The 72,089-nt window shown below is 39.2% G+C and overlaps 2 protein-coding genes across 15 annotated transcripts; one reads left to right on the plus strand and one right to left on the minus strand.

Moving 5' to 3' along the window:
* The first annotated feature begins 2,165 nt into the window (after positions 1-2,165).
* Positions 2,166-20,601, plus strand: ZRSR2 (zinc finger CCCH-type, RNA binding motif and serine/arginine rich 2). Of its 2 annotated transcripts, none has more exons than XM_031051042.2 (11): positions 2,166-2,232; positions 4,059-4,138; positions 4,274-4,373; positions 4,669-4,777; positions 5,113-5,199; positions 7,683-7,721; positions 9,556-9,671; positions 11,943-12,156; positions 14,489-14,544; positions 14,716-14,825; positions 15,454-20,601. In XM_031051042.2, exons 1-11 carry the CDS (start codon positions 2,186-2,188, stop codon positions 15,933-15,935), a joined length of 1,440 nt encoding a protein of 479 aa, XP_030906902.1. In that variant the 5' UTR covers positions 2,166-2,185; the 3' UTR covers positions 15,936-20,601. The 2 variants fall into 2 exon arrangements, with proteins under 2 accessions (XP_030906902.1, XP_033930369.1); XM_034074478.1 differs by lacking the exon at positions 2,166-2,232 and adding an exon at positions 2,419-2,492.
* A 57-nt stretch (positions 20,602-20,658) lies between these two features.
* AP1S2 (adaptor related protein complex 1 subunit sigma 2) lies at positions 20,659-52,439 on the minus strand. 13 transcript variants are annotated; one of them, XR_004080895.2, is made up of 8 exons: positions 52,229-52,399; positions 50,735-50,913; positions 43,364-43,472; positions 42,305-42,442; positions 33,891-33,985; positions 33,354-33,391; positions 23,541-23,549; positions 20,659-22,632 (listed from the first exon to the last, which is right to left on the minus strand). XR_004080895.2 is itself a non-coding variant. In XM_031051043.2 (5 exons), exons 2-5 carry the CDS (start codon positions 50,911-50,913, stop codon positions 22,585-22,587), a joined length of 474 nt encoding a protein of 157 aa, XP_030906903.1. In that variant the 5' UTR covers positions 52,229-52,399; the 3' UTR covers positions 20,659-22,584. The 13 variants fall into 13 exon arrangements, 6 of the variants coding, with proteins under 6 accessions (XP_030906903.1, XP_030906908.1, XP_030906907.1 ...); XR_004080897.2 differs by having other exon boundaries at positions 23,541-26,341; XR_004080899.2 differs by lacking the exon at positions 33,354-33,391.
* Between the last annotated feature and the right edge of the window lie 19,650 nt (positions 52,440-72,089).

Below are 72,089 nucleotides of genomic sequence, written 5' to 3' on the forward strand. Positions count from 1 at the left end.
GAAAGAAGATTTATGAAACACATTTTGTTGTTTTCTCAAAACTTTCATGGGTGTCAATGGTCCACCAGTTGTAAAGTGCACAATACTGCCATCTTCTGTACCTAAGAAGTAGTAAATCATGTGTGGTTTTACATGTATGCTCTGCACAAACAGTGAAAGTAATTAAAATGTCAAATCCTTCATTTTAAAAGACAATCCAGAATCTGAAACATTGTTAGGTAATAGCAGAGAGGTCATGGTCTGAATATTCACTGGTCAAACAGCAAACATAACTGCTGACTATAGCAGTCAAGTTTGCTTTGAGCAACTTCACTGATCTTCGGCATAAATAAGAGGATGTTCGTTATGTTGTTAACAAACAGCACAGTCAATTAATCCAGTTTTGAAAAAGCCTGCTCTGATATGCTACTCTGTCTGCAGCTCAGACTATTTCTGCAATATACTACCTCTAGGATACATAAGTTCCTACACTGTGGTTTCTGAAAATAATTTAGATCTTAATCAACAATGTACATTATTAATGGCTATGCAAAACGTGCCAAAGCAAAACCTAAAAATTCATTGCCTCTGAAGACTGCAATCTACAATGCATGTCGCTGAGGAATTGATTACTGACAACTTGCATATTTCGACCCATCATATCCATGACTGTATGTGCATTGTAATTCATTTTCTGCCATGAAATACATTTATAATTAAGACAGGTAGTATGCCTCAGAGACAATTATAGGAATATATCAGCAGCATCAGGTAAATTCATCAATATACCAGCCTGATGTTCCCCTGCTATACTGGAGCTGTGACTCCCTTCAGCAGTTTCACAGGCTGTAGGCCAGGACAGCTATCCATCACCCATGTTCATAGCAGCCAAGAGACAAACTAGAAGCTCGCCTTTTGGCAAGTATTGCACACCTCATGTTTCCAAACATATGAGATAACCAACACAACGTAAGAGAGGACAAGCTGTCTGCAGCTAGTCACTTCAGCTGGGGAATATCGATGTAGCACAGGCTGCAACATGCTGGAAAAGCCACAGGGCAGCTGCTGCGCTTTACTCAATAAGGCTGGGAAGATAACCACTATGAAAGATTCAGTGGACTAAATTAATTCTGGTCTTTAAAGACAGTTTAGTAAACTGGAATTTAAAATGCTATTTTCCACATGTTTGCTGAATCCTAGAAGTTCTTGGCTGGAGGAACAACTTTATCTCATCTTTTCAGATGTGAATACAAGAGCGAGGGATGTGAATTACAAGAACCTGCTGGAGTGAGTCCAGAGGAGACCAAGAAGACGATCAGAGGGCTGGAGCTCCTCCCCTATAGACAAGCTGAGAGAGCTGTTCAGCCTGGAGAAGAAAAGGCTCAGCGCATACCTTGGAGTAGCCTTCCAGTACTGAAAGGGGCCTACAAGAAATCTGGAGGGACTTTTTACAAGGGCACGTAATGACAGGACAAAGGTGAATGGCTTTAACCTGACAGTAGATTTACATTAGACATTAGGATAAATCCTTCACTATGTGACTGATGAGACCCTGGCACAGGTTACCCAGAGAAGCTGTGGCTGCCTCTTCACTGGCAGTGTTCAAGGCCAGGTTGGATGTGGCTTTGAGCAACAAGGTCTAGTGGAAGGTGCCCCTGCCCATGACAGGGGGGTTGGAATGCGATGATCTTTAAGGTCCCTTGCAACCAGTTCTATTTTATTATGATTCCATCAACAGCTCTGGACTCGTTTTCCAGATTTTACAGAGGTAACTTTGATAAAGCATAAACACGCTAAGAACAGCTGTAGCCGCCCATCACCCAAACCTTGTCCTCTTCCCCCTACATTCACTGGAGCTGCAGCTTCACATGACTAAAGGGGGCTGGAAAACCACTGCTGCGGGCTATCAGCCCCTGTGCCTCCCAGCACCTTCCTCAGCGACCCGGCCACAACCGCCGAAGGACAGCAGGTACCCTTGCCCAGTCCCTCCACTGCCCGCTCCCAGTGTCCGGACCTCGCCCTCACACCCCACTGCCCCCAGCGAGGGGACTCCGAACGGCCCCACCCCCGCCGGCAGCAGAGTGCGCATGCGTACTCGCACCTCCCAACCGAACCTGCCGCCGCCACCGCTCCCCATTCGAGCTGCCGGAAGCGATTTTGCGCCCTTCCGCCGAGGGATCACGTGATATCCCCCTGGTAACGCAAGATGGCGGCGCCCATGTTGCTGCCCGAGTCCCCTCTGGGGAAGCTGAGGTGAGGCCGAGGCTGGTACCGGTACTGGGCCTCCCTGCCGCCTCTAGAGGACAGGGGAAGGGCCTGGGGATCCCCGAGGAGGTCGTGGCCCAGCCCTGGCCGACACCACCCCGGCCGTACGGCTGCCGCGTCTGAGGCCGCCTCGCGGACGGGCCTGGGAGTGGCGCAGCTTACGTGTGGCAGCGGCCATGGCTGACCGACCGCTGCCGGGCACGGGAGATGAGCGGGATGTGTGCAATCAGTGCCCGTGAGGGGCGGAGGTTGGAGCGCGGCCTGGCGCTCGGGATGGTCAGCGGGGCTCTGGGGGGCTTCCGGAGGAGGAGCCCTAAGGGGGATGGGGATGGGGGTAGGCACAGTGTCGCGGGACGGTAGGCCCTGTCAAGAGGGGAGCCGGGGTGGAGGTCAGCGCTCCATGCCCAGGGGAAGAGGCGGCCATGGGGCGGTGGGAGGCTCGGCGAAGGCCGCGGCGCGGGGAAACAGCCGGCAAATCCAGCGCCCTCCGCGGTGGTGGGATCCCCACTCCCTGTCTTCTCAAGCGCCTACGCTCCGCGCTTGCTGGAGTGGCCTTCGTCGCCAGTGCTGTGCGGCTGGAGGGGGAAGCGAGCCAAGTCGTTGCTTCTTGGGCTTAGGCTGTTTGCCCACCTCCTCATGTGTTGCTATAGGCTGGGAGTGAGGAAAGTTGCTGGCTCTGTTCCTCAGGCTTCACGAGCAGCTAAGGAAGTCTGGGGACTGGGAAGGAGGTATCCTCACTTGTTGGCCTGAGGCACCTGCTGAGTGAATGAGATTTGCTTCAAGCAGGTGGCATTACAAGAGGAGTCACTAGGCTTGCTTGGCTGATCAAATGCAGGAGGCTCAGATGTGGGCATTTCATGTGGTCAGGCATTGCTCCTTAAGGGCAAGTGCTCTGTTGCCGGAATAACCACCAGGACGGCATGCAGATGGTGAGGTTGTGAGTAAGCCTGAACAGAAGGGTTAGAGATGCAGGTGAGGTTCCGGCTGTCTGATTTACACCTATGGAATCTTAAAATTACATACTTCAAAACCTGAAGATTTTGATCTCCTATTTGAATATTTGGCATGGTAGAACGACAAGAGCTGAAGATCATCCTTCCCTCCTATTTTTCCATTTTGAAGTGGCTAAAAAGAAGAAAGTTAGAATGAAATATGACAGAAAAGGGGTTGATGTGAAAAGGCTTTCAGATACTTAAGGGTTTTAAGACCATAACAAAAGCATGGTGTTGTTTCTAGGCAGCCTTGCTGAGCTTTCAGACAAGGAAGGATGAATCTGGCCAAGCTTCAGTAGCAGAAGAGTAGACGTGAGCATTGTCTGCAGTGGTGGTGAAGTGTGCTTTTCTTATGTGTATATTAAGGCTGCTGCCTGTAGAGAATATCAAAGGAGATGAGAAGGGACTTAAAATTTCATACCCTGTGGAAGAAAGGAAGACTAGAATGGAATGAAAGGTGTGCCAAAATTGTAGGAGAGCTGCAAATTTTTCTCCCTGATCTTACCTAGTATCCAAATTTCAGGAACCAAGGGAGATTTCATGGATTTGGCAATAATGTCAATACTGCACAGCTCAGGAAGGTTGAGACCCTCTGTGTTGTGTCCAAATGTGATTGCTGCTGCTGTCTGAATGCAGCTCTTACAGCAGGGCTACAGACTCGTTATCATGTCAGATGTCCCTGTAGAGTTACTGTTTCACATGAATAGCTGTTAATTTTGTGGTTTGTGGGATTTTGGACTGCTGATGTAAATTGAGTGCATGTATGAAGTAAACCCCCCTTGCTTTGCTGTTTTAATATAATTAATATTCTTTTATCCTCAGCCATCAAAAATACAGAGCTATTCTAAAGAAAGAAAAACGAAAAAAAAAGAGACAGGCACTTGCCAAACTAAGAGACTCTGGTAAGTGTGGTTTGTATTCACAGTAGAACGAGTAGCTTGTGATTTTTTCGTGTTTTTTAAAGGATATAATTTTGTGTATCTTTGCTGAGTACAGCATACAGTTATTTAGATGCATTGTTTTGTGGATTTTCTCAGAAACTACAGAAAAAGATGAATCGGTATCAGAGGAAGAAGAGGAGGAAGTGGAAGAAGAGGAAGAAGAAGAAGAAGAAGAAAAGAAACTTGAGGCAGAAAGGTGAAAAATCTAGAAAATGCCATATATGCAGTAGATGCATTTGTAGTTAATTACACTTTGATACTTTGAAAAGGTTCAATATAGTTTGTAAAACTGAATCCATTTTGTCTGTTTTGGGCAATACAGTTTTTTCTCTAAAGCCTGAATGGTTCCTATGGAGTTTTCTCTTTTAATGAAGATTGGATGACCTGTAGTTATTCCTGAACTAATACATTCGAGCTGTGTACATGAGAATTCCATCAGTTGTGGGTAGTCATTAAATTTTTTCTAAGTGGTATCTGGTTTCTTTGGGTAGACAAAAGCTACATGAACAGTGGTTGCTGAGAGAAGAAAAGGCCCAAGAAGAGTTCAAGCTTAAGAAAGAAAAAGAAGAGGCTGCAAGAAAACGTCAAGAAGAGGAAGAGGTGATGTATAAACAGATTATTACAGTTGTGTCTGGCAGCAAGGTAGATTTTGTGAAATATCTTTTACTGTTCTGTAGTGGACTCAATTTTCTTGATGTCGATATGTTTGAAAGAATAAACTCTTCTTTCTTCCACTCCAGAAGAGCAAAATTAAAACAGGAAAAAAAAATGCTCTTTAAAATTTTTTTCTTTTTTTCTCTAGACATTTAGTTGCTTATGACTTGATGAAAACTTAATGGTCAGGGAGTTGTATTACAACATGATTGTTTTGAATTTGACTGATTATAACGCAGTAGTTACCTTAAATATTTTTTTTTATTTTTTTAATCATAAAGAGGAAGATAAAAGAAGAGTGGGAAGAGCAGCAAAGAAAGGAGAAAGAAGCGGCACAGCAAAAGCAGCAGGAGAAGAAAGAGAGAGAGGTGATTCCTGGGAGTGGAAGGATAAACGTGTTGCCTATCTTCTTACATTATCAGATACAGCAGTCTGCATATTGAAGAGGGATTTAATTCTAATTAGCCATTGTATAATTGACTTAGAATACTTTTTCTCTTGGTTCTGTCTGTATTCCTGAAACTGTTATTCACTGTTAAAGAGGATACAGTGAATTTATATACCTAGAAGCAGCTAGGTTTTCATAGTATGCAATTACTGTATCTGTTAAATACAAAAGCACACTGTGAATTCAGGTTCTGATGTACACTTTTTGCGTCATGCATTGAAGATAATCCTTACTTAATAGAATCACAGAATGGTTTGGATTGGAAGGGACATTAAAGCTCATCCAGTTCCAACCTCCTGCCATGGGCAGGGACACCTTCCACTAGACCAGGTTGTTCAAAGCACTATCCAGCCTTGGTCTTGAACACTTCCAGGGAAGGGGCAGCCACAATTTCTATGAGCAACATTTTCCAGTGCCTCACCACCCTCACAGCAAAGAACTTCTTCCTTAAAATGTCCCAGTTGAATACAGCCAGTGTTGAAGAAAATGCCCTGTGAGAACATTGCTGCTGTTCCTTAACACAGTCTTAAAAGGTACAGCTCTTCTTTACCTGACTCATCCAACAGAACATATCTCTTTTCAGAGCCCTTTGGGTGGAGTAAAAAATGGTACTGAAGATAAAAGGCAATGATAACTTTTCTGTTAACAGTACATTTTTCTTAAGTTTTAGAAGTTGAATGGCCTGCATGTAAGATGTCCTGTAGAGAATTCCAGTGTGAAGATTGGCCTGTCACCAGGAAAGGGTGATTGCAGCTTTCTAGGATCAGTCATGTTAGCTTCTCAACAATCACAAAAGATTCCTGTTGTTTCACTGGGAGGTGTCTTGCTCCTGTGTCTCATAACCACAGCAGGAGAAGAGACATGAGTGAACAGGACTGGCTCCTGCATGCAGTAGTTGTCATTACTTACACAACACTTGCATGAGCAGTGAAAAAGAATAGCAGTTGTATTTCTTGTCTTACTTCCTCTTGTGTGAAGTGTCCTATTTCTCTCTTTGTAGAATAGAGAGAGAAAATAATGGTTGTGTCCTTTATTTAAGGTTTACATATAATGTCAAGAGAGTTGAACCAGCAGGTTCAGCTGCTTCAGTGGTAACAGATGGATTTTATTCCTTCTGTCTCCTTGTGTCTAGCTTTGCCCAAGCCCGCAGTGAGCTAATTTGGTTCCCTGAACTAGATGAAGCTGCTTTCTTTTTGATTTGGTTGTTGGCTGGTTTGTTTGGTTTGCGTTTTTGTTGGCTGGGAGAGTTTTGGGGTTTGGTTGATTGTTGTGGTTTTTTTTTTTTTTCTGGGTTACTATTTGAATTTGAATTGGCTCATAGAGGGCATTGACAATCACCCAGAGGGACACCGTACCCAGCTGTGAGTGGAGCCACTCATTTCAGCAGCAGAAAGTTGATCAGTTGATTTTGCCTGTCTCTTTAAACAGCAGTTTATTCAAATTCTGACTTAGTGATTTGAAAAATAAAATAAAATTCCCAGAAAAATAGATTTTCTGATTTGGTGGGGTTTTGGTTTGTGTTTTGATTTTTTATTTCTTTATTTTTATTTTAGTTTTTGGTGTAGATTTTTTGTTTGGTTTTTTTTATGATATTTGATTTGTTTTAAGGTGAACAGTATCTGACATATTTGATAATTAGTTTAACATGCTGTCTGGATCCTCATGTTGGATTGTTTGTTTTTTTTTAAAAAAAAGAAATTTGCTCTTTTTTAATGTAATTAATTCTCTTCCAAATGAGAACAAAGTTTTTTTGGTCTTAGTTATGTTTAAATGTCATTTTTCTTTTTTTCTTGGAACATCCTAGCATAATTTGTTAGAACAAATTTCCAGCTAGTTTTGGGGAGTGACTATTGTTTTGCTCAGCCAACTTAGAAGAGGAAAGAGGAAAAATAACCTCATTATTTTCTGGTATTTGGAAGGCTAGATACAGTGAACTTGCGATATTAAAGTTTCTTAACAGTTACGTGTTTTGCTTTAAAAGGAGCTCACTAAGCAATGTGTTTTTCTGTGTGTTACACAGAATGTTCCAAGTTGAAAAGCTTAGGGCAGCTAAATGATAATGAACCTGTCTGTAACCAGACTGAGTATTAGAGCGGGAGATATATTTAAATATTCAGTAGCTCAATTATAGTTTTAAAAAAGAAAATTAAACTTTTAAATTTGTCTAGCATTTAGATTAGAAAATCATCTACACGAAGATGTTGTCTGATGTATCCTTTAACAGCTTTGTAGTACTTGAATTGCTACAGAACAAAAGTAAACCTTCCATTTTTAAAGCAAACCCCATCAAACTTTTATTATGTATAATCATTGAGTATTGTAAATGAGGTTCTTAACTAAAGAAACCAGATGTTTTGTGTGTCTTCAGGGTTTTCACTACTCCTGTGTTTGCACCATTTATAGGCAGCTGTGCAGAGGATGCTGGATCAAGCTGAAAGCCAGGTATGCTCAGAGACTTTCTCAAAAAGAACTGAAAAGTAATTTAATTGCCATCTAGTGTTTCCCTTCTAACATGTGCTAGCATCTGCTCTCAAGGACCTAATGGCCTGAATAAATTTAATATGTAGTGGCTTGCATGAGCTGTAAACAATTATTTACTGGGTGGAACATAATTAAGCATATTTCTGGCTGGTTGGTGGCAGTGCAGTTGTGTTCATTCCTCTTCAGGAGATCTGAATCAAAATAAATCTGGAAATACTGCTATGTGCTGTTTAAAAAAAAAAAGCAAAACACTGTGTGTGATGGTTTATATGTGAATTAGAATTCTCAAGAAATCTGTCAGTCCTTCTGGGTGGCAAGACAAACTTGTCTTTTTAAGCAGATGGCAGGCTCTAAATAAAAGGATTCTGTAGTAGAGGAGGGCAGGGATCTGTAATGGGAAAAAAGAAAGGTGGGGGAGGGAGAAGCTGACTACTCCGGTGCCTGGAAAAGCATGGATCTCAAGCTGGCAGTGTGTGGTTTTCATTTGAATCTTAGGGAGGATCAATTCAGTCTTCCCACTGCCTTACAGAATAATTTGGCTTTGTATTCCTGTTCTGTGTTAAGCTCATGAAGATTCTTGCTCTGCTTAACCAGTGCATGAATCTGAAAATTAAGTTTTAATCTAGTTAACCCACTGAATGTTGATTGCCATAGCTACACTGGAGTTGAATTCAGTTCCAAATTATGTTTAAACTGTTCTATAGGTAGGGAATATAACTGTTTCATAATATGTGTGGAAAAATGCTCTGAGCTATGTGCCCAGAGCTCAAGATGTATTAACAGCCATTTCTGCAAAGGAATAGGCAGAAATGTGCTATGTTAGACACTTCATTATAGTATCAGTGCAGGGATCAGTTATGTGCTGTCGAAGCAATGGTGCTGTTAAGTTGCAAGAAAATTGTGTCTGAGAGTCATTAATAGAACTAGTAGCGGGGTCAAATGCTGCTTGTAAGTAAACAGTTTTCAGTTGATTTAAAGTGAGAACTTAGGTGAGTCAGCTGTACAAATCTTTTGGTTAACAAAATGAAAATTCCCTTTTTAAAATGTGCTTTTTTGTGGTCAGTCACGGCTTGCAATTTGGTAATCCCATTTTGAGTTACAGAAATTTTAATGGCCTGAGATTATAGTATGGAGGCTTTTACTTCCAGTGCCAACTGTGAATTTATTTTGTTGTTTTTTTTTTTTTTTTTAATTCTGGCCTTTGGCATGTTACTATTATTTTAGCCTTTTCTAGCTGCATAAAAATAATAATGATGGTAACCTTACTGAGCTCTGAGCTGTTGCAGAGACAAATGAGTAAATAGTCCTAGCTTTCTATCTGCCAGGTGTATAAAGGGCTGCTCAGCAGGTCCTGGACTGAAGTAGGTAACTGGCTTAGCTGAATGGAAAGAACCTGTCCAATATTTGTAGTTCTTGTGGAAAACAAATCAAATTGCTGCTTGAGGAGCAAATACATTGCAACTCTTTTTTGTTATAAAATATTAAGAAGCTTTTCATTTAACAGAAGAAAGCATCCAGTTTAATGATTAGTTTTTGTTGTTGTTTAAAAAAAAATAAAGACTTTTTCTTAAAACTGAGGAAGTATCAAGAAAAGAGGTGCCCATCACCAGAGACCCAAGCCACTGGGCAGTTTTGTAACATAGTGCTTAAAGTAGGTTCAGGTTGCCTTGTAGTAACACAGTGCTCATAATTGCATATGAATTTAATTGGTGATAGTGGTTTTATTTTGACATTGCATTTCTTTATTCTTTTTAAACTTCTGTGTATTTTAATGTTTGGGGTTTTTTTCCCACAGCTGGAGAATGGTGTGACATGGCATAACCCAGAACCCCCAGAGAATATAGGAACAGAGAAGGATAGAGCAAATTGCCCATTCTACATTAAAACAGGTTCCTGCCGATTTGGAGACAGGTAATTAATTGAATATTTACCAGCAAAGGAGTGTTTTGGAGAGATGAAAGGGAAGCAACTTCATTAGGTCATATGCAAACTGAAGAAAAATTGCTATGCAAATTACTTTTAATTCATTTGGATGTGGTTATGTTATTCATGACGGAACCAGACACTGAAAGCAAAAGTATTCCCTAGCTGGAATTGAACTGTTTATTGTTATGGCAAATTACTGATGTTACATTCTGGTCACATTGGTCAGACTGACTTTTCCTTTGCTCTGATGCATGCACAGATATATTCAAACAGAATATGTTTGATTTCTGTTATTAGTACAGGCTTGGTATGTCATCTAGCTAAAAATCCCTGATTTTTTTTTGTATTACGGAGGAACTATAACTCAGCAGAGAAAGACTCTGATACTTACTATATGATTTGTCAGCATGAACTAATAAGGCTATTTTACTAATTTGTACCGCTATCCAGCTATTATAGCCCTCTCTATCCTAGAAGTAATCCTTGCAACCCTCCTCTGCACTTGCTACAATAGCTCCATGTTCTTATACATCTTTATTCTGAAATATATGTCAGAATTCCTAAATAAAACTTTGGCCAGCTATTTCACTGCAGGCAGCATTTTTGCTTTTCAGATATTTAGTTCTTTGTATTCTTTATAGTACTTGTGTTTCAGTGATATTTAATGGAGGTAACCTCCTTGGATTAATGATTGGTTGCATAAAAATCAGTTTTGCTTTGAACTGTGAACAGCCTTGGTAAATACTGAGAAATACCATACTCCACCTTTCTTGTCTCACCTGTTGTTATTGACATCAGCTACCTCTCCTTCATCTTCCTTCCTCCTCCTCCTGACATACCTGCTTCTTCCATATTGTGGTCATTTTAACCTCTGGTGTTAATGGTAAGTTGAAGGACCAAGGTACAGCTAGGATAAGGACTAGAAGAATGTGTTGGAAGCTGAAATGGACCTCAGTGGTGAAAAATTGAGAGCCAGTATTGTCAATAAAATAATTGCTGAATCTTGTCAAAGCTCACTATGTCTTGAAGAAGGTAAAAACTGGCTGAGTTCACCATTATGAATTTCCCCAGTAATTCAAACCCTAATATTTTGTAGTAATACTGGATTTTGGGTAATTCATCTTCCTCAAGGCTGACTGTGTTCTGTCAAATGCTGTATTCATTTTGTGTACAGACAGTATTGGTTGGGTATAATATTTTGAGCTGCTATTACTCTATGAGCTTCTATTCTATGATTCTGTTCAAATAGAACAAATTAATTGTCTCTAGTTTTAATTTTGGGTTTGGAGTTTTGTTTTTGTCAGTAGTTTTTTGAAGTCAGAAATGTCAACCAGAGAGTCAATTTCTGACTAATTGGATGCAGAAAGAAACTTCTAATCTGAAATCTAGTTTGCAATTGCCCATTTTGAGACCTGACCTCCTCCAATTTGTCTGTGCTTTGCAAGTGCTATATAAAGAGTTAGACTAGTCTGACTTTTTCTGATCATGTCTTGAAAAGGAGAAATGTGTTGGAGAGTGCATGACCCAGTTGCTCAGGAGAGTGTTTGAAATGGAGATCATAAAGCACAGTGAAATAAACACAATGGCTAACATCTGTGTTCGTACTAAAGCTAAAGGTTTGTAGAGCAGAACTGTGTTTTAGCATGTGAGGGAGGCAGCCTGAACATGATGGATTATGAGGGAGGTCTAATACTTTTATGGCTGCCAAGAAGATGCAGTTTAAGGTAAGATTTACTTAGAAGAATACTTTGTTTTGTTTTGTTTTGTTTTTTAGAAGTGGAAAAACACAAGTCTTTTACTCATCCAATTTCAGGTCTAAATGTGCCTTCCTTCCCTCAATTCTTCTCCCCACCCCGGTATGATAAAAACTTCAGTAAAAGTTGTTCCACTTGCAAAATAAAGAGCAAGGACTTGCTTTAAAATGTCGTAAAAGGTTGTCAGTAGTCTTTCTATAAAACCCTTCAGAAGTAGCCTAAACGAACTTCAGCACTTACTGTGTTACTACTACCTATAGCTTTTGCAAATGTGCTTTTTAAAGCAAGAACGTATTTATGCATGGTAGAAAGCACTAAGGTTATATGTAAACTCAATTCTGAAATAATTGTTTTAATAATTGAAGTATGTTAATCTTTCACTAACTGATTTTCTGTTGTAATATGTGTAACTTGAAATGGGAAGCGTTTGAAGTTTCAATAGGTGCATCTTTGGCTCACAGTGATGATCTTTTCACTTCCTTTCTTCACTACAAATGTTCAGGTGTTCTCGCAAGCATAACTATCCAACATCTAGTAAGACACTACTTGTTCGAGGGATGTTCATTACTTTTGGCATGGAGCAGTGCCGGAGAGATGACTATGACACAGATGCAAGCCTTGAGTATAGTGATGAGGAGACCTACCAGCAGTTCCTGGAGTTCTACGAGGATGTGCTCCCCGAGTTTCAGAATGTCGGGAAGGTTGTGCAATTTAAGGTATGCATCTGAATGTAACAGCTTGTTAAATATCTAACATATACCACCTAAGTTGTGTTTTACTAGCCTTAACGGGAATTGTATCTAGCATGCCTTAGCTAAATCCCATGTACACAGGAGAACTATATAGTTTCCTTACAGCAAACTGTACATCTCTCATGTCACTTGTAAACTTGTCAATGCTGTTATAGAGCATTGTCTTACTCCGGGTAAGTCTCCTCTCCTGTTCCCTTGACTGTTATAAAAGCTTGTGCTTTTATATTGCAAGTTACTCATACTGCTCAACAGTCCACTTACCTCACAGTCCCTGCTTTACATAGCGCTTGATAAACCCCAGAGGATCCACTAAGACTGTTAGACAATATGTCTGAGCTATTGTATTTGTGCCTAAGGAATGAAATAGTGGGAATATAAAATGTATTTGGACTATAAACCCAAACAATGTAATTTTAGAGCTTGTTGGATAAAATAAAATCAAATTACAATGAATTGCAACAGTAGTAGATATTTTCGTAGGAGGAATTATAAAAAGGTAAGTTATGTAAATGGTGTTGAGATTTGTCATCTATTCTTAGTTTGTGTGCTTGGTTTGCTGAATGTTCTATACTGAATTTTCCCCATTTATATTATGATTTCTCATGGGGGTAAAAAGAGGGACCTGTATATGGAGACCCCAGAGATGAATGATGTGTGTTTACAGTCCCATGTTGCCTCAAAATACGCAGCTTGGATAGTGAAATCTCCTGGCAGTGAAGTCTAATGCAGCATCCTTTCCTGCTTGCCATCCCTGAGTGTTTTCCTGCAGTCACCAGGAGGCAGGCAGTGCCTTTTCTCCTTTTGTTTCCATCTACTGACAGCTGCCTCAGAACTGAGATTGCATTAGCATTTCAGGAAAAGAGGAAAGTAGAAAAAGTGAATTTTCAATAGCTGTATAATAAGCTTTGTAGGTAAAAAACCTTCACTGGTTTGGAGGAGCATTCTCTCCACATTTTGACTCATGGAATATTAGCAGGCTATGCTCCAACCTAGAAGATGGGATATAGATTCCCGATGGAGTGTGGGTGGAAATGCTGTCTCGCCATCGAACTCAGATCCTTGACTTTGTATCGTTGTTATATGCACCTGTGCAAAGTTGCACCTTCTTGGGTCCCTGTGACTAATAATGGGGTAAGAGCTTTTAGCATGGCATTTCTCAGCTTCTGAAGCAATTGTGCAGCTATAATATGATTCTCAGTGTTTTCATTTATTAGAGATACTCAGAAATTGCATGTTTGCTGCAGAGGTTTTAACTGTGAGCTGAGTCTCTACTACCATTTGTAATCAGATTATGCACACCCTTCTCTTACAGGTGACTTCCGTTTCCAATGTGGCTTAAGGTTTTATTCTTGCTGTTCTTTCTGGGAAGCTATTTCAGAATCTGGCAGATCTGACAAAGCACACTTCTTTTCCCACCTAAAAATGTCTATGGCAAAACCGTTATTGGTTTTGTTTTGACATTGTTTATCTCAGAGTTTGACTGCTTGTTCTGTACTATTCGATTAGTCAACTGCTTGTGGTTGTGTCTGAAGCCCTTGCCTAATCCAGTGCACAGAGAGGTGTTCTCTGAGGGCTGGTTGGGGTTCAGTGATGAAAGGAGCCACTTGCCTCATTAGGTGCTGATATCAGAAGAGGCCTTGGGACAAAAGAAACTGGGTGCACTGTTCTGCCCTGGAGAACTGGGTTCTTGCCCACTTTGTACCATCCCACCTCAGAATCTTTTGTAACTAGCAACAAGCTTTTTGGAAGTTGAATAATGTATTTTTGAGACCTTTAGATATACTTTGAATTCTAAATCATTATGAAAAAGGGTGTTTCAGAACTGTTCAGTGATGAAAGCTTCATCTTTTCTAAGTCATCTCATGAGGATGCTGTGAAGGTAAATGGCTCTAAAGATTCTCTTACTGTAATGAATCCCACATTTCCACATGGGGATACTACTGATCATTTTCAGAGCAGGATTTGGCTGTTGCATAGTAGAGGTGGTCCAGACAAGTGCAAGACAGTTAGTACAGGCTGTCTTGCAGACTAAGTGAAGCAGAGGTCCCAGAGTTAATAAAAGCATAATGCTGGAAACCATTACACATAAGACAGAAGGGTGGGTTTTTTTGTTTGTTTTGTGAGGTGTTTTGTGTGGGATTTTTTGGTTTTTTGGCTAAAACTAGGTTTTCAGAAGAATCACTTATAAGTTCACGTTGCTGAGCTGTGATAAATTGGAATAGCAGGATCTTAGCATGTGTGAGCTGTTATAGAGCATAAACCTTGAGTTGTACCAACTTTGTTTCCATCCTCTTAGGTCAGTTGCAACTATGAACCTCACCTTCGAGGAAATGTATATGTCCAGTATCAGTCGTAAGTACTCACAGTCTTATAAAGTTTTACAACTAAACTCCAAAGTTCAGTAAAATCACTGTATAATCCAATTGATTCATTCTCATATTGTAATAGGAGCCTAAAATTGGTAAATAATATCTGAAGTGATTGTAGGATGATAATGTGATTTGTCATTTTTACTTATCAAAGGGAGAAGGACTGTCAGGCAGCTCTTGCTCTCTTCAGTGGACGATGGTATGCAGGCCGACAGCTTCATTGTGAATTTTGTCCTGTGACAAGGTGGAAAACTGCTATATGTGGTGAGTCACAAATTTGAGAATGTGTGTTACTCAAAGTGTACTTCTGGAAGTGAAAAAGAGGGAATTAGCCTGTGGCTTTCAGATCTGCCTAATGTAGTTCATTTCTGTTTGGAAGACAAACATGCTGATTTGTTTGAATGCAGATCTAGGAAGGAAAGGGAACAATTCTGCCATGTCACATGTGTGTCTGAGTTGTTCTAGTGGATTTGCCCTGGACTGGAAAAGAAGGTTTGGATCTATGCTTTGGAAATAATAATTTTAGAGTAAAACTACAGGAAGTACCAATTTATCTTTTTAAAAAGCAACAGCCGTTTCTGAATCATCAGTTCTTAGCAGTAGCTATCACATTCGACTTACCTATGTTTACACTCTTAGATTAAGGTAGTAAAAGTATTTATGAAAATTGTTTTATGCTAAAACCTTCATAGCTGTTAGAAAGTTAATTCCAAGGAAAGTACATATTGAAAATTAATCTTGTGTGAATTAAATTGATGGGAGGTCAGATGCATGTTTTTCTGTTTGAAGATGTAAAATGCAGTTTATTAAGTTTCTTTCCAGCAGGCACATAATGAAGACAGGGATTTAACAGGTCTGGTTCATAAAAAAAGCAAACCCTAATCTGTTGCAGGCTTATTTGAAAGGCAGAAGTGTCCAAGAGGGAAACACTGCAATTTTCTTCATGTATTCAAAAATCCAAACAATGAGTTTTGGGAGGCCAATAGAGACATACGTATTTCTCCTGAACGGACTAATCAGTTGTCTAAAAACTCTGAAAGGAGAAAAAGGACAAGCCATCGTGATGACTATTACAGCCGCTCAAGGAGAAGGGGCAGCCCCAGCCCAGATCATTCTTACCGGAGAAATGGAGAATCTGAGAGAAAAAAGAACCGCCGCAAAAACAAGAGAAGGCGCCGATCAGGAAGGTCAAGAAGCCGAGAACGGAGGAGGTCTCACAGCCGGGGCAGAAAAAGGAGAGGCCACAGTCGCAGCAGAAGTCATAGTCGAACACGCAGCAGGAGCAGAAGCCGGAGTTCCTCTCGATCCAGGAGCAGGGGTAAAAAGAGATCAAGCAGCAGAGGAAAGAATAGTGAAACTCCCAAAACAAAGTGAGAATTACTTTTAGAAATTGCTAATTGATCAAACCTAGAGCTGACAAAGCAATCTTTCCAATAGGGCACCAGATATTTGAGTTTCAAATAAAGTGTTCTTGCACATTAAATGTTTCTTCCTAATAAAGGAACCTAATTCATTGTGTGCTAAGCTTCAGAAAATTAAAAGTTTTAAGTCCTATATAAGGTGTGAATGTCAAGTACTCTAGCTACTCTGTCCTGAACTGTTGCAACACCTGGATGCATACCGAGTACACATAGAGAGAGAAGTAAAGCTTATTTGGTATATGCTTATTTCTGTGTTACATGTGTGTTAAATGTTTCCTGTCCCTGTAAGGAGTTAGTACAGAACAGCCAGCGTGCTGTAAATTCACACCACAGCGTATTGAAACCTGAAGCCTCTGTAGAAGACTGCCATTTATATTTTCCATCTGTTCATGGGAAATCTCTTTCAAGACAAAGTATATATAATCCTGTTACGAGTTGGAGAAAAGGGATTTAAAAGACACTGCTGTTTGATTGTACAATACTTTCCCAGTAGGAGCTTTGTGGTCACTTGTGTCGGATTTTTCTCTTTCCCCTGATGGAGCTGCTGAGTTAAGTGCCTGTAGGGATTGCAGTAGACTAAAACCAAGTAGGAAGTACACAGAAAAACAATCAATTTATTCAGTATCTTAATCCCCAAGTATGAGTGGAGACCATGAAGTTGTAATCATGGGGTTAGAGAATACTGTCCTAGCTCTTGGTTGCATACCATTTGTAGTTGAAAACAACCTGCCTGACCTGTGAAGGAGCGGTAGAAAAGTGCACGTCTGGTAACCAAAGATGCATATATGTACTTTTGAAGGCTCAGGATGCTGGCAGAGTGGTTAAAGAAACTGAAGGGTTTATAAGTGAAACAATACTTCAGGGTTTTGGGAGAGGAGGACATGACTTTTTAGGCTTATCTTACAAATGGTTTAAGGCACCCTACTGCCTAGTTTTCCTACTGTCAAGGTGGAGAGTAGGGTACATAAAAATGAAGTTACTGGGACAAAACCTTTTTTAAGTGACAGCTTTATTAGCAAAGTACCTGCAATTAGATAAATCCTTACAAATATTTCTTCCCTTTTAAATGGAAGACTTGTGCTGTTAACTGGACTATACTTCACTATTTAACTTAAGGTATTTAACTTGGGTACATAGGTGTCTTTAGGTGCTTGGAGAGAGCAGGCTGTGGCACTGAAGGTGCCCTGAAGGGTCTGCAGAGGCACTTCCTTCTCTTCAGCCTCTCCAAAGAACTTGGGCTTCCGCTATTAGAGTACAGTTCCAACCACTAAAGTTGGAAGCCTAAAGCAGAAATGCAGTGATCCCAATAGGTATTCATTAACAATTCCTACAAAATAATAAAGTCCCACAGAAAACCTGGATATCTAAACTTTACAACAGCATTCCTCACAAGAACGTTTTTCCCTGAGGATAATTCAGAGTGAATGAACATTGCTTCTGGGTATAATATATATATTTTTGCTTTTCTAAATGCATACTGCACCTAGCATGCTGATTATAAATTTTCCTTCTTTCATGTGTAATTGTTGTCCAATATGGAGTAATACAACAAAAGTGCTATATATTGATGTTCAGTTCAGAAATGACTTTCACTATATATTGTCATAACTGTAGGCAGATTTGTAGCTTAGTTAATTTGATGAAATGTTTTAGTTATTAACAGATGTAGGACTTGTAACTTAATAGCATAACTTTTGAAATAGTAACTTTGTTTTAAAGGCATATTTCAAAGGATAGACAGCACTGAGTTTTAAATTACATTTGGGAAATTTGTGACCACTGGTTTCTTGTGCTATACTTTTTTGTGACTAAACTTTACAGGCGGATTTTCCCCAAGTCTTCTATTTTTTCATGGATGCTCACTTGTCTAATTGGGTCCCTGGAACAGGATTGAACTGGCAGGCCAGTAACACCTCCCTTTGGATGGTGCTGCTGGCTTCCCACAGCTGCTGCTGCACTAGCCTTCTGGTTAAGACTGACTCCTGCCATCTGTAGTGCACTGTACATCCTGTGTCAGGTGACAGGCTGTAGCTGAGCATTATCCGAGTGAAATCAATTGCTGACCTCAAAGGGCAGTAGTGGAATGGGTGGTGGGAACTCGTGACCAGCAAAGCAGGCTTCTGCAGGATTAGAAATTGGGTGCCAGCTAATGCCCATGTGAGAATTCCACAGGTAATTAGGCTCTGTGTCCCCATGGTTTTGTAATGGGATTTGGGAAGCTGAGCTGCTGTATTTTTAAAAAAAAAATAAGTTCTTATAATAAATGAAAAAAAAAAAGACTTGCTCAGAGGTGCATGTAAAAATTTAAATATACTTTATTTCTGCTACTATAATGGCTGAAGCTTCAGCTTTTTTTTCTTGAGTCCTGGACCCAAATGCACTGGCTGTACCTGTGCAGTGTGGGACTGGTAGCTGTGATTATCATTCTCTTCTACATGCAGTCTGTTTATTACACAGAAACTGAGTGCTGTAAAGCTGACATTTATTTTGCATTTGTTAGCATGAAATGTGGGATTCAACCAGTTTTCTGACTTCCATATATTTCAATATTGTTTCCCTACTTCATAATCTGTAGTGTTACACGCATGGTTTTGTGTTCTCTTATTAGCCGAGTGAGCTCTTTATTCTGAAGAGACAAAAAGACTAGAAGTTTTTAAATGTTAAGCTTAATTTTTTTCCAAAGGGGAAAAACCCAAGAAGAACACAGAAAGGATTTAAATTTGCAAGGAATAACTTGTTTTCACTGCCTGTTATTCTGCATTATTCCACATGAAAAGACCTTAGAAACTGAATTCGTATTGGCCAAGTTTTGGTTTTGTTTGGTTTGAAGGCCTACAGTGGTGAAGCACAGGCAAAGGTTGCCCAGAGAAGTTGTGGCTGCCCCATCCCTGGCAGGGTTCAAGGCAAGGCTGGACAGGGCTTTGAGCAACCTGGTCTAGTGGAAGGTGTCCCTGTCCATGGCAGGGGGTTGGAGCTGAATGATATTTAAGGCCCCTTAACCATTCTAGAATTCTACGTTTCTGTGGCTGCTTAAAAGCACTGGCTTTCAAAATTCTCTTTTTCAGTTGTGAATACTGAAAGGCTGGCAGAGATGGGTTAGGGTGATGAGCAAAGCAGGTGCTGACAGAGTGTGGGAAGAAGTTGTCAGGGCAGCAGGGGGGCCTTTCCTGGCAGGGAGATCACCAGGGAGGAAGAGCATGTTTCCCAGTGGCAGAAGGGGAATAATGGCAGCATGATAGACACAGGCAACATTGTTGCCCAGCAGGGCTCAGGAACCAGGGAGCAGGGCTTGTTCCCCTCTGCAGTAGCCTTCCCCAAGTTCTGCCTGCCCAGAGCAGCTTAACCACCCGAGGGGTGATGAGTGGCAGATGGATGCAAGGCTTTCCATTGCTCACAGAGTGGGACACCAGCATCTGGAAGGGCCTTTCTGTTCTGTCCCCTTCCCTGGCTTGTAGGGCAGGAAGCCTGGAATGCAACCCAAGTAACTTCACAGCTTTACATCCTTTGATGACAATATGTCTTTCTTGGATTCAGCTTTGCAATACTCCATTGGGCATATCAGAAATTGCCCTAAAGTTCATTAGTGACATTCCTTTTTTTTTCCCTCACAAGAAACACAAGAGCCTGCTTAAAGATGCTGTTGCTTCTTGTCCCAGGTCAGCACTTCTTACAAAACATTAAAGTCTGTGCTACTTAAAAATTTAAAGTTTTCATTTACTTTTACATCATCTAAAGAGTGCAGCTGATTTTGTTTTCACTCCAAAGTTGTAATTAAAAGAAACCCCTATTATTCCACATATCCTTCTGTTCAGCAGTGATGAATCAGCTGAAATCAGTATCTGTCTCTGGTTAAAAAAAAGATATATGTAACACTGACAAGGTTACACTTGGGTAAACTATGAGGCAGGTTACAAAGTTAGCTGTACAAGCACAACCCATGACACATGATACCCTTCCGAAGGCAGACATAGGGCCACCACCATCATCATGGCATTAACCCCAAAGGAACAGCACATTTTAAGGAAGGGCGCTTCCAGTTAAAGACAAAGATTCAATGAAGCTGAAGACACTCAAAGCAACAATCACCTTGCCTAAACAATCCAGAAAGTCTAATTAATGCTTGAGCTATCCCCAACTCATTCCCTGTAAAACATGAAATTTAATAAACAAACATTTCATGATAAAGAAAGGCACTAAGATGGTGTCATGGCTTAGGAAGTTTTCCCCATGCTTCTGATAACACCAACCAGTTCAGTTCTTTCAGAAAGCTGGAGAACAGATTGATCTGAAAGACTTTTGGTCAAGACCAGGACTGTGGCTGTCCCAGTGACTTGCTTGTAATTCCATGTAAGGATTTGAATATTCGGTCTGCGTTATCCAGAGCCCTTTCTCAATGTGGTTTGTTTCAATTTGCAGATGAAATGGCACTACGCATCCACTTTAATAAATTTCATGTTTAATGTGGTAAGCCTTCCAGAAACTTGCCAATTTACTGCTTTCTGTACACTTTAAACAGATGTAAATAACTAATCTTGGACACAGTATACTCTCACATTTTTTAAATAAAGTGCTCAAGAACAGGTTAAGCACTGTAATAAAATTTCCCTTTTTCTAAGCTAGCACTGAGTAGCCTCTTCTTTGCAAATACCAGAACGAATTACATATAAACACACGGAAATGGTGTAAAAATGGACATTTATTACAACTAAACCAATATGACAGACAGAGATCAAACAGTTTGTCACAACCACAACAGAGCTTAATCCAGCCAAGCACATACAAGTGACAGTGTAAACATTAAAAACATGTTTAATACATACAAAAATCGCTTCAGATTTGATTTAAGGTAATTCTAGCACTTCAAGCTCACACATGGGTCATTCTGCTATCACTTTCCCCTTGCCTACCCCTGCAGGTCATACTGGGGAAATGCAAACCACTGCCTTGGTGTGCCCTAGAACAGAAACAGTCTGCAGCAATTCATATGTTTAAATCCCAGAAAGGGCCAAAGGAGACAAATTCCACCGCTGTGAGTTCACATGCTCCACCCTGGCACTGCCCTTCTGCTGCCCCATGCATTTATTTATACTGGGATCTGTATCAAGGGCTTTCCTTTGGCAACACTGTGCCAGGCCCAGCACGTTAAATTTAACCTAGATGGCATCAAGCTGCCAGTCTGGATCTCCAGATGGCTATGTAAATGCTTATGCTAGCAGTGTATGACTGCTTCCAGCAACAGCACCAAAGCTAAGGTTTGTGAAAATGTGGCACTACTGACTCAAGCAAACAAGCCAAAATGTTGACTTTTAAGAGTAAAGTTACTGGGGAGGGAGGAAGAGGGGGAAGCAGCTCCCCCTTCTCAGAGACCATGCAGATGCACTGCAGAATTTGGCTAGTCCAAAGCATGACGCATGACCTCAAAAGCATACATGAATCTGATTCCCTTGAGCAAGTGAAACAGGTTTCATTTATAACTACTGCTTGGCTGCTCCAAGTGTCAAAATATTACTTGCTATCATTTGCCATAAATTGCAGTGAATCTACTGTACAAGTCTTAGTATTTAAAAGCTCTTACTGCAAATTAGTTGGTTCAACTGTATGTCACACAGGAGTGGTATAAGGGATGTGTCACAGTTTAAGGTGTAAGTTAAAAAAAGCAGTTAAAATTTACATTGATACTTACTGTGGGATTTAGTTTTTCTTAAGCTACCTATACACCCATTAAAGCATAACTATAAACCACCAATAAATACAAGTTAATTTGTAGAGTCTGAAAGGAAATAATAAAAAGTTACTTTTATAAAGCTCCTTCTTCCCCATCTTCGAAATTATCTAATTTTCATAATGCACCTCTATAGAGTGAGAAAGCCTACCTCCTTTTTTTGTGTGTATGTGCAGAGCAAGCTAATAATACGGTTTTAAGTTTAAAAAGTTTCCTTTATTTTTTTTCTAAATTCACACATTCCCTTTTTAGCATAGAAATGTGCAGTTTTGCTCAGAGTAGCTACATTTCCTGTCTAGTGAGTTGATCAGTTTGCAGTTTTCTTGCAAAAGCCATATCACCTTAACAGTTTTTACCAGTGAGATAAGCAGATCCTAACAGGATTCTTTGGTATAATGACAAATTCAGTAGTAAACCAGCAGTTCCAGTCTTTATGCATCAACTGAAATAGAATTATCACAATTGGTGACTGAAATGTAGATGAACAAAAGTCTTTGGTTGCATAAACACAATTTCTACACCATAACATTTCATAGTTTTTCATTTAGATATGTCATAATGATACACTTATTTCCTGAAGTCAAGTTTGCTTACAAAAAACAGTACACTTATTGAAGTCAAATGCAATTTTGTTATAAATGCAGCGACGTGAGACACTGAGTCAATTTTAATGTAATTCCCTTTCATTTATGATTTCTGGACTTTTAATTTCTTGTTCCCTTTTCAAAAAGGAGTATTTTTCTTGTAGGCTGGAATGAAGCAGCTTAGCAAAACAGTAATACTGACAAACAGCATCTTATACGATTAGCTAAACATTACAATGAAGGCAGTGAACATTTAGAGTATGAAACATTAGTATGTCATCAGCTGAAGTGAAGATTTATGTCAATCCAATTTCTTCAAGTACACTACGTGGGGTCTCTGCTTCCTATGGAGGGAAAATATGAGACAGTGGTAAATGGACCCTGCACTTCTGTTGAACAGTAAAGTAAATGAGTTGAGTTAGTATGAAAAATGCTTAATTAAAGAAGAAAAGCTGAAAGGCATGAAAATAAAGAAGTATTGCAGTCTGCAAATACAGGATTAGCTGCAATTTTCTAAGTACTGATAATCAGATTGCTGGAGCTCACAAGAATTGCTGGTAGATTTTATTGCCCTTAAGTGCAATAAAACTGAAGCAATTCAGATGTACCAGCAGGGAACAAATCACAACCCAGTAACAAAGACATGAACTGGGGACAGATGGGGAAGCATCTTGCAATGCAATCAATGATTTTTGTGGTGAATTGTTTCATGGGTCTCAAAAATCTGTTAGGGAACAATGAATAAATGGATGAAATGACTGATGCAACTAAGACACAGTATCCCTTAAGCTCTTCATAGGGGATCAGATTTTGTTTTCTGGTTGTTTTTTGTTTTGTTTTGGGTTTTTTGTTTTTGTTTTTTGTTTGTTTGTTTTTTTACACTGCTCCTATACATAGTTCATAAGACCAGGACAAGGTACTTGGTACAGCTGGTGTCCAAAAATTGATCCCTGTGGAAGTGGAGGAATTGCCAGGATTGGAACGGTATTATTCCACACCAAGTATAAAGTTTTAAATTAATTCTAATCTTAAATAGCTTTGTTTAGATTCAGAGCAAGTTTTTTAATACAACATTGCAAAGGGTTATCATCAGTGTTGTAGTCATTATTCCTATAGCATCTGAATAAAAAATAGTAGTTTAATCAGAAATATTTAGGCTGTGCTTTTCCATAATTATTAACAATATCAAAAAGGGATACTGTGTCCTTATGGAAACAAACAGATTTAGTATCCACAGTCTGAATAAACTTACTTTAGCATCCTAAACCAAGACATGTCATGAAGCAGAAAAAAAAAAGGCAGATAACTGTTAAGGCAGCAAATTATTTTTCAACTGCTTTCTAAATAGTAGGTAAACATTGTCAGCAAAATATATAATTAAATGTCTTAGATCTTGCAAATAACACCAGAACATCATCTTTATCAACCCTGACTGGAGCACAAAATGATCAAGTTCACAATCCTCATTCAGTTCATGTATAGGGTTGAAAGAACAAGCCATACTTTAAAGGCAACTTCATTTAAAAGTCAGTCAGTGCCTGGAACAGGCCACCTCTGGATACTTTGAGATGGCTTCCAAAAACCAGCAGCAAATTAGAAATAGCAAGAAAAACAAAATTTAAAACTGGAAACAAGGTACTTGTATCTTATATTAATGATGTGGTTTTTCTCACTGATGCAATATTTACATATTCTTAGAACTACAATGACCTTTACAAAGCCAGGGAGAAAGGCAGGATTAAAGATTTACATGTGTATTTTAACACAAATACCCCAAAAGAGATACTGATTGAAGAACAGGCTTTGTAGTGTTTTTAATATAACCTGTCATATTCTATTACCAGATTACTCTGTTGCATTCATTTTAGAGGACATGCATGTCCCCTATCCACCAACTTAAAATATTTTACTCAAAACCAAACCCAAAATACTACATTCTTAAGTATGGCAACAGAAGTGACAACAAAGTAACTTTTCAGGCATTTCAGGGTCTTGAGAACATTTGTACTAAAACAACTTCACAATTTTAAATTGACTAGGCAGCAGTGGATACTTAGTTACTCAGTGGTAAGACATATTTACTAAATGACCTGAGGAGTTGCTCCATAGCTATGAAGAAACACAGCGCACTGCTGCTATTGTCTTTAGAGCAATTCAGTATTATTGTCTCCACTGCCAATTCAGAGTTGTGGGTAATTTTCAGCAGGCATACACTTAAAGATTACATTTCTTCAAGAACATCAAGGTAATTGGCTAACAATGAACTTAAAATAATGTATTTCAAGTATATTGGCTACTTGCCCACAGGTCTCTCAACCTAAAACTCGGTGAGATTTACATTTTTTAATACTACAGCAGTAACCTTGAGGCAGACATGCCTTCTTATTCACACAGCAACAATACAATCTCAAGGAACACCTAAAGGCGAATCTGTTTTGTTAGAGGAATTATTTCATCAATTATAAATTTTAAGAAACAAGTAGGATGAATTATGTTTTGTTCATGTTATTTGTTTTAGGGAGTGTCAAACATTTTAGCCAATTGTTATGGAAAGCATTCTGTGGTATTATACACTACCTGCAGCTCAGAATCACCCCAGGCAAACAATGCAAATTTGAAATATATCAGAACACAGATGAGGAAAAAAGTCATTCACATGAGACAAAAGTGCATGCAATACTTTATTTCAAACATGCCAGGAAAGCTAATTCATTACCTAGTCATTTAGAAGCAAGCAGCTGTATACAGATAACAAGAAAAACAGCATCTCATTACAGCTCAATGCACAGCATTTTAAGCCAACAGGCATGAAATAATGCAGGCTAAAGCAGCATTAACCAGACATTCAAACACATTGTTAATGTCTTACAGAAAAAAAGGCAAGCTTGTAAGTGGAAAGCCACTCCTATGATTTTGGTTTTTAAGACTTCAGAATGCTGCAAATCCAATCCAGATCTTTTGTCTAATCCCCTAAATCTCCCATTTCTCTGTCAGTTTAACATTTAAAAGGTAACGTGTTACCACATATAGTACATGCAACTAGCTGTTTGTGGTTAATCTCGGTAACCAATTTCTTGCTAATTACATTTAAACAATTTTCAAAACCAGCACTGGTTTTAGCTTACAAATTATTCTTCTCTTCTAGGCAAACAGAGGGTCAATACATGCCCTCTCTCTCTGCCCTTACTTTTTAATTGAATGGCACTTATATTCATCCTTGTGGCAGTTCTCTGATATACAAGGTAGTCTGCACTTAAAACTGGAAATGCCAATTGAAGGTGACATTTTTCAAGTATGCTGTAAATGGACTTAAAAAAATAATCTTTACAACCCTAGCCATTTGTGAAGCAATGAGCTTTTTCTCTCCTTCAGTAGCAGGAATTGTTCAACTACTCACAAGACTGAACAATTAAATACAAATTTTGCAACATCAGATTTACCTGTCGTTCTTTTTGCCCGTATCAGTTCTGCCTTCCTCCTTATAAGGAGGTCTCATTAAATATATTGCTGTGTGCACCTTTAATTAAGGTGCAAGGACTATGTAGAATTGTAACATCATTTAACACTTGTGTGTATACACAGTTTGCATACTACTACTTCGTTAGTTTCTCTGTAAATATTAACTTCATCTACAGGTTTTAAGAGTATGTTTAAATACCACCACAACTTATTTGCAAGATAAACGCAGGTCAAGTAATGTTACAGTATAAGTGTTGCAGTATACAGATATTTAGCTCAGAAAATTCTACAGAACTTTTAAGCATAAGACTTCAAGCTTACACACAAAAAAAGTTAAAACCATATGCCAACAAGCACAAGTTCTGTTGAAAGGAGACATGTGAAGAGACAACACTGTAAAACAGAAGGGGAAGAGGAAAGTACAACAGCAGAGAATGGTTGTGGCATTCTGTTAGATTCAAGATGACTGGATTCACCAAGCTGATGATAATGTCCTGTCATGAGTAAGTCACAGGTCTATCTCCTCTGAAATTCTGCATGCATGATGAATGAAGCCATTTAGTACACTGGGACATTAAAGTATTCATGACGTGGCTACAAAAGAAATGTACATATTCTTATACATAATAGAAAGGTGGAGAGATATGCAAGAAAACAAAAACACTATCTCACTGTTGTATCTCTGACATGAAAAGGACATTTGATACATAAATACAATACTGTACTTTTTGACTACTCTAGACTTCTAGGGTGGGGGACAACACATGACACCATCATTTTACCCCCCCCATACTTGCAGTGTTGGGTCCAACAACATGCAGGACAACTTCATAATTACGATATTATGTAAGTTCAGTTTTTTCTCAGCCAAAACTTATCCAAAGCTGAGATACTGTTCCAAGAGATGGACCACCCTATGTATTTGCTCCATTCTAGCCCTTTGGTAGACACTATTGGCTACTGTCAGAAGCAGCCAGAAAACAGTCAGAAACTGGGCTAAGTTAAGTTTTGACATCACACTCCAAATCTGCTCTGATAAACACAAATTGTTTACAGGCCTCTAGAACACAGTTGTAAGTAGCACTGTGGCAGGGTAGTACAGCAGTGGTGCTACTCGGCATTACCTGTAAAAGAGTCCCTGTTTGAAAAACAGGGACTATCTCAGAAATGCCTCTCAGCAGACAAAAATTTCCTTTACTTTTGAATTATGCCACTTAATATTCACTTGTTTCATTAGCATGAGCATTAATATGTAATTTGTTGAAAGATGAGTTAGAAAGCAAGCAACACTCAATTTTCTGTGTTAAAAATCAGTGCCCCAAAGACAGATGAGGACATTTTTGACAGAGTAATAGCAATTTAGGAGTATGCCCATTACACACCTGGCAGGAAGAGGGGGGGAGTGTCTGGGGTGACACATACCACAACTGTCTGCATACCAGTTACTAATCTTTCATGATGTACCAATTAAAATCTTCAACCTATTTTAGCATCTCACTCCAAAAAGTATAGTAATGTTACACGACTTCTAGACCCAAAAATTTCTTCTGTGTTATCTCAGTTTATCCACATATTCAAGCTTATACATTTTCAAATTCTAATCTCCAATTACAAAAAAGCACAAGAATATCTTAGAAGATTTATGGGATTTATATTGCTTTTCACTATCAGTAATATGGGCATTATCCCACAGTAGTTAAAATTATTCTGATCAAGCCAACTACAAATCCAGTAGTTCACAAAACAACAGCACCTAATGCCGAGTGACAGTCACAAACATGTTATAAGAAGTCTGCTGTGATTTTTTTAGGGTAAAATTCAGAAGAATTTGGTGTGTAATAGAGAACACAAATAATAGAGAATTACAAATGTGAATTTTTGCTCTTAAAACCTCTCATACTGCACTTAAGTGCCAGCCTAAATTAAAAACAAGATATTGAGGCATATTACTAACTGTAAAAGGCATTGCATAATGGGTAACATATAATACTAGCCTAGGGAATACAATGTTGGCATGATATGTATTCAGGAGATAATTCATGTCTTCCAGTGTTTCACAGCCTTGGAAACCTGGAGTCAGCAAAGTTGGCGTCTTCACTGAAATGCCTGGTAACAGATTTCACCTTAATTTTACACTAGCTCTCTGTACAGAAAGTATGAGAGCAACTCACTCTCCAGCACTCTTACAAAGTTGATTACAATTTATTCTTGTTATGTTCAAAGATTATCCAAGGCTGCACACACTATTAAGCACACTTTGGTCTAGAAGTGCTGACCATGTTCCATTTTACAACACTGGTTCAAACAAAAAAAAGGACATGGAAGTCTTCGTTTCATGTTAACCCACCTGATACCTTCCAGTACTTTGCAAAGTTCTACTCTCCCACACCCCCCTACTGTATTCCCTGCCCTATGCATATTTTCAATGGTTTAGAACTTGAGGCATTAACTGTGATGAAAAAATCCTGGTACACAAATTAAATGATCAACTCAAATTACTGTTACGGGATTAGTGTCTCATCTTGACAGAAAATTATTATCTACTGATAAAGTAAGATGAATTGTCAGGTAACAATAGGGAGAAAGTGGTTATTTCACTCCTGGAGGCTTTTTAGCTTATAGACCATGTAAACACCACCTGCAACTAAACTAGCAATAAACTGACATTGTAGAGGTGAATCTAAAAGATTAAATGGAAGACATCAGTAACTGAAATATGAAGTCATATCACAGCAATACAGTGAGATGGAAAACACTGCAGTTTCAGTGTTTTGACCTCTGAGGAGAGCATTTGAGACCATAACGCAGAGTCTGACACTACGGACTGAGTGACAAACAACAGAAAGGAAAATAAGGGTCTGATACATTATTTTCCATCACAGAACTACAGTATCTCACAAGCTGCAACTATGATTTGTTAATTTTGGGTTGGTTTTCTGGTTTGGTTTTTTTTTTTGTGGGTTTCTTAGTAGTAGTAGTAGCATTTTTATTTTACTCTGTTCCCTGCCACATTGTCTCCAGAGCAGTTAGCCTGCTAGTCTGAATATCAGAAAAGACAATTTGGCTGAAAGGACAGATGTCGGCAGCTTCTACAGCCAGTATCTAGACTACCTTGCCCACCTTCGGTGGGACTCTGCTGACCTCAAAACATCTGAGCCTGTGAAGCATGTCCTTAAGATAGCCAGCTATCTGGATCTAACAAATTTAGAAATGAGTTGATCTATCAGCTAGGGAAGAGGCAACGGTATCATTACAGCACAATACAATGTCAAACTAACATGAAATACTACCTCTGAAAAATTATCACTTAAAAATTTGGATATAAGATGTTTACCTGACTTTCATACATAGATAGATCTTAGATCCCAGCTTTGCCTAAACAGTAATAGCTCTATAGTACAAGCTGCACATTGCAATTCCACAGTATTTTAAAGTTACTAGAATTCATCTTTTTCAAACTGACATCTGTGTTTACAACTCCTTTTAAAAAGCAAATAATACCCCTGAAATTGGCAGCCTGAACCATTAGATTTTTAAATTATAAAAAATGGTAGAGTTGATTTGAGTCAACAGACCATTTAGCTAGCCCATCCCGACTTTTTCCTCAGCCAACTTTGTCATGACCCAACCTAATTAAAAAATCATAATTAAAACTAAAATTAGAAGTGACTTCATTTAATCCAGTCCCCCAAACAGCATACCTATAGCATCCCTGAAAGCTATTTAATCTGGTAAAGGCATCCAGTGATGAAAACTTTTTAATGCCCTCCAAGCAATCTACTTAAATGCTTCATTATCATCACCACTGGAAAATTTGCCTAACATCTACTTGGAATTTATTTTCTTGCTGTAGTTTAAGCTATTTCATGTCTGTAGTGGACAAGAAAACAGTTCATTACCTCAGGCAAAAGAAAGACAAGGAATTTTTTATGCCTACACCAAACTGACTTAAGTTCAGTGTTTTGCAGTGCTGCCATATTACTGACAACATAACAAGAGTGTCACAGACTTCATGAATATTTGTCATGCCTTCTTTTTCAGGGAAAGTTTGCTTAGGTTATTTTCTTTCTCATCAAAACCAGCACAAAGCCTATGAAGGCAATCCATGTTAAGCTGCAGGCAAAAATTACAACTTATCTTTTGATAAAGGATTGGCTCCCCCCTCTCTCAGCATCTAAACAAACCCCAAGCTAGAACCGCAGACAAGATGTGGGGCTGCTGAGTGCACAGCAGTTTGGGAATAATTCTACAGAAACAGGCTATGGGGAAAAGAGAGGAGGTGCAAGGGCTTCTATTTAGAAACACAAAATTCTTACAGTAGGAAGAAACTGACACTTAAGAACTTTTTTGGCAGTGCTTCAGAAGCAACTACTTTTACACTGTCATTCTGAAATTTTATTAGGAAATATTTCTAATGAAAGCCTGCTTTAGGAAATTTCCGCTGTTCACTTGCTTCTTCAGGGATTTCAAAACAGTAGAGTGCCCATTTCCCAATCCTTGGGAAGCTAACTATTCAGAAATGCCAATTACATGGTTATTGAGAAAACTCTACTTTGAAAGGAGTGCAAGATGTACTCTCAGAGAGCCTAGAAACACCCATATGAGGTCTTGAACATGTTCAGAAACTAATACTAACTATGATGCTGTTCAAAACCAAAGTACAATCCTACATCAGTGCCAGCTCCAGGTCAAGATCTTGCCTGCAGCTCCCTATACAGAGAACATAAAGAAGAAATCTTCAAGATTGATGTAAATTAAGTCAACACAATACTCAACCAGAGTCTGAAACAGCAGCAGCTGCCATGCAAATGTTATTCAGCAAAACACCCTACCATGTGCAAACGCTTTGGCTCTGAAACATCACCTCAACAGACCAGAGCAGAAGGGCATGATATAAGATAAGCTGTGGCCAGCCTGCCTGCCTCCTTCTCAAAAGCAGGAGTAAAAATATCAGCAGAAACTTCATGTAGTGTTACAGGATAATAGCAGATACTTCCTGTTTCTTCATTGCTATTCCAATCTGCTGGATCATAGGTGGTAATCTCTCCAGGAGACAGTGGTTTACACCTGCCAATCATTTGCAACACAACAAGCTATGAAGAACTGACAGTCTAATCTTTTTAAAAGGTAAGGATGGTTCTAAGCATTCACTGAAGGCTCCACTTCCTCACCACAAAATCACAAATGCTTCAAAACATACTACTCCTGAATACTTATTATAAAGCTAGAGCCAAAACTATTAAAAACCACCATTATCAGATAATCTCAAAGTGTCTGTATGTTCAGCAGTTCACCATACTACATAGGTAAGGTTTCATTAATGTTTTCTTTCAGCACTGCACCTACAAGTTTACATTGCTTACTCCCCTTTCCTTAAGGAACATTTCTTAAGCTGCAGGGCTGTATCCTTGAAGGTATGACCAGAATATACTGCTGTAACAAACCATGTCATGACCAGTATCATTCAGCTTCCATGACAATGGCATTTAAGCATTGTCCTTCCTTCTTGTTCTGCAGCACTTTCCCTTGTAAGAGTTGTTTGGACAAATGTTTGCAGGGCCAAGGTATAAACACAGAAAACCTGCTGACTATATGTTTTTAGAAATAGGCAATTTAAATCGGATCAGTTTAAATGGATCTGAAATTTAGTTCTACAATAGTCACATAAATAGTTTCTCTGGCACGAAAGGAAAGAGTGAGGGAAAGGACAACTGAAAACTCCATAAGTCAATACTGCTGCTGAAGCTCCCTGCTACAGTCCTATGACTCAGGTCAAAAGGAGGGGTGCAGGTGAATTAGAACTTACCTAACTTCACTAGCTGACTTGAGGGTCCACAGCAGACATGAAAGAAGATAAGATATATGGGGAACACTGGCTTTTTAAACACTTAAATTACATTTATTTTTAACAATTCCCAGTGTAATTTAAGTTGCTTTAGCAGAAGTCCTGGCTGCCACTAAAAGCAGGTGGTTTTCCTTCATTTTTCAATACCACTGCTTTCCTCCTTCTGGCACTTCCCTCATGCCCTCCTGCATATTCTCAGGTTTTAGCTAACAAGCTAGGAACCATATAATCACAGGGCAAGTTCATTAACCCAGGTGCCTCCACAAAGGTAGCAGCAGAAATGGATCTATCCTCTCAACATAAGACACTGTCAGCATTATTTCAGGTGATGAGGAAACTGCATTCTGACTCAAGTCCATGACCTTACCACCTGTAAACTGCTTTTGATAGAACGCATAAATTCTACTCAGCAGAACTTGAGTGTACAATAAAGAGATTTCACTCTATCTAGTTGTATACCACTCTAGGGTTTTTAACATTATACAAAGTGTACCTTAAATTTATAAGCAAATCTCTCTGAAACAGAAAAACCCAAATTGTCCTCCTCTAGTGCTTATTTATGCTTGATAAAGTAACACAGATTAAGTAATCTGAGCTGTATAACCTGTTAAATATCAGGTTAATCCAAGCACAGATGCTGTATGAGTCAAATTCCTCCCCCTGGCCAAAGACAACCTTCTTTACCTGAAGAAGTATTTCTTTACTACAGATCATCTACCTTCCAGTATACAAACTGCAGTTTCTTCCAGCAGGCAAACTATCCCCATCTGTTATATACAACCATCTATTTGTCCCATGCCCCTTTATCCATATTCTGTGGAGTCATGCCAACTATGTAAACTAAGCTCTGTACACAGCCGCTATTCCTTCACTCCTTCCAGAGAACAGTACAGGCCAGGAAGCATCCCATGGGCATCTAGTAACACCGCTGTGTTTAAATTAATGGGGGCAAAGCACATTTCTTCAACTAAAACTGTGCCCATATACAGAATTAACCAGAGACATACTGCAGACAAGTATGGAGACTGGAGTCACACAGAATTCTCCAAGCTTGAGGCTGCATGTTTCAGAATGGCTTTTTGTAGCTAAGATAACAAAAAGATGAAGACTCCTAAGTAACAGCTCTGTCTAGCATGGGTCCCAAGCAACATAAATACTTTTAAAAATTTTAATTACATGGAAATTTTTACAGTATCAATACTAATTCTCACTGTGAAGATCACACTCTTCATACATGAACTTGTTATATAAACAGGAAAAAAGAAGAATAAACATGGGGAAGAAAAACTGTGGAAAAGAATTAAGCTTGAGCATTTAGGTTTCCTCATCATTATTTTAGATTATGTCAAAATTCATATAAAAGATTCTATTCTGAACAAATGACTCACTGACTCCTCTAATTCTACAAGTCTAATATACAAGTAGGTTATTAGCCACTCCCCAACATGGATCAATAGCTGTTTCATACACTAGGTTACTTTTAAATGGTAAAGTCACCCATACACAACAGTGAATTTGATTTTGAACATATTACAGAATATTTTTGTCTAGTGTAAGAATTTTCTTTTGTCTGAAAACTAAATCCTGGAGTTTATAAAGCTGCATATGAAATTAGACCTATTACTGCAGTGCCACATTAGAAAAGACAATTTGTTTACTGTATTACTTGTTCATCATTGTATCAAATAAGCAGCAAAGTTTTCTCCAGCAAATTATTTTCACATGTGTTTTAAACTTGACTTATGTAAAATAAAATCTTACCTTCATTAAAAGGACTGCCACAATGCATTCCGCTTATGCTTTGGACAAAAAATATGTTGCAATGCACTATATATGCAAATAAGCTTTGTTCTGTCATGCAGCATCCCGCACTTAATATACAGTCAACTGCAGCAGCACCCAGTCTTTTTAGGGCCCATTTTCTTTGCACAGCAGATGTAAAAAGCTCATTTTCCAGTAAATACACATTTACATGGGCTGATTGTAAGTAAACAAAGCCAAACATCTGTTTAGTTATTAGTTTTAGTAACCATTTCTCTAACTTGCATTATCCCACTTGATTAGGAACACCCAAGAAAGCTGGAAGTCAGACACTTCCAGTTGATGCAGTTAGTAAACAAAGGAAAATAAAAGGGAACACTCAAAGCACTCTTCAAAGACCATCATGCAAGTGTTGCAGAAAGTTAAGCCCATCACCCATTTTCTATTTACCCTTGCAAGGACTTAATTACACGTGCAGCAGTCTTTGCATAGCACCCATTTAATCCATGCCACCAAAATGGTAAACTCGGTAGTTACCAATCATTTAGATGGGGGTCAAAAGGGCTAATGCCTTAGATTGCTCTTAATCATAAGATATCCTCAGACAAACCTCCCCAGTCTTCATTCTGGCTCTACAAACACAAAATCAAGCAGCAGTGAAAATGCAATATCAACTACTTAATTAAACAAAACAAAACAAAAACAAAAAAAAAAACCCACAAAACCAAACAAACCCCCAACACCCACACAATTATTTACAGGTTATTTCTGTTTAAAACAAACATTAGAAAATATTCTAAACTATATACAAAATTAAATTCAATTATTTCATTCAAATGTGTTTCAGTTATTTTTATTCAGTAAATACAATTTTATCAGGTCCTACTAAAAGCCCACTGTTAAATAACAAATATGCATCAGTAAAACATCTGTTTAAAGGCTCCAAATAGATGCATTATAAAACCCCCTCAAGTTTATTTTTCATTTCTTACCAAGACAAAGAATACCTTAAAGTAATAAATTCTAGACAGCTGTTGAGAAAGCTTTACATTTGCTTGAAGGAGTGCTAATTCAAAGTTGCGTTTTGTTTTTTTCTTTTAAAAAGATAATTTAAGATCAGCTGTTCATTACTGTAACAGATTGAGAGCATATCAGAACAGGATGCTACCATATTTACATGTATTTAATCCAGTGATTTATGTGAAACATGCTTAATCCAGTGACTCATATCTATATCAAAGTAAGATTTGTTCCATTAAAGGAAGCAAGAATTTCATTCAACTTCTCTACATACCAGCCCTCAAGTAAACAATTTGAGAGCTATGTACTGCATTTACTACTAAGCCTCATTTTTACTTGCTGGGCAGTATATAAACCAGTCATTTTCATGTAGTGGTGCTTGGTGCAAAATGTTGAACATTTTTACTTTCATCCATTTGTTAACCGGGTGCACTTAGATTTCTCAGAGAATTGCGAGAAATAGGGTTTTCTCAGACTTTTTTTTTCTTTTTTAAAAATCAAATTTTCAGCCTAAGATTTAACATATATATGCTTTTAATGCATCTTGATATCCATCAACAGAACTGCTATTGTTGCTAGACAGCCTGGCAACAAAAAAACAAACAAAACCCAAAAACCCAACAAAACAAAACCAAAACCATAGCTTCTCCCTTAAAAACAATAAATAAAAGTCCCAAAACACATACCAGCAATGTGCCTGACATGTACAACATACAGACAAGACCACAAAGAAATGAGACTCTAAAAACTGAACACAATGGCAGTATCTCCTGGGGACATTCATATACTTTTCACCTACTATTGTGTCACTCTAAAACCATCTTCACAGGTGGCAAGAATTTTAGAAAAGGGTAGGAGCACTGCAAAATCACACAGACACCAGTAAAAAGAATTTTTTCCTCACTATTTCAGGGTCCAAACATTAACATTGCTCTTGCCAATATTCTTCCAGATTCAGGGAAAATATTCTGCTAAAATGCAAAACTATGTGCTCATTCAGAGGGAGTAATTTTGAAGATAAGGTATTCTCCACTGCCAAGCAGCCTTTCACAATTATTCATGGAATTTACTATGTTTATTGACAAAAAGCACACAACTAAACTCCTGAGAAGTTATGATGTGCAGCAGTGCTAAAATTTTCATCACATCACCCTGACACAGTGCTTCTACAGACAGCAACAGAAGAATATCTGTGGAGAAATATCTATAGGTTAATGTACAGATAAAACACACACCCTTAATAGAATTATGATCCATAAGGAGTTCATGGTACCATTAATACACCCTTAACCATTCTACAAGAATTGTTTATATCAATGCATGATCATCTTCATAGGTAGTTTTGCAAAGTGGATGATCTCAATCAGTACTGGAATTTACACCAGCCAGGGTACTGAATCATTTATCAGTCAACAAGGACTTTACTTACACTAACTTGCATTACTTATAATTGAAATTTCCTTATGTTTCTATCTGCAAAGCTGACTGAATTAATATTTAATAGTTATATAGATGACTCCTTCCTCACAACTTGTTGAGTCTTAAACTTTAATCAGCATTTTGATTTCTTTAATACAATAAGATCACTTACATCTCACACACATACACACTAAGCAAAACAGAAAAAAAGAAGTATTATAGAATCATAGAATATTTAGGATTGGAAAGGACCTCAAGATCATCTAGTTCCAACCCCCCTGCCATATCACCCAAGGCCTCATCCAACCTGGTCTTGAACACTGCCAGGGATGGAGCATTCACAACCTCCCTGGGCAACCCATTTCAGTACCTCACCACCCTAACAGTAAAGAATTTCTTCCTTATATCAAGTCTAAGCCTCTGCTGTTTAAGTTTCAACCCGTTACCCCTTATCCTATGACTACAGTCCCTAATGAATAGTCCCTCCCCAGCATCCCTGTAGGCCCCCTTCAGATACTGGAAGGCTGCTATGAGGTCTCCACGCAGCCTTCTCTTCTCCAGGCTGAACAGCCCCAACTTTCTCAGCCTGTCTTCATATGGGAGGTGCTCCAGTCCCCTGATCATCCTTGTGGCCCTCCTCTGGACTTGTTCTAACAGTGCCATGTCCTTTTTATGTTGAGGACACCAGAACTGATTATGGAGACAGATTTACTAAAATGATATTTTAAAGGTCTGAGCAAAAGCTACTCGGGTAAAAAGCAGACTGCTTTCTACCATTTTCAATTCACAAAGGCAAGGATAGATTAAGATTTGCCAAAATGTTTCTGGAAAGACAACTAGATTTCTAAAGCATTTAGAAATACAGCCTGCAAATCTATGATAAAGTTCCTATGATTCCTGATTACATGTATTCTTACAGTTCCTTCCACCTTAAGTCCAGCTGAGTTATATTAGGTATTTATAAAGCTATGACGACTTCTTACAAAAACTGTTGGTAGGCTTTATCAGTCTACAGCATAGTCAATGATAAGCAAGACAGCCATAAACATAGATGTATATACATAAAGTCGGAAACGCAGTTCTATAAAGATGTTAAGTCACTTTTTACTTACAGAGAACACTGTAAAGAGCACAAGCATACACAAAGAACAAATGCTAGCGTGACAAGGCTTGAGACTTTAACTGACACATTTGGAAATATCTCCCATGCACACTAACACCTCTTAACTGTGTATCTCTTTGCTCTCCATCCTGCAAATGCTGATTTTAAGAGGCTGTGTAGTTTTTATGACCACAATAACAACCCATATCATAACTGAACAACAAATAAACAAATTTGCCTAAGACAAGGTGGAAATAAATTCTTACAAAGTGAAGCATATTACATATATAATGTTAGAGAGCACAACTGTAGCCAAGCAGTTCAAGGCCTATTGATTCAATGAATAATAACCATCTGTTCGACTGATAAGAGAAAATGAACATAAAAATAACTAATCTCTTCACTTAGGCCCAGTATACTTTTATGTTGATTTGGGGTAATATGTTTTGTGGCAAACTATGCCAGTCCCTAAGAACAAGTAAACTTTTTACTCCCAGACTGAGGAAAAAAACCCACCTATCTCTCACCACTCAAAGTACCTTACAAAAAGCCATTTACATAGGCCCCCATTTCCTCACATACTACTTAAAAAAGCACCCATATTTTGAATAGCACAGTTAAGAAAAAATGCAATGCAATGCCTCAAAAAGAAAGTAATTATGTTGAATGCACATTCCCAAATTATGCCACTTATGTATAGACTATCACATAAAATAAAAAAGTAGTTTAATCCCAGATTTTTAAAAAACATCTGGAACTAGTATCATAAACAAGTCCCTTAATTTTTGATCAGTGTACTGGAATCAATGACAAGATGTCATCAAAATGGACAAGACACACACTGCATACTTAAACCAAAAGATCAAATACACTAACTGCATTATCTCCTCTTTCCTGCTACATATCCAACATCCTCCATGGACTGACAGCTGAAATGCATTTTACAAAAGTGTCAGCTACAAAAACACAACCATAACTTAACTCTATCTTGCATAAGCAAGTTCAGATCATTATTTGTGCCTAAAATCGAGTACATACTTGTCTTAAGAACTGCAGTCTTGAACTGACCAACCAAGCTGACTGCCTGAAACTGAGCCATAAGTTACACATGAAGAACAGATGGCAATCAAGGCAGTCAGATCTCCATTATAATAAGGATCTCACTATCCATTCTTGTTTCACATTGAGAGGAATACAGGTACAGTTGAGGCAATTAATGTCACTGCCAACTTTGGAAGGCAGTCTATTGCAGTAGTCTATTTTTAAGAGCTAACATTAAATGAAAAATTAATTAATTGCATTAATTATGCCAAGTTTCTCAGGCAACTGTTAAGAAAGGGGTGCTTACGAAGTCTGTTTCCTAAACAAGACAAAAATCCTCCTACTCCCACTCACTCCAGGCTTAAGTATCAGGGATTTTCTTTGTCATAGCTTATGCTAACATTCCTTTATTTTGTCATATCTCAAAGGCAACCTAATACCATCTTTCTGCTATCATGCATAATTTTAAACCTATGGTTTCCAATTAGACCATTTCATTTTTAAGAAAAAAAAATTCATGGCACATATAAGAAATACACCAGATTTTTATTTCCAAAGATACTTATTCTAAAACTAGAAGCTTAAATCTATACACTAACTCTAAGCATCTAGTGGAAGTCAGTTGACATTAACAATTTAAACACCCCTCTTGATACAGGATGAGGTAAGCCCTTGAAATAACAAATGCAATAAGGTTAATTGATAGACTATTTTTCTTCATGCAGAAGGACTAGTAACTAATACCCGAGGCTAAACTGCAAGAGCCTAAAAGACTCACATTGCTTTTAGATTTTTTATCATTACTAAAGTAGTGATGGAAACAAGCAAGTGTGATATGTCAACAGATCCACTGGTCTTTTTATTGAGATAACATCTTAAAAAATATTTAAATTTTCATTATTTCAGATGCTCTGCAATCAAATATTACATACATACAAACCCTACAAAAGAACAGTGGTGGACAAAATTGGGATAACTTCCAAAATACTTCTTATAAGAATTACGTAGGTTGAATAACAAAAAGTTTTCACTCAAAGCCAAAGTTTAGGAACTTTCTTCAAATGAAGATGAGTGAGTCTATACATATTTGCTTTTAAACATATACATCATTGCCTGGTTTAGGCATTAGAATTATTAACTCTTTGATATTAGTATTTTAGCTCAGTAAATGACCATGAACTTCCTAGTATCATATGGAATTACTTGTAAAAACCACAATAATTAGACTCGAGTGAAAAAAAAAAAAAAACAAAACAGCTTTTTTCTTTTGCTTAGAGCATATTATGTTCCTAGTTTCATGCACTGTAAGTATCATGAAATCATGCACAGGATTATCTTTTAGCTGTTCCACACACCACATGAATAAGTCATGCAACAACATATTGCATCTGCCCATTCTCAGTGCAAGTTGTTCACACAAGCAAACACACACCTTTTCAGAAAGGCATGACTTTGTAATCACTAGTAAAATATTTAAGATTTGTACAGCAAGCAAGATATAAAATTATCAATCAGGATACATGACAGCATTCTTTCGAAGTACTTCTAGCAAGAGATTTAAAAGGAAGCATGTAAGCATACTGGAATAATTCTTTTTTACTACCACTGATATGTATAACATAGCTAGTACTGCCAACTGACTATGGGTAAATTAACAGGTGGCAATAAATGGGGTATAGGGAACAAATACTTTAAATGAGCACATTATTGAAGAGCTACCAAGAAAGTGAAGGTGAGAAAGGTTTACAAACTTAGTATGTTTCAGCCACACAAACTCCAACAGTCAGCAGGTGGACTGAACAGCACTAAGAACTCAATAAAAAACTGACTTAGGGGCTCAGAAACAGTACATGCGAGAAAACTGCCACAGAAAATACAAGCAGGCAATGGTATTAAGAGCTACTTCACTATTCGGCAATTTATTCCTCTGCATATTTCCTTTTAACACACAAATAGCCACTTAATGTATTTGTAATGATTTTCCTTTGCTTAAGTATTCTGTACAGCTTTTAATCTTTAAGGTGCTTCATACATTAACATATATAGAATAACTAATTAATAATGTTGTGTATTCAACACTGATTAATAATTTTTAAATTAGGCAACCTGAGTATTCAGGGCCAAATAGAAGTTCTTTTGTTGCACATAATTAGGATCTGACATGGCCGAAAACAAATACACAGCCACCCTGCTAGAAATGCTTTGCATTTGGAATCAAAACACATTTCATTCCAGTAGCTTTGAAGTATTCTTGGAAGCAGAAATTAAAGTACCAGAAAGTCTCCAGTTGTGACAAACTATTATTTTAACAACCCTCTTCATCAAACTCAGCATGCACACAGCAGCAGTTGATACAAAAACAGACCTCTGCAGAAAGAGCTCAACTTTCTTGGAAGCTCAATTTAAATATGAACTCAGACTTTTACGGGTTTTATAAACTAAAAATCATATATATACTAAAAGTCATTTATACTTGATCAACAATACAACCAAGAATGAAATACATAAACAACAAATGTAAGACTAGAGTGGCACTGTGATAAACTGTTACATTCCAATTTAATCAGAGAAGACCTAATAAACCTTGACAGAACAGAAAATCTCAGTGATGGGGAAAGGAAGGATAATCAGAGTACATCTATCAGGGCAAGGGAAAAGTCTTCCACTGAGAAAGTAATACTCCCTTTTGTGTAAAATTTAAGTGTAAAAAGAGAATGTTAATTATTTGGATAGAAACCAGTAATTAATTCCTACAGGTAGAATGCCTTTTTGTTTTAGAAGAGCCCTAGGAAAATAGTGAAAATAAAACTCAAAACTAGTGAGAATGTGAAAAAGTACAGTAATGTATTATTAACTCCGCATTTGCAGGAGACAGATTGGAATATATCAAAACAGATATAACAGGTATCTAGAGAGCAGCAAAAGATTTTTAGAGACTAAACATATTATTCCCCCCACACCCCCTTTGTAAACAGCAACAGGACTTCCTGTTAAGATAATTACTTTTAAGGGAAAAGAAGGGGCCAGTCAAAAGTGCATCAAAATACAAGCTGTAAACAAGCACTTATAATTTCCTTACTAGAAACAGAGGGCAGCAAATCTGTAATGGCTGACCTTGCTCATGACACTAACTAGCTGTTGATGGATCAGAACTGTAACATGCTGTGGATTTGCCTATACTTTGAAAGGATTACAAACACAACTACAAGGCTAAAAAACATTGTGTATCCCCATGCTATTAATACCTCATTCAACAAAAAGAGTACCAAGTGGAACACAGAACAGGTGTAAGAGAATTAAGCAATTAACCCACAGGATGAAATAAACTGGGGGGGGAAATAAGCTTATATCTATATGTAATCTTACCAGTGAATCTTAGTACATTCAAACAATATTAAGGCTCATCATCCCTGTTAAACTGGATGTTCCACTGACATGCACACAACATTGGTAAGTCCCCCAGCACACCAGAATTTCAATTTCCATTTAGGTTTGAAAGGACCTTAACATTCACCTCAAGACTACAGTGGGAGGGGACAAACAAAAACAAACAAATGAAAACACACAAAAAAACGCCCAGGAAACAAAAACACAAATGCAGACAATTAAAAAAAAAAAAAAAACAAACCACCATTACCATCCCAAAACCAATAAAAAAACCGCAACAGCATATGATGGAGAAACATGAGGAAATTATACTAAGCTTTTACTTATCATTGAATCTCTTCCCATCAAATGTTTTCCAAAGAAAATGGTATAGGGATGCAAACTGACTTTTTTCAAAGTTCATGATGAACAATAAAAGCATTCAAAGTGAAAAAACAATTGTTCTTATACTGCGTTCTGTACGTTTCTATGGCATTTCTTTTACTACTTTGTCAACTTAAAAGACAGAAATGTACCACGGGAAGCAACCTATAGCAGAAAGGCAGGTCTTTAGAATAAGAACTATACCTGAACGAGTCTCAAAGAAGAGAGTCTAGCTTCTGGATTTCAGCAATGAAACAGTAAAGAAGTGAACATGCATCAGGTATGACAAAAAACTAATGGTTGATTAATAAAAAGAAGAAATTAAAGACACATGAACAAAAGTTAAAGCAGCATGAACTATCATTATCTAGGTATACACACAGAACAGCTACTTGCATTTCTAGCAAAAAAAAAAAAAAAATCACAGTAGGTTACAATATACACATGCCAAACAAAAGAGCAGAGAGCATCATCATATTGCAAAATTAGAACAATCAACTAGAAACTACATGCTAAGCATGCTAAAAAGCACCTCCTACAAGCTTAACAGAAACAGAAGCTTTTTCAATTCAAGCCTACCATGCTGTTACTTTGGCCAGAAAAAGCTGAATTTGCTTACCTCCTGTAAAAGATCTGCCTGTTCAATGGCTTTGAGAACATTTTTCTTGGAAGTCTCCTGAACCTCCCCTCCTAAAAGGAACTCATCCAGAATGAAATAGGCTTTTTCAAAATTGAAGATGATATCAAGTTCACATACCTAAAAAGAACACCATGCATTAACAGAAAGTAGGAGGACACTATTGAAGTATAACCTTTCACAATACTTCACTTGTTCACAGCTTCACCAGACCAAGATGTCAGCCTCAGGCTGTAACTTTTTAAGAAATGGGCAACAACAACAACAACAACAAAACAAACAAGCAAACAAAAACAAAACAAACAAAACAAACAAACAAAACCAAAAAACAACAAAAAAATCAACCCCTTGGAATTTTTTTTTCTTTAGTTATAGCAAACTCTCTGCAAAATGTTTTCATTGTTGAAAAGGATTCAATTCATAACTGTCAATATAATGCGGCTCTTCGTGAAACAAGAGAACATTCCTACATAGACCTCTTTTTTTTGCCTGTGGTACCCAAAGACAGAATGTGCATCTCACATAAAACATTGGAACACAATCATTTCAAATTTCTTATTCATCCTGTGCACCTCCCTTGGAAGGTAGAAGGATGAGCAGCAGTTTTTGAGTGCTCACGTACATTGCTATCTTGGTAAGTAGATGTCTGCCATTTCTTTGCCCACTACTCCTGCTAGTTCACAACCAACTGCTTCCTTTGGGAGCAGATACAAGAAAAGGTTACAAACTAGCAGTGTCAGAGAGAAGGAAGTCTGGGTGACTAGCCAGAAAGCTAAATACAAGACTTTGCCTGACCTCAAGTCAGGCTATTATAAAAAGAAACAAATACACGGCAATTAACTCCAGATTAATAACAGTTCTCCCAAATTATTGTATTTTATATTTTAAACAGTCACATAGGCAACTATTAGTTTAGTTAGGCCAAGCAAGCAACATGGAATGTGTCAGATGTACCTTTTAAAAAAGCATAATCAGCTACCTGTTGAAAGTGCTGTGGGCATAAAAAAAAAAAAATTATGTAATATGAAGATACTAACTTACGCTGCCAAAATACTTGTCAAGGAGTTCTACGTAGCGATGAATTATTTCTAAAGTTATTAGTTCATTGTCCTGATCTTCAATAGCACAGCAGAAATAGAGGCTTGCATATCTGTAATAAAATAATCCTGATTTTAGCATAAGAACATATACAAAATGAATGCACTTGAGATGTATTATGCTCTCAGTAGTCCTTCATACTCAACTCCAGTACACTCTTACACTACATCAGCATTCATACAAGCTCTACCAAAGAACTTTCAGCAGACACGGGACAGCAGACATACTCATGGGATCTGCCTTCTTGATTCAAGAAAGACTTCAGTCTTCATCACTCTTCAGCTGATGGAATTAAATTAGCTTAAGAGGTGACTGGAAAATGAAACACATTTGGGTTTTTTGGCCTCCTGGCAGAGTTCTGGGGCAAAATATTTTTTTTCTACTATCTGTAACATCCAAATACTGGTATACTAATTAACAGATTCAATCTTAAATTTTTGTCACAAAAGCCACACACAAAGATAATTAAAACTACATAAAATACCTCGGGAAAGATAAATTGAACTAACAATTAGATTTTGGTCTTTATACAGAGTTTAAATACTAAAAAACCCTCCAAAATTAATACTAACATCATATACCCCAATTGCTACTAAGTCAACAACTCAATCACTACCAACTATCCTAGTATAAGGCTAACAAGCCACCATCATCTGGTTTATAACAATCCACTGCCACCTTGGGAAACAGGTAATTCTTTACTTCAGATATCTTGGTTTGCCACTTTAACAAAAAGACCTTTCAATTCTGCTGTGCTCTACCATACTCTTAAGTCATGTTTAAAAAAAAGCTGGTAAAAAAAAAAAAAACAGAACAGAAATGAAAGCTGAATTTTTAAGAGCCAAAACCATATGCTATACAGACACACATGGCACAAACGAGATTTCAAGTAACACCCGCTGTAACTAATAATTTACAGAAAGTAGAAACAGCTTTTGTTTACCTACCCAGAACAACTGACCACATTAAACACTCAGTAGCCAGCCCCATTGAAAAAGAAGCCATTCAGATATACCAAATTTAAAATGTGCGTTTGTTTTCTGCACACAGGGAGGTACAGACCTTTTAAAGGTTATGCATGTTTTATAAACTGGGACTTAGTAAGCCCCCAAAGAAAGTGTCAGGGTTCGGGCTAGAAGTCTGGCAAAAAAAAAAAAAAAAAGGTGCATTTTGTAGTACGTTCAAATTTGCTCACCTAGCACCATTTATGACCCCAAAACCCCCCTCTGCTCCAAGTCAAATGGCTTCATTATGAAAACTTCCCAGAATAACTTCTGAGTAAGAGTTTTAAACTATTTTAACAAAATTACTGCCTGCCAATTCTTCCATCCTACCACAACACTTTGAGGGGAGGGAAGAGAGGAAGACACCTCCATTGAAGCACTTAATACTAATTCCCTTGCTTTTTCATCTCTTTTGCCATAGGGACTTGTCAGCTCATCAGAAATCCTATCTGAGCACAGTTGTTTTGATATTACGTTGTTGTGTTTGTGTCTCACTAATTTTTCAACTAGCCTGCAAGATCCAATCCATATAAGGCATCTTTTCGACAAAGCTATTTTAAAAAGTATTGGAAAGTGATACAATAAAGAAAAAACATTTTCAAATCTACTGAGGAATTTAGAAGTCAAACTCCAGCTTACTGTACTTCATTGTAGAGAAAGAGCTTTGGTGCATTAGTTGACATTTACACTAATTACCAGCACTCAGGCCAGATCCATCTTTTCTTCATATAGCGTTCTTCATATTCAGATGTGCAGCACTGATTATAAAGTGTAGTTAAACTGTTCCCTTACAGTGCTTAAACACAACTTTAAACACATACCAGGAAACATTATCAAATTTAACTCAAATATTTGAATTTTATCCACACACAACAGTCCTTTTGTGCTTCCCCATTACTTATGAATCTCTTTTGATGAACAGAGCTATTTTATGCAAATACCCACAAAGAAGAGGGGGGTGGGGATAGAAGGGAGAGACTACCTAACATAATGTACTTTCCCAGAAAGGTGTCTGCTCTCAGCATCCCCATTTAAAAGAAAATGTAGCATACTTTTGAAAGACTTCACTTGGCATCTAGTGAGTAGGCTACACATTCAAGCTATGCCAACTGTAGTTTTGGCAAAAGAATACCAAGAAACAAAAACTACTCAGTGGGCATCTTAACATGAAAGGGAGGCCTGGGTATATGCAGAGAATATTTTTCCAAGTATTTTCTAAGTAGCAACCGTAACTAATGGATCACTACTCAAGAAAAGAAAATAAATGCAGATTTAATAAGCCAGTAGTGGAAGACTATAAACAAGTTAGCCATCACTGCAAAGGGCATGAGCATACTACTAAGGTATACCTTTCTTCAGATGCAAATTATCAAAGACAATAGTTTAATATCAATTTTTTTTCTTTGCAGGCCACACCTTCATAAAAGAGTATCCACATCTACTCTACTGCAAATAAACTAGAGGTTTTGCCAAGTGTAGAAGCTTACATGGAGAATGCCCTACAAATACAAGTAGATCACGGTACTGAAGGCTGAAGAAAGATTTCTGCTCTGCAGAAATGTTGTTTTCCCCTACTGAGCCCGACATAAACCTGTCTTTCATATGCATCCACTGAAAACGCAAATCCTGATAGTAAAGTATGCCACATCACATGAAAACAAATCTAGTACAGTCTGTAAGAAACATTCTGCCCTGTTTTCTTCCATTTGCTGTTGTGTTTTGTTTGGGGGTTTAGTCTTTTTTTTCTTTGTTGGTTGGTTTGAGGTTTTTTTTGTTCTTGTTTTGGGTTGGGTTGAATTTGTTTTGCTTTGTTTTCCCTTTTCTCTCTCGGTAGGTATCTTCATACCCAACTTAGGTGCTTACATTCATTTAGGGAAACATTTTACAACAGAACTCCCTCCACTTGTCAGAAATGGAAGCAAACACAAAAACCCCCAGGAGAGTTTGGAAAAAAAAAAATTACCTAAAAATCCCATGTGGAGTAAAAGAATAAAAAGGAAACACGGGAAGTGTACAAATACTTTTACAAACTCCTGCCTTCAGATAGATTACTTTAGGAAGATTTTTTTTAATACGAAAAAATTCATGAGCCTACCCCTCAACAGCTGCAGTAGTTCAGTAGCAGGAAGCCTCATGATTGGCAGTCAAAGCTTCTGAAGAGTTCTCTGCTACTGCTCTACTTGCAACAAGGTTCAGTTAACTCTGCTGGGAGATCAGGTCACTGAGTGCAGAGCATAACTGATAAATCCTATCAGTTCAGTGGTATTTTCCTAGTAGCTGAGAGAACGCCTACTTGAAGCCAGCCCTGGAAGTTTGTCACCAGGCAAAGCTACAAGCAAGCCAAAAGTCTGTCAGCATCTGAAGTTACTTCACATGTAGATCCTAATTGCAGAAATTTAAAGCTTACAGAGTTTGACAGGAGCAGAAATTAAGTGCAAATGACAACCAAGCTGCCTTTAAAAGGCAGGCAGGTGCTTACGGGAGCCCAGGAATCTGAGGTTTGATGATAGTTGTTGACCCAATGAAAACTGGGAGAGCTAATAAGTTGTGATTGATAGAAGATTCTTTTTCTCCTCCAAAAAAACCTTACACATTTGTTTGATAAAACAAGTTCCAAGCATTTTTGACAGGTAGATCAGTCACTCTTCCTTTATAGAGAGATCAACAATACCAGTACTGAAATTAAGCATTCTTTTTTTTATGGTTTCTCATTTCAACAAGGCTATATACCCTCCAGTAGGTTTAGAAATGAAGAAAAACTTGGTACTGCTAATCACCTAAGAATTTCTTATCAATACCAAGGTCCTCCTAGTGACGCATGAACTGGAATCCTGTATAAAGACCTGATCAAGTTAAAATAATCAAACCCAAGTACCTAATTCACTATAATAAATGCATTCAGTTTTACAGTCACCTAATTAACATCACAGCAATACTTTTAACAGATTCAACTGGCAGCTAAGATGTACATAGACAGTGATTATATCAACTACTGGGCACATACCATACCACTAGCCACAGGCCTGCACCTTAGGTTCACAATACTTTAAGAGTCACAGTACTTAGTCTCTCTTGCTGTTGGGGTGGCATGGAGGGGAGAAGAAAGGGAGGGAGGAGGGTCAGGAGGGGCCAGAGGGATGAAACAGTTGAAAAGAAAAGCTTTAAAACTAATTTTTCCAGAAGTCTTTAACATAACCCATTTTAAAGTAAAAGACATTTGTATAACATTAAGGACAGCACAAGCTATGACAGCTTTATAACTTCATACTGCAAACACATAGAAGCAAAGGCAAAATCCTTAACCAAATTACAAAACAACAATAAGCAAGCCTCATGTTAGCCAAATATGAATGAAGTGAAATTTATATAAAAATCAGTTATTCTGCAATTCCCCATTTTGACTGCAATATACTACACCATGAAAATAATTCGTACTACCAGAAGCTAAAACAGTGACCAGCTGACGTGTATGCATCAGTACCACTACAGCTAGTTCTTAGAAGACAAAACATGGAGACTGATCATTAACTGTTTGCTGAGTTTCTAATCAGCTGTCTGCAGATGTTTCCCTCTATTTTCATAAAGTGCAATTGTTGTTGACTTCCCATATTTGAATTTCTTTTCTCTTTTTACCCAGCAAGTCACTTCAAATCTCCATCTGTCTCCTGAAGTTAAACACTCATGTCCTTTTCCAATCTTCTGATGTCTACTAGCCTGAAAAACTCTCTTCCAAACCAGCCACGGAGTACATACATCCTAACTCATGAGCACATAAAAAGCAGGGCACCTTTTCATTTGCCCCTTGTTTGCAACCATTATCAATGTGTGAAACTAAAGAAAATAAATCACACACATTCAGATGTATTTTAAAACAATTCTATTTTCTTGAAGTTTCATTCAGAAAGCAAACTAAGGATGACATGTTAGAGAGCTAAGGAGGCTAATCAAAACAGTCCAGCTTTCTTGATAAACACTAAGTATCAGAAGGCAGCAAAAGCTACTGGCTTGCCAATTTTGCATTTGAGTTCATTCTGTTCTTGCAAATAGGTACATCAGTGCAACCCTTGAGTATACTTCTAAATAATGGCAACAATTCTCTGAGCTGCAATATCTAGATCAATTCTCTCTCACATGTTGACAGTAAATTCACTCTAAAAACAAGAACAGCACATCAATTTCAGCACTTTCAGACTCTTAAGAGCAACACACAGAACATATACAATAGCACTATGCACATACTTCTAGTTTATATTGAAAAACATTTCCAACAGAAGTTCAGATCTTTCCCAATAATAGATTGGAAAAGAACAGATCCTAGCAGATGCTCAAGAGCCTTTTGTCTGTGAGCAATTGGGAACACTTTTTGCAGTTTCACAAACCATACAGAACTCCCACAGGTGTGTTTCTCTTTTAGCCGCCCACCTTTCAGAATGCATTAGACTTTGACTATCATAATTGTCTTTTGGGGATTATCTACTTTTGAGTTATAATTGATCTCTCTTTTCAAAGAAATCATACTAGCTTGTATTCATCACCTTTAATGACAATGTGATGAGTGGAAAAAATCCCACTAACATAAAAGCTGTAAATGTTATCAGACACAAGAATCTAAACTATCACTTCTTATACTTAGTCCTTCTGATGATGTTCTAGTCTAACAGAACATGATGAAAAAGCAGGAGTAAAGACTGGAGACATTTATTACCTTGATACAAGTTAATCTTAACAAGATTTCATAGGCTAACTGTGCCAGATTGGTTTTGCACAGTGAAGTAAGCTACCGCAGTCAGCTGTGCACACCAGCAGTCTAGCAGACAGACTGCAGTCTATGTCCAGCCTAAAATGGTCTAGGATACATCTCCCAGAAAATTTCTTCATTCTCCTTGACCAACACATTACTGAGATGCATGAACACCAAAACTTTGAGCAACAGAGTCATAGCCACATTTTCATCACTTCCCTTAAACCCAAAAGGACAAGACAAGTTGTTAATAGCAATGAACAGACTAGAAGGGAAAGCAGCTGCGTGGAATCAAACCACCACCAGAAGAGCTACTGCTATTCAAGACTGGGCATGGAAGGGAACAGACTGGCTTACTCATGCTCAATTTTTCTGATTTAGTCCCATAAAAGCCCAGCTAAAGAAGCACTTTTAGGCACTAGAACTCCAGGGTGCATGCAGAACATTCGAGTAAGCTTGCCTACGTGTATGTACAGGAACTTTTGTGATAAAAATCAAGAGGCTGAAATAAAAACTATCTATGCTTTCAAAACAGCCTTATGCATTGTTCCTCCTTGTTAATGAATAACATTCATGTGCATTAAGTTCCATGCACCAACGTATGTATGAAACCGGGCTTAAAACCTCTAAGCCCTTTTGATTCTACTCATTTGGTACACTAGGAAAGACCAAACTCTTTTTTTCAGCTCCAGTCCTCTCTGCCTTACCTACAGAGAGAACATATTTATTGTAGGGCACAAATCATTTAGTATCGCAAAGAGAGAAATAAGAATGCACAAACCATCTAGGGGAGATAACTCAAGGTTTCATAGCACCAGCTTTAGCTGGAAGAGATTCAGCCTACTAAATCAGGATGAGGATTACTGTTATTTGTGGAGAAAATTATGTTCACATGGCTATGCTGTAATACATTCGAAATATCAGCACAAAGCTAAAAAATGCTTTAAAAATACTCCCAGAAAAGTTAGGGAACAACTGAGAAATGAAACTATTGCAAAGGAAATTATACATTACTTTCATCAGAAGAAAGCTAGCCATGATTTGTTCAATTAGGAGAAATGCCTTTTTGTAATCACAGAAAAAAAAATTAAAGAAAGGACATAAAAACAAACTGGGTAATCTCAAAAATTATTCCTTATTTCTATAGGCCTTTAAAAGCAAGCTACATTTTCAGGTGATTTATGAAGTCACCAAGTTATAAAATTCAGTTTTTCTTTATCATGTATTAAATCTTACATGCTTCATATTTGTAAGCATTTATGTACTGTGTGAATCTCAACGGAGAACCAAGACCCACCACTCCTTCTGGAAGTAGAAGAAAACCTCATTTCTTCAGCACATTTCTAAACGCATGAATGATTTTCCACACATGAATGATTCCTAGTTGGTTATCAAATTAGATTCAAGGGAGAAGTCAGTGTTCTCCATAACCAGCAGAGGCAAGGGAAAAACCAACAAAACAAAAACAAAAACCAAAACAACAACAAAAATCAACCTTCATTATTTTCTTGTTACTTATTACGCTGTTTGTTATGTAAGGCAATTATAAGGTTAGTGAGACAGAACAACCTTTTGTAGACAATCTTCAGGTCTCTCCATTCCAGGAAGCTGCACATTTTCGGTTTGCGGGCTAATACTGTTTGAACAAGTTCCCTTGTGATTTTCTTCTTTTCTTTGTCAGATAATGGGACATACCACTTCTGGAGTCTCAGTTTCCCCTGGCGACTAAAAAGCAACATAAACTGCATCTGTTGAATTAGGGGTGGAGGTGGGAGGAGAAAGGGGAGAAAAGAAGGGGGAGGGGGGGAAAAAGAAGTTACTCTCAGTCTCGTAGTTCTAAAAAAGACTTATGTGAGGAAAAGCAATCAGGAAGCAAAAAAGCCATCGAAAACTGCAACCATGTTATGTATTTCTATAGCCATGGCAGACGTTACACAAGACTGGGAGTACCAGTAACACAAAGAATTCTGCTGAATAAGGTCAGTGATAGCAAAGACAGCAGAAAGCACACACAAGTTTCAGAAACTGATGTCAGAACCACCAAGTAGCAAGCGAATACACCCAAATTTCAGACAAAGTCCAGCACTAGTGCGGTTGCATTTGCATTTACTACAGAAAATGACAGAAAAAAAGACAAAACAGCACAGCAGTCTCCTCAGATACCCAAACTCATTTTGAATTCACCGGATTAGAGCCTTACAGCAGGAGCAATTTGCACTTAAGATCTTTCTGAAAAGCCTTCGAATACTTTAAAAGACATTAAATCTCCCAACGGAGAGTCCTACGGCACAGAAAAGCCTAGTCTTTCCACACATTACACAAAAGGAGTTGAGATTAAGTGTTCAGGTCTCGCTTCCTCTAAAGGAGTGATGTTGCAATTTAAGAGGAACTTGCCGACTGTCTTTTCCAGCAGTTATAACATTAAAGGAAATTACTTTTTATCTTTCCGCTCAAAGTTGTTTCGAGCTGGTGAAGTTTACCAGGCAATGACAGACGTGAAATACGGCGAGAAAGCCTAGCCTAGTCCCGATGACAACTCCGACCAGCGCCAGCACAGACAAGAGGCGGCAGCAGCGGCTCGAAGCCCGGTGATGCCGAGGCGCTCCCTCCGTGGGGACAACCCTCCGCACCCGCAGTCTCCTCCGCCCGCCGTTACAACACTCCCCGGCACTCCCCTGCCTCAAGCGACCCTCCCTTCGTCCCCACAACGCACCACTGGCTACATAGTTATGGGCTGGGCCCGCCCCGCGCAGCGAGGAGACCAGCGCCCACCGGGCGAGGGGCAGCCGACGCCCGTCCCAGCTTGGGGTATAGACCTAGGCAGGAAGCAGCGCCTTGTTCCCCACAGCACCTCTGTATGGTATGGAGCGGCAGAAGGGCGAGGAGCCGCCACCGACTGCCCCCTCCCTCGGCAGCTACCGGCTGCTGCCGGGGCAGGCTGAAAAGGAGGAGGTCCCATGATCTAGGGAAGAACAGCTCCCGCGTCCCGCCGCACCCCAATGGCAGGCTCCGCGGACCGACGCTGTAAGGAAGGGGAGCCCGCCTCCATGCCACTGTGCTCACCGTGTCCTGGGAGGGACGAACGAGAAAAAGGAGAAAGAAGAGAAAACAGAAGCACCGTTATCCAGACCGCTACCGCTGTTCGTGTTGCCACCCCGGGTGCCAAACGGGACTGAAGGAAGGAAAGATTTCGCCAGCTCGAGCCCAACGCGGACGCACGCGCCCACCCCTTCAACGGCCAGCCCCTCTTACCACCCCCCCCAACCCCACGCCCGCTCGGGGAGGTCGGGGCGGGGCGGTGCTCGTGGGTGAGGGGCGTGGCAATGCAGGAAAGGGGCGGGGCTGGGCTCTGCCTCTTTTGTACCCCCCCACCTTCTCGCAGCAAAACTTTATAGGCTTGCCGGCTCCGCTTGGGGAGGGGGGTTTGGCGGTGAGGTACGAGACCAGCACATGCGCAGTGCGGCCAGTGAAGGGGGGGACCTGAAGGAGCTCGCCGCCACCCAATCAGGGAGCAAAGTGCAGAGGAGGAAGGGAGGAGCAAAGTACGTTAATTGACCAATGAGAGAGAGGAGCCGGCGACGAAAGGAGGAGCTGGCAGAGACAGTAGGAGGGGCTGGGGTGGGAGGCGCGGTTAGAGACCTTAATCTGCGTGGCCCGAATTGGGATAGGGCGAGAGCCGACAAGGCAACAGCCAACCAGGAAACGTAACTGCAGATAGCGGTCCCTCCAGTAGCCAATGGGCTGGCGAGATACGGAGTTGGGGAAATGACATCAGTCAATTAGGTGCCCGGAGATGTAAGGTTCTACTCCTCGTCTTTCTCCTACTCGGGGGTGGCCGCACCGCGCCTGCGCGGTATCGTGTTTCCCTCCAGCACGTGCGCGCCCGCCTGGGGGCGGGCGGAAGAGGACGGCGGCAGAGGCGGGTCTAGGCGCTGATTGAGCTTTCTCTTGAGGCGGGCAACCGAGTTCCCTCCCCGCGAGGAGACATGACCCCTCACAGAGACTGGGGTGAGGGGGCTCGCTGGTGTGTGGGGACCCTAACCGGGGCAGGTGGCACCGCCTTCCACAGGGAAGTTTCCCCCCAAAGTCACCTTGCTTGGTCCTTAGGTTGGAAGGATGGGCCCCAGTTATGTATTCAGCGGTGTCCTGTTTCCCAAATGCAGTCGGGTTTTATTCCTGTGCAGCTGCAGAGGTTTTCGTGCCAGAACAGCTTGATTTTGTGTTTTGGTTGGGTTTTGGTGAGTTTACTGGGGAGATGGTTCAGGTAAAATTTTGGCTGAAAGAAACACAAGAGATGTGTCTCTTTGGGCCAAAATTGAGGCAACTTTATTTGTATTTTAAGGACCTAATGCTCTCTACATCGCTGGTGCCCATCCCCTTCCTTCCCCACCCCAGCAGTATTAAAGGCGGCAATAGTCAGGAAAGATCACTTTAAACACCCAATCCTTTCATGGTGTGATGGGATTACAGAAGAAGATTGTGGTCACTCTGTAGCTCTGCACTGGGAGTAGCTCCAAGTGCTTTGGGATGTGTCATGCTTTTATTACTTTTTATTATTGATACTTAAAAAAAGCATTTTTTTTTTCTGCAAAACAGCTATGTCAGCAGAAACCAGTCCTGGAAATGCTTTTGTGTAAAAATGTGGATAGCCTGAGAGGTAAGCCAATTTTTTCTGGCATTTCAAGGAATGCTATAATCAATTGTACTTGAGGAAAACTGCAAGTATCTTTCCCTTTTTACAGTAGAGGTTGTAATTCTTAGCCAAAAGTGACATGAGGTTCATGAAACCAAACTGAATGCATAAGACAATTGCAATATTAGAGGTCATGTAGAATGGGAGAGCTACTGATGTTAGGGGCTTGTTCCTGTCATACTTGCATTTCTTTAGCAGCCATCCTGTTCTCATTTCAACTTACCTGTCACCAAGTGTAACAGATATGTATGGATCTGTTACCTCATAGAGGCTTCCTTTATATCAATGTATTATTTTGTTCTCTGTGATTTCCATGCGTTGCAGCTCCCACTTGTTTCTTGTGATCCTGTTCCATGATCTAAAATATCCTGTTGTTCAGAAAGCTTTCATAAAGTATCTCTTTCCTAATCTGCACTTCACTGTTCTTGAATTTAGCATCATATATCCTATGAGTTCTGTGTTAAAAGTGCATGTGCATTGTGGGTGCTTCTAGATCTTAAGCCAACTTTTCTTTCTCTTCATCAGACCTACTTCAAGTATGTTAGCATCATTGTGGTAATGGAAGTTCAGAAGTTAATTTCTGAAGTAGGTGCACCAGACCTGTATTTTGATTTGTCTCTTTCCAGTTCAATGAAACATTTATGCAATATGGATCAAACCACACACTCTACAAGTGCTTAGTTGAGTGAAATCAGGAGAACTACCCAGATGGTTCAAGAAATGTATGTAATTTGATGGCAAAGTCCCAAAGCTCTTTTTTTTTTTGTTAGATTTACTGCTTAGTTTCAGTTTCTGGTTTCATCCAGTGATACAAGGGCAATTGCTCCACTGTTTTTCCCCTTTCTCTATGACTTGGCTGGATTTCTTCAGGCTTTAACCTGGAGTTTCTTAATTAAAACTCCTTAGGGTCTGAATCACTGACATATGCAGCTTCAGGTGGTGTCATAAAGCATGTGATACCAGTGGTATGTCAGTCATAGTAGGAACTGTCTCTAGCTGTGTCTAACTCAGCTGAAGCTTTGTCTTCCTCAGCCCTATCCTGTGTGCCCTCATCACTGTTCCAGCCAGAGGATGCAATTTTAGCTAGTCTTCCCAGACTGCCACTTTTATGATCATTCCTTAACACATTTCTCTCAAAATGATGCTGCTTACCTTAAGCAGTTTAAGGTGCAATTCTGTGGCAGTTTCAAATTATCTAAATCTTGGCTTCTCCTACCCTGGCCTTCCATTCCCAGCTCCATGTCCTGATGTCTTTTTCTGTGCTGGTACTTGGCTGCGTATCACGCACGGCATTGCTAATGAGGCTGCTTTTGGCTGTATGGGTGAGGATACAATAACTGAGTTAGCCTGCTTCAGGACTGAGTACCTCTGTCGGGAGGGCAATGGTAAACAGAGGTAATGCTTCCTGTTTGTGCTGTTTCTTTTGGGAACTTTAGGAGACTTGCTGTTAGCATTTTTTTCTTACAGTTTGTACTAATGCGCCTCTTTATACCGACTCCATTTGTTCCTGTAAGAAATTATCCTGTCACCTATTGAACTAGCAATATACTGAACTAGCTGTAATTATCAAATTGACAAAGATACATATGATGCTTAAAACAATAATAAAATAGCCTTTGAGCATTCCACAAACACATCACAATGCAAATGTCATGTAGTCTAATTTTAGACATGACACAGCTAGTCTTCTGTTCATTAGCCTTTTTTTATTGTCCTATATGTGGCTTTAACAAGATGGATTTTAAAGAATGAGCTCAGTATTTTGGTTTCTCAGCCTTGGATGATAACCCCCGGGTTTAGTACAGATGGAATTTTTAATTGCTACTCTTGTAAAATGCTATTTTTTCCACTTTAGAGGTAAGGCAAGTCTTCAGGGGGTATTTCCATTGGCCATAAGACGTTTGGGGTCCCCAGCCAAGAGTTTTTTCTCTGGGGTATTTCCAGCATGACTTGAGACACAGAAAAGACTGCCTCAAGGTGGGGAAAGAGTCAGGGTGGGAGGAAGGAAGTTTATATCAAATGGGATTAAATTTGCCTGGTATGGTTTATGTCAATTCTTAAGGGTTTTTGTTTGCTTGATTGGTTGCTTGGGTGTGGTTTTTGTTTGTTTGGTTTTAATTAACTGGGATACAGTAGGATTGTCTGTGATATTGTGTCTTATAAAAAATATAGTAAGGCAAACATCCTGACATTTGTCACTTAATGCATGGTGTTAGTGCCAAATCTGAAGCCCCTAAAAGAATTCTGTTGTGTTTTCACTGCTAAAATGATGGGTAAACCAAGAGGCTTTTATAAGATGAACTATTAATTCCGATGGAAAATATGTTTACTGAATGTTAACAACTTTTTTTTTTTCTTTTTTTTTTTCCTTTCCTTTCAGGAAAGTATCCCGGTATTTAGCAGAGAAAGGCTTTGCTTCTGCTTCCCTTTCAACCATCTCAGCACTTTAAAGAGAAGGGCAACGTTCTTTAAAAGTACATACTGTATCTCTGCAGGCCTCCACTAAAGTAGGAGGTCGATGTATGAGTGAGACTCATTTTATTGTTAATTTATCTTCATGATGCTCAATATCAGACTCCATTTTCATTGACTGAATAGCTGTGGAGTCATTATGAAGGCAATAAGAACTGAGTTACTAGCCTTGGAAGTGATTATTGCTAGATTTTTTTCCTCTTAAGCCTCTAAACAGGATGTTGCGTTATTGTATGCAATTCTCTCCCCTGATGTATTGTCTGAACATTGGCCAAACTATCAGTGCACCACTATGATTTATGCAGAACACTTAATCTCAGTGGAGCAGAAGTAAGTATACATGTAAATGACAGTTTTCATTGCTGAACTCCTTTTTTTTACATGGAGCTCTCTCAATTAATTACTATTATTGCAATCTAGTAGTCTGATTGCTAGATGCTAGTAAATCATTGGATCATGCCTGGAATCCTAACCCGTCTGTCTCTTCTGTGTAAGGGTTACAGGTTTGACTGTGAGAGACTTCTGGACATTGAAATTCTTTTAATTGCTATTGGTTTCTAAGAGTCTTGTATAGCTCTCAGGAGTATGAGTGTCAGGCAAAATGTATGATAGGCACAGCTACAGAATGAGCATCATAGATGTTCGTCCTTGAGGTTGAATTTTCAGAGCTAAAGGAATAGTTGGAAGCTGGAGTGTGAAAATAGCAGCCTGGTTATAAAAATTGCAGAGTCTAAGCCATGCCTTATACATGTCGTTTGCTTTGGAAAATAAAAACCAGCTTTTGAAAGTATCTGAATATACAGAAATGAGGTAGTGAAATGTAGTAGTTGCCAGTCAATGAGGATTTCCTTTTACTTACTATGTTTATTAGCCTGAGCCTGGTACAAGGCACAGCAGCCATTTCAATAAGACACACACAAGCCAGTTGGTAGCATTGTGTACATTGGCCTAATGAGCTGCATATTTCTCTCCTCTACTTCAGTGATGTTCTCATCTTTTTTTTTTCACTGTCTATGTTGGAGTAGTGCTCAGAAGCCCCAGAAATGAAGAAAACTAGCTGCTGTGCAGACATTTGTGAAGAAATTGCTAGGACTTCTGGTGCTTCTTCCTGCGCCATGGCTACAGACTACAGCAATAATTGAATGGTTTCAGAAGGAATTGTGTGAGGAAACATGGCTTGTCAGCCTCACATGGTAGCTCCTCAGAAGGGAGAGAGGGAGAAAGAGGAAGGGAAAGAGAGGAGGCTGGGATTTCTGAGAATGCATCAGTACGTCAAAGAGTTGTTGAATGAAGCACATCACATATATCTTGCTCATCTTCTGGCAATCCTGAGAAAGCAGTAGATGCCACTGCAGTTTGTGAAGTGGCTAATGCTACAGGTTAAGCAATAAGTACTTTTTGGATCCATCCCTCAGATGAAGAAGTAGTGGAACAGGCTTATGTGAAGTGGCTCAATTTTGCTCAGGATCAGGAATTTTTTTTTTTTTTTTATATATCAAAACAGAGTTCTGGATAGGACACCTGTGAAATCAGACACATTCAGAGTAAGACAGTGTATAGGTTTTCTGGAACCCAGTTTGATTATTCTAAATCCACTTAAGCCTCATTTAGGCATGTATGTACTCTTCTGTCCTTGCTACGAAACGTGTCCAACTGATGATCCTGTAAGGCCTCTTGGTCTGACTGTGTGTGAAGCCTGAATCCAAAGGATACTGCCTTTTGCACCAAGGGGTTAATCCGCTTTCCAACTTCTGCCTTTCCCAGGTTGGCAATTTGCTCTGTGTAACCAGGGCAGAAGATGCAGATTTGCATAGCATGTGTCCTAATTTTCAGCAGATAGAAACTTTTCATGGAAACTTGGAAACTGGTCTGAATCTGAAATGGTAACCTAAAACTAAAATGTTCTGTGTTATAATCAGACTCCTAAATCCCCCAAGCTTCCACACTGATCCTACAGTATTATACTAAGCTTTCATTTCAAATCCTTCTGGAAAATTCAATGCAACTTCCACTGTCATTTTAAAGAAAATATATTACATGATCTGCCTAGTTATTGACACTACCAGAAAGGGATGATGCAGTCTGCAAGGCCTTCATTTACTGCCATTTTCTTTTTGTCTGGAGTGTTTAATGAAGGTGAAACTGGGGCAGCTAAAGGCCTATAAGCCATTTACTCCCTAATTTTTAAGGGTCAAGAAGAATTTAAATGATGCATAGATTTTATGCTGCCTGGTTTTGTGTGTGAGAAGATTTGATCCACATGAAGTTTTGTTCAAGCTGTCTAGACCCTTTCTGTTGCCATTACTTCATAAAGCCTGTCATAGTGGTGCTGCGCTCCTCTTACCTTAAAGCTGCTGATCAGTAATTACAGCAAACATCTTTGCTGGGAGACACGCATCTGTTAAAAGAATGTGTACCTGGGATCTCTAGTTTTTGAAGGAATTTGAAAAATTAAAAAGCATAAGAAATGAGTATGATAAAGTTTACTGTGCGATCTAATGGAGGGGGAATGTGAGTTTACAAAGTATCTGTAAAAACAAAGTATCTGTAAACAGTTACTATCTCCCTTTGCGCTTTCACACCCGTACACTCAGAAGCACCAAAGTGTGTTGATTCAAATGGTCTTGTCAAGATCATGTGTGTGAGGATAAGGATGCTGTCTGCTAAGTCCTCCTTGTGCCTTTGGGTTCCTTGATTGGCAGATGAACTGATTTTGGACTTGGTTTTTATACTGTCTAGGAGGGATGATGTTTGTGATACTTTACCTCACCGTTTTGTTTCACCCTTAACAAAGTCATGAAAGTCTTCTTGCTTTTGGGTATTTTTTGGCTCTAGACTTGTTCATATTTTTTGATAACTTGATGTCAGTTTTCTCCTCTTCATTTATATACTTTTTTGTATGTGTTCTACAGCTTCTTCTGGTACTTTCACACACATACCCCTTAAAATTTGTTAAAATACACTGCAAGAGAGCCAAATAGCTCCTCCTTTTTCTGTGATCACTTTGTTCCTCAAGTGCAAGCCTTACTTTCTGTTTCCATCTATACAGTAGCATATCAAATATAGTCAGAAGTCAGTCCCAGTAAGATGATGCCATTTACTCTCCAAGTTTAGGATCCTGCCCTATTTCAATTTACTCAAGTTTGAAAGGCCAGTGTTTCAAAACTGCAGAGTGTGCTATTAACAAGGATGAATTCTTTGGCAGTGTATTCTTTCTACTCCATAATACTGGCTGTGTGGAACCTAAGACCCTTATTACAAATTCGTGAATGATTTTAATTCATCCTGGCAGCTCTCATAAGCATTGCAGTCATCTGGAAGGAAAAAGATCATTAGTTTGTACAAAATAATACAGCTTTGCTTATATTTGATCTAGCTCTCTAGTGGGAAAGGAATACTTAAACTTTTTTTAAAAAATAATCAAGAGGTGCTTCTACTATATTACATCTCACCAATCTATTTAGAAGCAATGTTCAGTAAGAGATAACTCAGTGCAGAGCATCAGCAAAAGAAAAGATGATGTCTAAAATGTGCACAGTCCTCGATGTGTTGGAGGTAGGATTTGTAAAATCATCTTGTAAAACTTAACTACCAGTCATCAGAAAATAACTTTCTAAAAGGAAAATCTGCCTATCAAGAAGTCCTCTAATTTCTTCATAATCTTTTAAACACTTTCCCCAAAATGTGAGTTTCCCTTTGAGCACTCTTAACTTTGAGGCACTGTTTGTTGCAGAGACAAAGCTGTCAGAAAGGAAATCAGATCTGAGAGGGAGCAGCTTTTATTTCCCTGGAGCACTGTGGTGCAGATTTAACATTTACAGTGTTAGATACTTGAAGAAGTACGTGATAGCTGATTTCAAGTACAGTTTTCATAATACTGTTTTTCTCAGTAAGCAACTGCTGTGGAAACAAAAGAGATATATGCTGTGATAACAAATAGAGAGGATGTATGCATGGGAGAGGATGTGCTGAAATGAGTAGTGATCCAGAGCTGCTGCTGTGTGTAATACAATTGACCCTGATATAAGGCCAAAACTAAGGGTTCAAACTTCCAAGAGTCTGGCTCTTATTTTTATAGAGCCAAACAGATGAGCTTTTTTTATATGGCTCCTAACTGCTATAAAATTTCTTCTCTAAATAGAACACTTTTGTCCCACTTGTTCAGATGTGCAAAAAGAACTCGTGTAAGGAAAGTTCACAGTTAATATGTTTTCCCAGTCTGCCATGAAGAAATTACATTTTTACAGCTAGTTTTGCCACTGATAAATAATATCAATAATAAATAATAATCAGAATTAGGCATCCTTCCTCTCTGTTCAGTCATGAGTAATTTGCATTGAGGGGTACCAGAGGACAGTGTAGTGAAATCACCCCCAGGCAGCTAAACAGTCTGAAGAAATTAAGTTTGTGCATGAACCACATGTAGATTTAAAAAAATTAATAATAATAATAATAAAAACCCTAACAAAAAGTAAACCCAGCAAAAACCAAGAGACCCATGCCTGAAATTGAGCAACAAGCCAGGGAATATTTATATTTGCTTACATTTATTTACAAATGTTGGTAGCAGATGGTTACCAACATTTCATCAGTATGGCTGTTTAAGTGACTTATAAAGCTTTAACAAACAGCACAGTTTCTGTGGCAGCTCGCCTTGTTTAGCCCACTCTTACTTGTGTTACCCAGAAAAACTCCCATTACAATCCATCACAAAGCTAAGCAGCTAAAAAAGGAAGCAGATGCAAATCCCAAAAAGCAGCATAGTTATTCGAAATTAGAGATTAGTGGCTTCTCCACTGTGGATGCCTGCTTTGAGTGATAGTTCTGTGCACAAATTATCATTTTCAGGGGATTGTTTCCTCTTCCCAAGTACAGTGTACCTTGGTTATTAAAGCTTGTGGAGGGCTGAAGATTCCGGCTCTATCTTAGCTGCTAGATAGGCATAACATCTCAGCACTTTGTTATTTTAAGAAGATATTTAGCAGACAAACTAAACTAATTTGCTTTTATCCCATATTGCCCTTTTATTTTCCTGCAGCACCCAAGCTAGTTAAGTTGAGGTGATGACTGTCAGATGAAGGTGGCTCTTAAAATGGATGACTATGCTACATATTGGTAAAAAATGCTGTCTAAGGAAAATAAGTACAAATGGGGGTCTTGGCTGAATTTCCCCAAAAGAAGGTCTCACACCTAAGGATATCATATCTTGAGTTGTCCTACAGAACATACAGGTTTTGTATACCTCCTACTGAAATAGTTTAATTTGTCTGAGCTCCTCTCTTGAATACCTGCTTTGCTTACAAATTCAAAAAGAATTCATAGATGGCTGGATGGAACTAGTCGTGATGAAAGTGGAAACAGAAGAAAAAATCAGTAGCATCACTACAAAAGGTATACAAAGGGCAATATAATGAGCAAACAGTGATTTTAAAATATAAACCCAAATACTTCCTTTGTAAATATTTACCATGAAGCTGACAATGGAAAGAGTAGTCAGTTGTTGAGGCTGTCACTGTAGATGGCCTGGAGAAAGAGGTCCTACCACCATTTCCCTGTCTGACATGACCTCACAGCCTTCCTGGCTTCAGAAACCTCTGCTTGGCAGAAGCTCAAAGTGTCTGTGCATGGGCATGTGCGCATTTTTGTCTGAGAAAGGAGTACTAACTGCACACTTGCAAATTGGGAGTTACTGACTATACTGCTTTGTTCCTTCCTGTGCAAATTTGATGTACAGTGGCAATGCAACATCATTAAAAACCAGGTGGAGTCTGAACTGAAAATGTTGATTTAATTGGTTGCATTAAATATATTTAGAGGCTGAGAAAAAAAAAGTTTCCTTTTCTACCCTGCATTTATATGTAATAAAAGCTAAAAAAACATTTATGAGAGTGTCTCCATAATTAGGAGTGGTGTGCTTTTAAAAAAATTGAAAGATTATTTGAAAGATAAACATTGACATATTCCACAGCAAGCTTTGCTTAAGACCAGGATGTGAATGTTTAGATCTTATGCTTGCAGGGTATCTGCCCACTATGCCCTTTTGTTGAGCTTACACATTAGCCCAGCGTGGGAGCATTTCCATGCCACAGCATGACTGATGTTTCCGTCATCTTGTTTCTGTATCCACTTGTGTGTAGTGGAGCATGGAGTTGTTACCTGGTGTGCTGGGACCTGCCCTTGTGCCAGCAAGAGCCCTGGAATGGCTGGGGGACTGCAGGGGACAGGGATGTAGGGCTACCAGTGCTCTGGCTTGCCTGCATCCTTGCTGCAGATCCACTCAGTCCTAGAAACAGATGGGCGCTAAGTCAGTTTGGGACCTTGAAGCAGAGCCAGACTTGAATTGTCAGACTTGGGAGTGGATGATGAATGGGTGCAGGCTGCAAACTGGCTGAGAGCCCTGAGTATCTCTCCCATTTAGGCATTACCACTATGAAGGAGACTTTGGCAGCATCTACACTTACCTTCCAGCAAGTGCTGCATCATCCTGCTCAGCTGGGGCAAACAGCATCTGGCCAGGGAAGAGTCGCTGGCGAAGGATACCATTGTGCCAAGGGACCATGCTTGGCTGGAGCTTGGGGCACTCCTGCTTCTTGGGTGCAGGCACAGCTGCCCTCTCAGCCATGCAGGGCAGACACTGGCACAGCCAGACAGAGACAGATGAACAGAGACTGTCTTTGAGAAAAAAGCATCTTCACCAGACTGGCAAATTTATGGGGTTGCTCTTTCTTCTCCATGCAGGAGAGCAGGGACAATGTCTCGCCATCTCTTGGGAAGCAGGAGCTGTGGGCCTTGCTGGGGTTGTATACAACCAGTGCTGTTAGGTGCATCCTAGATGTAGGTTGTAATGACATATTTAGGTTAAAGCAGATCACATTTTCATTAGTGGTGCTGCTTCTGGAGAGGAGTGCTGAGTAATAAGCATCATTATTGCTTTAACAGATTGTATCTGTGCATGGCTACCACCTGCCACTTGCAGTACTGTGCTGGGGAGACAGCCCTGGATTTAAATCCTAGTGAGTGACCTTGCTATCAGTTCAATGTCTTCAAAGCCCATAGAACCCTGGCCCCAAATTATGGAATTTAGAAATAAATACGTCGGAGGGTTCCTTTTCCTTGCTGTTTGGCTTCTAGGTCGTTAGGATCCGTACAGGTCATTTGTATTTTACTCTCTACAGCAGGCTAAGATTTTCAGTGCAGGGAGAAGGTAAGGAAGGGGGAAAGAGGGAAGGTCAAAAGAAAGGAAGAAGGGGAAGAAGGGTAGAGAAAAAGGGAAAAATAACAAGCAAGAAGAAAAGAATTTCTAAGAAACAACACCAGGAACTGTGCATTTAAGAAATGTAACAGGTAAAATAAGTTTAAAACCAGAGACAGTAGCTCTGCCAAGACTTGGCTCACTGAAGAGTGAAAGGCAAAGTAAATAAATATATTTCATCCACCAATAGCTTAGCTAAAATTATTCATGACATCACAGTCATTAACAGGGTTATAAAGCCACCCTATTCCAGTCTCATAAATCCCCCAGCCTGAATTAGTGAACTTGAGATTTCTTGTCAACTTAGTACTTGTGATTCTCAGGACTCTTAAGCCACGGCACTATGATAATGGATTACTTTGGTGCTGAATTTTGTTTTAGTTTCTGAAGTGCAAGAGCTGGGATTTCAATAGCTTTTACACTTGAGTGCTACCTTTGCTGTCTGGGCTATTGAGTGTGCAGGCACAGAAGGACAGAGTAATTCAGGATCTCCGGTTTCTCTAGCTGGCTAAGGGTCACAGAAGTGGTATTTCAGAAGAGGAGTTAAGGCAGTGTGGGATACAGGAATAATTGTTTGGATGATGCTGCAAAAGTACAAAATAATACTGGGGAAAACACAGTGCTCTGACCTTTGTCTGAAGGACCAATCTGTCTGAGATGTGCCCAGGCAGTCACCTGCTTGGGTCAGCATGAAATAGGACATAGATTTTTTTGAAAAGCATGGCTTTGGATGTGTATGCTGTGTAAATCCCTACATCCACCAATTTAGTAGAGACATACAAATTTACATCACTGGGAAGCTTTTTCATGTCTTTAATTTATAATCCAAAGTCTTTGTCACAAATCTGAAGAAAATGACACCAAAAATGTGATCATTGATACTGGCAACACTGTGATTTAAAGGCAAACTGTGGATTGGCCGTTGTCAAAGGTTTGTGGTATGCATTGCTTCCATTTTCATTGCGTGTAGACAGAATGGATTTTGTAGTTGAAAGCCTGATAATGCTGTTATCCTTGTTCATTTTTTTAGCACCGTATGTGCTTCCCAAGTAGAAATTCCTGAGAAATCATATGAGCAAAAGCTTACTTTATTTCTCCATGCAGCAGATGAACCATTAGAATTACGGAAATCTGGTTGGGCAAAGAAATATGTTTATAAAATGATTGGTTTAAGTCTTTGTTGTCTGAGAAAATTACTTTTTAATGTACTGACAGCTGTTTCCCTCTGGCATGTTTTCAGTTTAACAGTTCATGCTGAAGCCAGATCATTTGTTTCATAACTGGCTGTAGCATAACAAACAGCACTTCTAAATCTTCAGTCAGCTCAAATATCACATAAATGTTATATGTCCCAATTGAGATAGTTTCCAATCACAGTGTTTTCTTAATCAGGCCTGAAAAATAGGTGCATAATATGGCTACATGATAATCCTCATTTAAGTGATGTAGATAAAAAATTGAGTCGACTGAAACATTTGGATATTTTTATTAGGTCATTTTAATTTAGAGTCTAGGAAGCTATCCAGCACATTAATAGATATTTATTTATTTACTAAAATAGTTCTATAGTGCTTATTTAAATCCCATCTAGAAAACAAGTAGTATTATTTTATGATCCCTAGAGCTTCCAAAGCCCAGTGTGCTAGGCACTGTACAAATATACTTGGGATGCTTACAGGCTAAATCAGGGATTCATTTAAATGTCTTCATACCTTATTTTCAGATACAAGACCACTGGGCTACATGGTCTGATCCCTCCTTCTGTATCCTGCAGTGTCCAGCTGGACCCAGGCTGGTTTCTTGTAGGTGAATAATGAATAATAGAATCATAGAATAGTTAGGTTTGGAAAGGACCTTAAGATCATCTAGTTCCAACCCCCCTGCCATGGGCAGGGACATATCGCATTAAACCGTGTCACCCAAGACTCCACCCAACCTGACCTTGAATACCACCAGGGAGGGAGCATTCACAACATCCTTGGGCAACCCATTCCAGTGCCTCACGACCCTCACAGTAAATAACTTCTTCCTTATATCTAACCTAAACTTCCCCTTTTTAAGTTTGAATCCATTACCCCTTCTCCTGTCACTACAGTCCCTAACTAAGAGTCCCTCCCCAGCATCCTTGTAGGCTCTCTTCAGATACTGGAAGGCTGCTATGAGGTCTCCACGCAGCCTTCTCCAGGCTGAACAGCCCCAACTTTCTCAGCCCGTCTTCATATAGGATGTGTTCGAGCTACCTTATCATCCTCGTGTTCCTCCTCTGGACTTGTTCCAACAGTTCCTTTTTATGTTGAGGACACCAGAACTGTACACAATACTCCAAGTGAGGTCTCCGGAGATTTTGATGCAGCCCAGGATACAGTTGGCTTTCTGGGCTGCAAGCGCACACTGCTGGCTCATAGTTTCTCATCAACCAACATCTCAAGTCCTTCTCTGCAGGTAGGATCCTAGAATGGTTTGGGTTGGAAGTGACCTTAAAGCTCATCCAGTTCCAACCCCCTACCATGGGCAGAGGCACCTTCCACTACACCAGGTTGCTCAAATCCCCATCCATCCTGGTGTTAAACACTTCCAGGGATGGGGCAGCTGTAAGATCTTTGGATTGCCTGTGCCAGTGTCTCACCACCCTTACAGTGAAGAATTTTTGCACACATTTTGCTGTCAGTGCTCCCATCCCTTGGGCATCATACAGGACTTCTTCACCACCACTTCAGAGCAGTGCCTGCACCTTACGTTGAAAACTTCAGTCTGAATGCAGAAATCAAGTCCTAGTAGGAGCAGCTGGAAGTGAAACAGAGGGAGTTCTCTTCATTTCCATTTAAAGTGGTCTTTTGACATAATTTTATCTCCTCAATGGTGTGTTGCAGACCTGACAGAAATGGCAACATTGGACTATTATTTCTATTGTTTTCAGTGTAATGCTACCTTCCCTGTTTCACAGGGAAAAGAGACTAACTGATCTGTAGCATATTATATGTACTGTGATGCCACCAATACTCATTTGGTAAGGATTCCTTAGTATCATTTATATGAGATGTTACTGATTTTGCTAATTGATTAGATCCATTCCTTGTGGAACTAGAGCAACCCTCAAGCATCTCTTCAAGGCTTAAATATGTTCTTTGTTCCTGAACAGTAGCATTTGTAGCCTCTCTTAAATCCCATTATTCAAATAAATTTTTTAACCAAGGTGAAAAGGACCTACTGCAAATAGAAAATTTTCTTGCTAAGCAGCAGAGAATGTTACCAGTCTCTGGTGTATTTCTGAGGTGCATCTGTGCGCTGAAGCACTCATTTTGGGTCACAGTAATATGCTTATGGACCATATAAAACCAGAACAAATACTAAAATCTTTGCAAGCCTTATACCAAAAATGAATACGTGCAGAAGAATGGAAAAATACAAGCTCTTTGTAGAAGTAAGCATCTGGATAAAACATCTCTAAGAGAAAATGTATCTGAAGGATGGATTTTTTAGATGAAACACGGAAGACCTACTACATAAGTAAATGTTGGTAGGCTGTTGGAAGTTGCAGCCATGGGTGGCAGGATGGTCTTCTGATCTGTGGCTCCCAAGGCTCTTAACTATAATCTGTGATAGTACCAGTGTGACACCGGTATAAAATGTGGCACTGCAATACGCAGCATAACCAAGTTTACTTATACTGACTCTGCATCATGTGGCTTTTTTTCCCTTCCTTTCCCATGATGACTGGTGTCCTGGATTCAGCAGTAGCAGTCATTTTTTTTCCTTCTTGGTAGCTGGTGCAGTGCTGTGGTTTTGACTTTCAGCCTGGGAACAGTGCTGATAACAGTGATGTTTTTAGTTGCTGCTCAGTAATGTTTACTCTGACCAAGGACTTTCTGAGTCTCATGCTCTGCCAGGGATGAGGGGAAGCCTGGAGGAAGCAGAGACAGGGCACCTGACCCAAACTGACCAGAGATATTCCATACCACAGCACATCATGCCCAGTATATAAACTGAGGGCAGTTACCCAGAAGGGCTAGATCACTGCTTGGGTTGGGCTGGGTATCAGTCAGCAGGTGGTGAGTTGCTGTATTCTCTTCCATTGTTGTTTTCCTTATCATTATTATTGGTGGTGGTAGCAGCAGTGGTTTGTGTTATACCTTAGTTACTGGACTGTTCTTATCTCCACCCGTGGGAGTTACATTGTTTCAATTCTCCTCCCCATCCTTCTGTGAGCAGGGAAGGAATGAGGGGGAGTGAGAGAGTGGCTGCATGGTTTCTGGGTTGCTGGCTGGTCTTAAACGATGACATCTGGCAAATTGACTGAATTAACTCCAAGGTAAGGTAAGTAAGGTAATTAACTCCAATATCATGACTGCATTAGACCCTGTGAGGTTTCATTGAGCACAGTATTCATTGTGTGCTGGTCACAACCCTACAGCAGATTGTACTATATGGAGCCATAGAAGGGGTTTTGGGAGAGAGGGAGAAAGAGAGTCAGCAGGGCTGTTTTGGTAGGAGGCATGAATCTACGAATGGGAACATCTTTTGGTCACAGTATTTGCCGTATCAGGTAGGCTGACATTCAGTGGCAGAAGAAGTATAATAGTCAGAAAGGGAGCTATGGAACTTGTGTGAAGATCTTAGATGATCTAGTTCTAAGTTGAAGGAAAACTAAATAAGACAAATACATGTTGCAATTATTATTTAATCTGTATCTCTGTACTATTCACATAACTTTATTGAAGATCCAAGCATTTTGGAATCTGAGAAGCCTGCATGTATTATTTGCTATGTATGTCACATATCTTTTAGGATATGGACTCATATCTTTGAAAATCTGGGAAAACCTTCAGTTTAAGCTATTATAGCTAAAACTGCATCTGTACTTACCTGCAGATGCATTGAGTTCTCATCTGATCATTCTGCCTGTGGGAACCAGAGTGGAGGAGAGAGGCCAGTTCATAGCTGGTTCTGGCTGTAGTTCAAGTACCCACACTCAAAGTGTACTTATTTGTTGGTCACAGAGGTAGAAGCATGGATAATCTTCAGGGCTAAAGAGTTTTATGCGAAGTCCCAGCTCTTAGGTGTTAGTAAATGAAGGAGCTGGTTCCAAGACTATGTAGAAAGATCTTGAATCTGCATCAGTCTTGCTCCCTCTCTGACTTGGAAAGCTCACTTATGGTGTGTAGGCAAATCAGTTGTGTCTACCTGGGTAGTATTCAGTTCTCGTGAGCTCTGCCAGCACAGTGGCATTCAGTGTGGGCTTCTTTCCAAATACCAGGGGTTTGGTGCAGCACAGGGTGGAGCAGTAGCTCCCCTGGGTAAAAAATAGTGTGGAGGAGAAAAGCTGAAATTAAGCCACAGTAGTGGAAATGAAATATTAATAATTATGTGTATAAATTTATTAAGTAATTTTATCAACCTCCCCCCCCCCCCTTGAGTTTGTGTTTTAGATTGTGAAAGCTCTTGCAAGATGCTCTCAGCTCTGAAGTGTGTCCTAAAGCAGGTTTGGATTTCTTTTTGCAGCTGTTCAGGTGGCAATGAAGTGTCAGGAGTGTCACATTAAGTATATGTGAGTATTTAATAGCATTCATGAGCTTCTGTGATGATACAAGGCTTTGTTGAAGCTCTCTGACTATAACAAATCTCAAATAAGTGATTGCTTTGAATAAATTATCTATGCTGTTGTTTTCCCACAGCAAACACAGCAGAGCCATTTTTAAACAGGCTGGATAAAGATGACACAGAATTCGATGTGTGAAAGGCATTTTGATTAAGTTTTCCCTCATATTTTCTGAACACTTCTCATATTTTTATTATCAGTATTTATTATTACTATTGCATGGTTCTTTCAGTTCAAGGACAGACAAAGCTTTGGAAAGTGTTGCCTCCAACTAATAAACACAGGGAGTAGCACACAGTCATTCACTTAATGTTTTGAACAAGGAGTCTCTTACATACCTACAAAAGTGGCATAGCTTGAGAAAACTTTGATATGGCATTTCCCAAGCCACAGTTGAAGAGAGCTGTGCTTTTGTTTCTTAGATTTCAGATGCTAATTGCAGCAAGATACTTGTCTAGTGCATTAGTGAAAGCCTTCAATAAGACAAATATGCTGTATCAGCCAATATTCACGGTTCATCAGATGAGCTGAAGCCTCAGTTTTTTACTGGGAAACATGGTGCTGTCTTCCTGATGAGCCACTGTGATGGATTCATGACTTCTTATAGTCATTACAGATCCCACATCAAATTTTTTGAAGAGGTCCTCTCAATCCAGTTTAGATGATAGCAGTACAGATGATAGCAGCCTTACTCATGAAACTCTCACTGCAGTTTCAGCCAGATTTGCTGTCTCAGGTTGTGGTTTACAGAACATTTGCAGGATATTTCACTTCAGAGCAAGCAGAAGAGCAGTAACGAGTAGGGCAGCATGCCTGAGCAAGGACTGATGTACATGCATGCCCTTAGAGGAGCAGCCTTCAGGATTGTGATTTACAAGACACTTTCATGTCCAAATAGAATGATGTGTCAGGGCATTTCACAAGCCACCCTACCCTCCTTGTAGCACATGTACTTTCTGCCTGCTTGCCCCCATCCCTCTGCTCTCAGAGTTGCCTGTAACCCCAGCTGCCTGCAGTGTGGAGAGGCATGACTCAGGCCAAGAGAGAGATTCCAGGCAGTTTCTATCTAGCAGACACCCAGTTTTTCCCTACAGCATCCCTCATCACACAGCTACCTCCTGTTTAAGCCCTAACTGAAACCAGATGGTGGTGAACACACTGATGATTATGATGCCTCGAAGCAGAGGGTAGTCTGGTTCGCTGTAGCCTCTCCTCTCCCTACTCTGAGGGAACATCCCCCATGGCACTGGAGTCCCTGGGCACTACTGCTGGTGCAGGACGTGGCATTACTTGGGGAAAGGAAATGTCTGAGGCTGGAAAGAATCCACACTCATGTACTGCGTTCTTAATTAATAAACTACTTTGAGACTGGAAAGGTGCTACTTAATAGGGCACATAAGAAATAAAAGACATTTGTTTTCTAAAGCCTTCTGTTTGTCAACTAAAATGTGTGTATTTTTAAATTTAGCTTTTTTACTACATCAGTTCCAGAGCCAGACACATTTTCCCTGTGGTAATATTACTAAAGTAATTCTCAGCTGAGCCCTTAGCCTTATTTTGTGTCTCATCACTCTTTAATAACTGTAAACATACCACAGATATTAGGCATGTACTGGAAATGAAGAATTACAGAAAAACTGTTGTCTCATCTTTGAGAATGACAAAATATTTTGCTGTCTAGAAAATCAGCCACAGATTGTCTTTTGGAGTAATTTACAATCAAAAGGTTCTCAAATCTGTTTTAATGCTCGACCTTCCCTTTAAAAGCCTCAGAATGCTTGCATTATATTCATGGTGGATTCTGATTTTTTTTTTAATTACAGCAATTAAAAACATAAGGGCAGAGTTTTCATTAGGAATTTTCGTTGGGTGGAGGAAACCACAGTCTGGATGGCATGAGAAGAGATGCTGTTTGCTCCCTGTTTTGTTGGTCCAATCCTGTGCCGTGCAGGGCAGTGCGATGCGTGAGTGCCCTGTCTAAAATGATTTTGGCTTACTGAAATGCCCATCACTGCTTCATTTTCTTTTCAGAAATATTCCTGCCCATTACTGAATGTTACTGTGAGAAGGAAATGCCATCTTGTGGTCAGATTTTTCCTCTCACAGGCCTGAGCTTGCTTTACTGAGGAAACTAGTTCAATTTTCTCTCCACCTTGGGGATGCAAAATAACTAACCCAGCATTTTCAGATTTCATTATAAACCTAAGTCCTCTACTAAGACCTACAGGCTTTTACAGTAAAAACTGGACAATTTCGAAGTAAACTTGTCTGCTATTAATCATAATCTAGAAATTGGCATTTGGAGATAAAAATTTTTTAACTGATACATGAAATTTGTTTTTTTCCAAAGTCAAGCAAGCATAGTTTTGCAAAGTGTAATGATTTTGTGCAGCTGCTTGGAAAAAAAGTGGTATGAGCATTATTCAGTAGAAAGCTTATGTTTTCTATAATTTAGGGTGCTATAAACAGCTGCTAGAACTACCTCATATTTTCCACATTTGCTCTTTTCTCAACCTCAGGTACAAAGCTGAGTAATAAGAATACCAAAATGCAAAATCTGCTGGAGTGCAGACTTTGGGAGCACTTAAATGTAGATTTTTGTCCAGTTGGCTATTCAAGAATTACCTATGAAGTTAAGATAGAATCTATTGCTTTTCATATGCTCTTCCCAATCCTCTGTTTGTGCAACATAAAGATCACTCCCTTACTGCAGCCTCTTCAGTAAATGAAGGAAAAGCCAAGGGTATGATTGCAGTAATCTTTTAGCAATAGAGGATAACTGCCATCAGGGTTTCTTCACTAGGACTGTACTATGAGCTCTGGTACAGGGAACATTATAGGCAGAGCAATAGAGCCCTAATTATGTTAGAGACAACTCCAGCCTCTGAACAGCTGAGGAATGAAAGTAATA

Source organism: Melopsittacus undulatus, chromosome 2, assembly GCF_012275295.1.
Source record: "Melopsittacus undulatus isolate bMelUnd1 chromosome 2, bMelUnd1.mat.Z, whole genome shotgun sequence".
Taxonomy (NCBI): Eukaryota; Metazoa; Chordata; class Aves; order Psittaciformes; family Psittaculidae; genus Melopsittacus; species Melopsittacus undulatus.

Coding starts and splice junctions, on each gene's coding strand:
- ZRSR2 (XM_031051042.2), top strand. CDS start 2,186: ATGGCGGCGCCCATGTTGCTGCCCGAGTCCCCTCTGGGGAAGCTGAG. Junction 7,722..9,555: donor TGGATCAAGCTGAAAGCCAG/GTATGCTCAGAG, acceptor TTTTTCCCACAG/CTGGAGAATGGTGTGACATG. Junction 12,157..14,488: donor GGAAGGTTGTGCAATTTAAG/GTATGCATCTGA, acceptor CCATCCTCTTAG/GTCAGTTGCAACTATGAACC.
- AP1S2 (XM_031051043.2), bottom strand. CDS start 50,913: ATGCAGTTTATGTTGCTTTTTAGTCGCCAGGGGAAACTGAGACTCCAG. Junction 43,473..50,734: donor CTGAAGATTGTCTACAAAAG/GTTGTTCTGTCT, acceptor ATTTTATTACAG/ATATGCAAGCCTCTATTTCT. Junction 22,633..42,304: donor AGGCAGATCTTTTACAGGAG/GTAAGCAAATTC, acceptor TTCCCTCCATAG/GAAGCAGAGACCCCACGTAG.